General features: G+C 49.0%; 1 protein-coding gene across 1 annotated transcript; it reads left to right on the top strand.

The window, feature by feature from the left end:
• The first annotated feature begins 13,559 nt into the window (after positions 1-13,559).
• LOC103352148 (guanylate cyclase soluble subunit beta-2-like) lies at positions 13,560-63,713 on the top strand. The gene is given in 17 exon segments (XM_070048332.1): positions 13,560-13,635; positions 23,168-23,246; positions 26,453-26,547; positions 39,674-39,834; positions 43,802-43,957; positions 48,574-48,667; positions 49,894-49,940; positions 51,180-51,450; positions 51,453-51,521; positions 53,555-53,774; positions 53,776-53,849; positions 56,338-56,340; positions 56,934-57,082; positions 57,930-58,069; positions 61,877-61,954; positions 61,956-62,024; positions 63,238-63,713. Coding segments are annotated over 17 exon segments (2,208 nt in total). The 3' UTR covers positions 63,665-63,713.
• Positions 63,714-71,381: the final 7,668 nt, after the last annotated feature.

The raw sequence follows: 71,381 nt of genomic DNA, 5'->3' as shown, positions 1-71,381 counted from the left end.
AGTTTGTACTGACATTATGGAGTGAACATGCTATGTCCACTTGACCTTTACAGATAAGGAAAAAAATAAACAGAACCCAAAAGATAGTTGGAGTCCTGATTTTTTTTTTTTTTAAGCGTTCATTGCTTATGGGGCACGGAGCTCTGCTTTTCTATTTTGCTTCATGTTTTGTATGGTTTCTGTCTTTAATAAGTCTTCAGACTGGCTGCCCAAAGAATGCTGGGATGGGGAAGTGGAGGGAGGGCTTGTCTTGGGGGGTAGTTTTTGGGTTGTGAAGTTGACAAAAAAGCCCAGGATCTGGGATCTTGAGATGGTTTCTGCTGGGGTTTGAGTAAATCAACTCTGAAACAATAAAAGCTACTGAGTCCAAAAACCCAGCTCATCTGATTTTTGCCCCTTGGAACTGACCACACACCCAGCAGAATCAGCTGGTCACTGGGGCACGAAGCAGCCCTCGCTTCCCCAGGACTCTTGCAGTCTGTATACATGAAAATCTACCTATCCTTAGACAATACATTCTTCTAAAAAAGAGGGTGTGAGTCCCTGACATCTAGCCTAGTCTTAGGCCACTGGCTTCCAGCTCCTTTCACAAAGCATCTTCTCCTCCACGCAGGAAGATGTAGGAGGCTATCTGTTTGATTTGCTCCATTCGTACCCAGTCCTTTGCCTGGTTGCTATGCAACTAAGAACATGGCTGCCAGGACAGAACTTTCAGTGCCCCTGCTGTAACCCAGAGCTGGAGTGGTTCTAACAGGAGACTGTGTTCCCCTCGTCATGGATCACCTCCTCATAGTGGAGTCGTTCCCTGCAGCTGCTGTAGTACATGACCACAACTGCACAGATTTCAAGTAACCCAAATCCTCCTTAAAGCAGTCTTCCGGGGATAAGTCAGCGAGGGGGCAGGGCACTCTGGGGGGCCTCCTCCCAGTCCTGGGAGCTGCCCGCATTCCCAGGCCTGGATGGCTCCAGCCTCTTGCTTCCGTGGTCACATGTCCAGCTGCGCACTCAGCCCTCCTGCCTCCCTTCTTATAAAGATCTTTGCAATCACATCAGCCCACTGGGTGATCACAGGTTAGCCCCCTGCCTCCAGATTTCTTAGCTTGACCACATCTGCAAAATCCCTTTTCCTATATAAGGGAACATTCAAAGTTTCTGGGGATTGCGAGAGAGTGAAGAATTCGGAAGGGGGACAGTCATTCAGCAACCACGCATAGTACCAAATATATTCTATTCCTTCTTACTAGCCAAGGTGAATTCCCTTCTAAGCTTGATATAACAGGCCAGTATTTATAGCTAGGTCTGACGTCGATATCGTTTCCAGATTCTTTTGTTTATTTATTTTTAAAGAGTTATTTGAAAGAGTGACAGATTTTTCCATCTGCTGGTTCACTCCCTAATGGGGCTCATGCAGGCCAAAGCCAGGAGCTTGGAGTTCCATCCAGGACCCAAGGACTTGGACCATCTTCTGTTACTTTTCAGGCACGTTGGCAGGGAGCTGGATGGGAAGTGGAGCAGCCAGAACTGGAACTGGTGCCCATATGGGATGCAGGCATTGCAAGTGCCCCCTTCGCCCACAACTCCAGCACCTCTGAATTCCACTGGTTCTAGCAGCTACCTTGCAATTTTGTGAGGGTGAAATTCTCTCTTGTCTAACAGGTTCCCGTTTCAGAAGGACTTTTGAATGATACAAAACTCCCATGTAGGAAGACATGGCAATTCTACCCTGGAAAGATGAAGACCAGGATCTAGTTCTAAATAAACATCACGGCTGCTCTAGAGTGAGGTTTCCCCTCCAGCGGCCCAACAAGTCTGTATTAAGCAACTGCTTTGTGCCACACCGTGGGACATGCTTTCTGCCCTCCAGCAGCCAGGGTGAACGCAGATAAAACTCAGTGCATCTCTGTCTGCAGGAGTTCTTTGAAGGGAGTGAGTCTAGGTGGTCTGAGGTCTTAAAGAAGAACTTCACAGCTGAGGTGGGCCTGACAGATGGATGAGATGTCAGCAGCAGATGCTGATGAGGGGGACAGCATGCCAAGGGACAGACATCCCATCAGGCGCAGGAAGGGTAGGACAGCAGGGGGCGCCCTGGCTGCAGGGCAAGGGGTTCTGGAGAGCAGCCATGGAAACTCAGATCAGCTGGGTCGGGAGAAGTCCAAAGAGGAGAGGACCCTGATCAGATGGGAATGAAGAGTGGAGCGGTTATCCAGTGTGGGGCCGGAGAGCGGAGGCGTGGAGCAGAACCCTCGGAAGAGGCTGTAGGAGAGAGGGACGGGAGCAGGGGGCTGTCACCCCAGGCGCTGTGGAGGTCAACCGATCCAAGCCACCCATGTCCTCAGGAAGAAAGAGACTCTCCAGCCCCCGGCTGCTCCCTGCCCGTCTTCTTCCTCCAGGGCCCGCTCCACCATCTTGGACTCCTCTTTTCTTCAGAGCGTGGTGTTCACGCAGACGGGGCCAGTCCAGCTCCTGGACTGTTCCTGCCCACAACCCCCTGTGGTTAACCCGTGTCCCCAGGGGCTCTGTGCCTCCACTATTCTAGTGCCGCTGATCAACGCCAAGTACCTGGGACCCCCAGGTCCTTCATCCAACAGCCTGGGTCTGGGCAGCTGGCCAGCAGTGTGCGGGGTGGGGGTGATGGTGGGGGTGGGGGAGCGAGTGCACAGCTTGGGCAGAGCCCCTGCGTGCATCAAAGCATACAGCTGTTTTGATGGAGCTACAGGCCGCGGAGGACGCTGGAGCGAGCCAGACGCGTCTTGGAGGGATTGTCTGCTTGCTTACCCCTTCCTTTGTCAGGAGACAAAGAGTATTAAGCATGTGGTGCGCCCTTGCCCTGGGCTCTCATGGGCCGTTCAGTCCAGTGGGCGAGATTGGTATTAACCAGAGGACTACACCAATGCACGTGAGTTGGAAGTGAGTGCTGTGCCGGAGGGCCTGGTGTCGCTGGAAGCTTGTCACAGGGGTCTGAGCTAGGCAGGGCAGGTGGCTTGGGGAGGATTTGGGGTGAACACAGTCATGGCTTCGTTGTCCTCAGTGCTCAACAGTCACAGAGAGGCCTTTCCTGGCTGCTGTGTCTCAGCCGGCCATCCCACTGCTCTCCGTTGGGTGTGCCTTGGTCTGACACACGATCGCACACATCTGACATGCATGCACACACATGAATAGGCATGCATACATCTATGTCCCCGTGGGCTGAGAGCTCCATGAAGGTGGCTTAGTCCATCCTGTCCACCCTCTGTTCTGTCCTCTGTACCTAGAACTACACTGGAAACTATGGTTAATGGAGTGATTGACAGATTGCATGCCTGAGTGAACTGACCTTGAGCTGAGGTCTGTAGGAGAATATGAGCCATCAAAATGTAAAGGAGGGGCCAGCGCTGTGGTGCAGCGGGTTAACGCCCTGGGCTGAAGCGCCGGCATCCCATATGGGTGCTGACAAAGGAAGGACCCGGCTGCTCCACTTCTGATCCAGCTCTCTGCTATGGCCTGGGAAAGCAGTAGAAGATGGTCCACGTCCTTGGGTCCCTGCACCCATGTGGGAGACCAAGAAGAAGCCCCTGGCCCCTGGCTTCGGATCGGCGCAGCTCTGGCCATTGTGGCCATTTGGGGAGTGAACCAGCAAATGGAAGACCTCTCTCTCTCTGCCTCTCCTTCTCTCTCTGTGTAACTCTGACTTTCAAATAAATAAATAAAAAATTTTTTTTTAAAAAATGTAAAGGGCTGGGGCTCTCAGGGAGAGATTTAGCCTAAGGGAATGCCATGGGCAAAGGCTCCCCTCTAGAGAAAGTACGGCGCACATGGCCGAATTCAGAAATGTCATTCATTCCTTCATGTGCAAGTTATCATCGAGTGGCTCTAGTTGCCCAGCACCGTTCCAGGCCCTGAGGACAGATCCATGGGACCAGATCCCCTCCCTTGGGGCACTTGACTTTGGGGGAAGGGGGCGTACAGGCAGCAGCAAGAGGGTGATCCTTCATGATATGCACATGTATTTAAGTCAAATAGGGTGGCAGGTGAGCGAAATGCGGAAAGCAGAATATGGAAAGGGGTAGAGAGCGGAGGGGCACCGAGGGGACTGTGGTCAGACAGTGCCTAGAGGAGGTGACCCTCGAACAGAGAGCTGTCTGGTGTAGGGCATCGATTGAGGCCGGGCAAGAACTGCTCAGGAAAACGCAGGGGCCATGCAAGGGCCCCAAGGTGGGGCATAGCAGGCGGCCCCTTTGGGTGCAGCAAGGAGCATGCTGAGGGGTTCCTGAGAGTTCCAGGCAGAGCACTGCCCTGTGTGCTTCCGTTCTGAAGATGATTCTGGCTGTTGGGTGGCGATTTGACTGGAGGGGGCCAAGGGCAAGGTTGGGAGGCGAGGCGGGCTGCTCTGCAGTGGTGCAGCCTAGAGATGGTGGTGGCTGGTCCCCTGGAGGGAGACGTGGGGGCCATTGAGGATGCTTGGATTTAGGATCTGGAGTAGAACCGACCAGTGTTCAGGTCTGCTGTGAATCATATTTGGAGATGTGGGGCTTTGGCCTGAGGAACTAGTGACAGGGCTTCGACTGGTGGAGCTGGGTGAGGGAGGGGCTGGTATGATGGTGAGGACTGGATGCATGCAGGCCTATTACAGTGGCTGGTCTATGGTAGTCATTAACCAACCAGGCACTCAGATATGGGATGCAGGCATCCCACGTGGCAGCTCAACGCGCTGCCATGACACCCACCCCATGATTAACGCCCGCCCCATGCATTCGGTTAGATTTGAAGGTGGCAGGATTTGGGATCCAACAGGCCCTTGTTGGGAGTGGACCAGTTCTCTTCAGCCTCTCACATGGTCTTGCCCAGTTTCCACAGGTACTGTGGAAAGCAAATGTGAAAATCAGTGCCCCATCTTACACTGCGGGGCACTGCCACTCATGGAAGACGAATGACTTTCTCACGATTAATGTGCATTTGTTCAGACCCCAAGTCTCAGGGCGCCTCCTGGAGGCTAGGGCCTGTGGTTCTTCAAAGCCACACAGCACAGCCTCCCTGCCGCCCTCAATTACAGGGCACGCTGTGGGTATGCGGCACCATGGCCACACGGTGGCGCCCCACGCCCAGCTATCCCGCGGGTCCTAGGGTTTCGCTGAGGATTTGACATTCACACTGAAAGGGAACCGCAGTGCCCTGTGATTCTCAGAACACACAGCCACCCTTGTCAGCGAGCCCAGGGCTGCTGGCCATGGGGAGGCCAGCCGGGCTCCTTAGCTGCCGCCACTCTGCTGGAAAGCCTCCTGTCTTCCTTGGTCCCAAGGCTCTGGTTGGAAGCCAGAAGACCCTCAGAAGCCATTTTCTGGGTCTTTTTCACAAACGCTGTGCCCGCCTCTGGATGCAAATCAAAATGTCATCCTCCAGGGGGCAGGGGAAAGAAAATGGGCCCAGTCTCCTGGAAAAGGAGATTTTTTTGAAGCTATCATCTGGCTCCAAAACACACCCCAGATTCTTCCAGAAAGAAAGAAATCAAAACAGGCCCCCCGCCACTCCCGCCGCCCCCGCCGCCCACCACCAGCATGCGTTTTCATTTCTGGAGGCCATACCGGGTATGGGCTGTGTGCCAGGGACACCAGCTCTGATGCTACAGACTTCTGCAGCCTCAAGCAAACGACTTGCCTGTTCTTCACCGTGACGTTCTTGTCTTCAAAGGGGTTAATAACCACAGGATCGGCTCTATAAGGCTGTGGTAAGGATGAGTTACTAGTAAGCAGAGCAAATGAAATTGCCGAATCCTATAGTCTTAGGCCTACAGAAATTTCCTGTGGCTGATCTGACAGCGTGTAAAGTGCCTTGTGCCAGGTACACCGTGAGGCTTGGGAAAAGTTATGATCACAATGAGTATAGCCACAGTCTGACTTCTGGAGGTGTATTCTGGAAGACTCTTAGTGTCAAATGACCCTGTGGGTTCTGGATACTGACGCTCCAAGTCTGCAAATACACCTGAAGGAAACCTGACTCTGTCACAGCTCTTCCTCTAGCCAAGTCATCCCCACCTCCGCCATCTATCTTTCTTCCTTTCCTTTCCTTTCCTTTCCTTTCCTTTCCTTTCCTTTCCTTTCCTTTCCTTTCCTTTCCTTTCCTTTCCTTTCCTTCCCTTCCCTTCCCTTCCCTTCCCTTCCCTTCCCTTCCCTTTCCTTTCCTTTCCTTTCCTTTCCTTTTTTTTTAAGAGATTTTATTTATTTGAGAGGCAGAGTTACAGTGAGGAGAGACAGAGAGAGAGAAAGGTCTTCCATCTGCTGGTTCGCTCCCCAAATGGCCACAAAGGCCAGAGCTGGGCCGACTTGAAGCCAGGAGCCAGGGGCTTCTCCTGGGTCTCCCACACAGGTGCAGGGGCCCAACGACTTGGGCCATCTTCTACTGCCTTTGCAGGCCATAGCAGAGAGCTGGATTGAAAGTGGAGAAGCCGAGATGTGAACTAGCGCCCACATGGGATGCCGGCACTGCAGGCAGAGGCTTAGCCCACCACGCCACAGCGCCAGCCCCCCATCTTTCATCTTTCTCCCACCTTGTGAGGAAGTCAAGCTACCTGCAACACAGGTAAAGCTGAGCTTCAGGAAACCCCTGAACATCTGCAGAACTTGCCTCTCAGGGAGCACCCTGGGCCTTGGGCTTGTTTGGAAATGTATCGCCCTCATCTCTCGGATGCCCATGTGCCAATGACAGCCCATTGTGTGAGAAATGCATATGATGAGGAAATTTGTAATTTTTAAAATTGTTTTTAACTATTTACTATTCATTTTAATTGTTTGAAAGGGAGAGAGATGGGGGTAGGGACAGAGAGAGTGATCTTCCATCTGCGGGTTCACTCCCCAGGTGCCTGCATCAGTCCTGGCTGAACCAAGTTGAAGCCAGGAGTCTGGAACTCCATCCGGATGTCCCACCTGGGTGGCAGGGACCCAACCGCTTGAGCCATCACCTGCTGCCCCACAGCGTGAGTGCTAGCGGGAAATTGGATCAGAATCGGAGCTGGGGCTTAAACCTGGGGACTCTTAACGTGGGATGTAGGTGATTTAACCCCTGCAACAAATGCACGCACCTCCGTTGCTTTGCACCAAAAGTAAATGCATCTTAGTTTCAATTTCCCACAGCCTTTTTGAAGTGCCCTCCTGTGTCCCACAACTAACGAATGATGATCAGCCAGAGAAGCAGCTAATGTTGCTCTTTCGGCAGACATTTGAAAGCTGTAGTCAAAAGGAGTGACGATTGCAGACCCCAGCTGGCCCTTGGTGGGTACGCTGGTCAGGAGAGAGACTCCTGGGGGGCTGGGAGGCCGGCCACACCCCACCTCGCACCTGGGGACACTGCCCCCTGCTGTTTAGCATCTGATTGGAAGTCAAGGAGCCCAGACTCATAGCAGCAGCTCCAACACAGGGGACTCCTCACCAAGACAGAGGCAGCTGCACTCCAAACAATGCAGAACCACAGAGAGGCAAGCCAGCTCTGACTTCTCCCCGGGCACTCCGACCTGGCGTTCTGTCTCTCGCCTTTCTTTCCTTAAGTGAGAGAGGCGAGCCCTCGTGGCTTCCCTCCGGTAGCTCGTCCTCCCACTTGTCCTGGGAGAAGCAGGTTTGTGCTTCTCACTGCGCAAAGCACAGGGCTCCTTGCCGGATCTCACTGCGTGCCCCAGGAATGACTCAAGCGAGGCCGTGTGCACACACTGACGCCTGCTTTGGGGACCAGTGTCCCGACATTTCTGTATATGACCCGCGAGCTGAGCCCTGAGAAGCCGGAGCCAGCAGAGAGTGCTGTGTGTGAGTGAAGTTCAAGGGCAGGAAGAATGGCTCTCCAGGGACAGCAATCAGAACAGGGGCAGTTAGGAGGAGCTGAGCCGACTGGGCAGGGAGCCTTCTGTGACTTGGCCTGTCCTGTCGCTTGTGGGTGTCGGCGCCACAGGTTTGCCAAGGGTCTCGAAATTGCTCTCTTAAGATCCCAAAGGGCGCAGTGGAAAATGCCCATGCAAGCCACCGTCAGAGGCCTGTGATGTTGTGGAAGAGAGAAGAGTGTTCCCCCACAGCGAGCGTGGCTCCCCCACTATCTGTGAGAGCGAAAACACGAGAGGTCACCAGCACGTGGTCGGCGTCGTTGCGAATGTTTGCAGGGTATTTCCAGACAGTGGGTCATCGCCTGGCAGTTGTCACTGGGGAAACTGGCAGCGAGAAAGAATACGTCCCACAGAAGAGGCACAGAGACTCCACCACCATCTACAACAGTATTATCAAATGCCATTGGCCCTCGAAGCCAGCCGGCAGGCGCTCACCCAGGCTCCCCATCACAGGAAGGAGTCTACGTCTCTTGTTGCCCTGAGCGTGAGGCCGACAGGCTGGAAGGCACATCTCGTCAGAATCTGAATGGGCCTGGGCTTTTTGTGCGAGATGCTGACATTTATTAGAAAATCGGAAAGCCTCGTTTCCACCAGGTTCCCGAGACCCACCATCTGCTGCTGGAGAAAGAAAATGGAGATTTTTTTTTTACTCATTTACTTATTGTGAGATGGGAGAGTGTGTGTGTGTGCGTGTGTGTGTGTGTGTGTTGTGTGTCTTTGAAAAAGCAAGGTTGGGGGATGGGAGTGTCAGAGAGAGAGAGCGCGCGCGCCAGAGCGAGCCCCCTTGGCAGGGCAGACAGAGGGGCATCGGCTGAATGGTGGAGTGGCTTGGCAAGCACAATTATGGAAATCGTCTACCCAGAGCTTCTCCCCTCCCCCTCCTGACCACATGTCCTTCCACACAGGAGTCCAGCTTCTGCGAACAGGCAAAGTCCCCATTTCAGGGGGGAGAGGGGGCTTAACCAAGCACCAGTTACTTTGAGTAATACGAGGGTGCTTCAGCAAGTTCATGGGAGATGGAATTAAAAGACAAATTAATTTGGTGGAGAAAAACACAGAAACCCACGCACAGGAGAGGTCTCTGGTAGCTTTGGGATCTACAAGGAGGGAAGGCCTATACTTCCGGGAATGGAGAGTCCCTATCCGCACTTCCGGGGAAGAAAAGTCCTTGCCAAGGTCCCTGGGGGTGCCTAAAGGTCAACCAATGAGAATCAGACCTGCCTCAACCTTTAACCCCCACGCCCTGAATCTATAAAAGGAGCCCTCCCAACCTCTGACATCCGACTTCCCTGGCCCCCGCTCTGTTGGGACCAGGGAACTCCGCCTGGGAGTGGAACCCCAATAAAAGCCTGTGAATTAATTGATTCGTCTGCGTGGGAAGATTTGTTACGCGCTGGACACCTTGCAGTCTCCAAAAAGGTCATGGAGATGTGTGCTATGAAAAAGCTATGCATAGGCCGGCGCTGTGGCTCAATGGGCTAATCCTCCGCCTTGAGGTGCTGGAACACCGGGTTCTAGTCCCGGTCGGGGTGCCGGATTCTATCCCGGTTGCCCCTCTTCCAGGCCAGCTCTCTGCTGTGGACCTGGAATGCAGTGGAGGATGGCCCAAGTCCTTGGGCCCTGCACCCACGTGGGAGACCAGGAGAAGCATCTGGCTCCTGGCTTCGGATCAATGCGATGCGCCGGCCACAGCGCACCGGCCACGGTGGCCATTGGAGGGTGAACCAACGGCAAAGGAAGACCTCTCTCTCTTGTCTCTTTCTCTCTCTCACTGTCCACTCTGCTTGTCAAAAAAAAAAAAAGAAAGAAAGAAAGAAAAGAAACAAAAAGAAAAAGCTATGCATGGAGGTGGCACTGTGGCATAGTGGGCTAAGCCTCTACCTGCCATGCCAGCATTCCATATGGGCACCGGTTCAAGTCCCGGCTGCTCCTCTTCCCATCGAGCTCTCTGCTATGGCCTGGGAAAGCAGTAAAATATGGCCCAGGTACATGGGTCCCTGCACCTACCTGGAAGACCAGCGGGAAGGTCCTGGCTCCTGGCGTTGGATCCACCCAGCTCGGGCCATTGCAGCCATATGGGGAGTGAAGACCTCTCTGTCTGTATCTCTGCCTCTCAGAATAATAAATAGATAATAATAAGAAGAAAGCTATGCATGGATGACACAAGTTTTGCACTAGAATAAAGTTATGTTTTAACTCCATGTTCCCCAACATTTTTCAAATTCCTTTCATAGATCTTTTCAGGGAGTGGGTGGCATCAGTAACACAGGTGGCCACCCCCAACACAAGCAGCAGGCTTAGTGGGGGGAGGGGCCAGGGTCAGTGCAGAAAGAGGGGCAAGCAGGGTGGGGGCCAAAGCCAGGTGAGGACAACGAAGGGTGCCTGGGCAGGTGGGGTGGCTCTTTGGGCAAACTGGGGCTGCCCAGGTGGAGACACGGAAGAATGTTCAGGACAGCATCCCAGGGCTGGCTGACATCATCGTAACCACAAGCCACACCCCACGCACCTGCCTCGCACCCCCTGCAGCCTGGTTTTTCTTGTATTTGTTTATTTCCACTCTGGTTGTTGTGCCAAAGCCGACCTGTCTGTTGGGTTTGTCATCTCTGAGCACTGGCAACACCCAGGAGCTAGGTCTCTGGCAAACAGCCTAGCACATCCTGAAACCGGACCATGAAGTAAAGGCAGATAAGATTTTTGGGCTCCAGGGGACCCCACATTATAACTTCATAGGGTCAAGTGCTGGGTGAGGCAGGCTGCTCCTGGATGGTGTCCACCATAGTCTAATGAGCAACTTTTTAAGAGGCAGTCTCAGCCGCAAGGTGGTCTTTCTGCAGGAACCTGAGTACCCTCAGAGTCAAGTTCAAGGTTCTGGGAATGCGCTGGGGCAGGAGCTCTACGACCTGACTACTCGAAGCAGAGCCCATGCGCTCAGCCCCTGCGCTCCCCAGGTGCTCGGCGTGCTGACGTCATTACACAGGTAGGCCACCGACAACCATCTGTTTCCCTGTTCAGTGAAAGGCTGAGGGACCTTGCGAAAGCTGCCAGGCTTCACGAGCTGGCCTGCATTCCGCCAGCCCCAGAATGAATCAGAGGCCAGTCTCTGCAGAGGGATGGAGCAGGAGGGCCGGCACGATGGGGCTGCGCACGACCTCAACCTCGGAGCCCGCCCCACGCGGTGCTCTGCGGGTCTGACTGCCCCAGGCGCCCGGGCCTCCAAGCCGGCAGAGCGGTGCTGCGGCTGTGTTGGCACCTCTAGGGGGCGGCGTCCGGGTCAGCCTGAAATCCCGGGGGCCTAACCCCTGAGTCGCACGTCCCTCGCAGTGCCAGGAAGCAGGTCCCCCCGGGCTCGCTGGCAGAGGCGGCCTTGCCGTCTGCCCCTCTGCGGGGGAGCTCATCCTTTTGCTCCTTGCTTGGAGGCCACAGGTTGGCCCCTGATTTCCCTGCGGAGCGCCCAGGCCTCCCTGAGAAGCCACGGAGGCCCTTGAAGATCCATGCACAACAGCATGGACGCTGAGACCTGAGACCCCGCGGCAGCACGGGTGAGCCACACTGGAGCCCTGTCCTGAGTTCCCAGCTAAGAAACATGCCCATGGGTTCCTGGGTACTGGCTGTGTGCCCGGTGCCCGCACCTGCTGTGTCCTCAAATGCTTCCCCAACTCTAGGAAGAAGAGGTTGAAGGTCAGTGGGATGTGACTTGGGGTCAGCAGTCGGCACTGGCTGTCGTCGGCAGAGCCAGCCCCTCCTCTATAACCCGCAGCAATCCTCCAGCTCAGCCAGCATGATTATTTCCAGCCTAGTACAAGAGCAGCCTGGGCTCAGAGAGCTTAGGCAATTCTTCTGCAGCCACACAGCTCCAAGGCACAGACTGACACCTGTTGCTCCAGAGCCCAAGCCCCTTCCTCTCCACTGCACCTGAGCCCCCTACCCCACCCCGGGGGCAGAGGGAGTGCTCATCGAGGCTGGGTCACACTGTGGACCCCTGTTCCCCAGCCAAGGGGTAGCAGGCATGGTAAGAGGGACTGGGTGGAGAAGGCAGGAAGTTACTTTTATAGCAGGAACATTTAGCTAAACCTTACCATTTTCAGATGTTCTCATTGCTTCTTTTGAGCACTGATGTCTCTCAGGGATGACAAATAGCCCCTCCAAGATGCCAGCCAATGAGAATGCCCTGCCTGTTTGTTGATCTAACTGGTCTACCAGCGCCAGTTCCAACCCGGGCGACAGTGTCCCTGCGACTCAACATTCTTACCCCCTTCAGCCAGGCCCTCTCGTGCATGTGTGTGTCTTGCTGAGCACTCCCCTGGGGTGGGAGCAGCAGACACCATGGTCTCGCCTGACACTGCACACGTCGCCTGGAACCTGCCGGGGTGCTGCCCCACTTTGTCCTCCCCAAGGGCAGAGAGGGTCCACTGATTTCAGCAGGTGGAGAAGGGCACACTTACACTCAGCAGAGGGGACAGGGCCCCCCCAAGAGAGGAGCTGGCGGCCCTCAAATGATTGGTTTGGGGCTGGTTTCTTTTTTAAAAAAAAATTTTATTTATTTATTTGTGGGAAACAGAGAGAAAAGGGGAACAGATATATGAGAGAAAGAGAGAGAGCACTCTCATCCACTGGTTCCCTCCTCAAATGCCTGCAATGGCCAGGCCTGGACCAATGCCGAAGCTGGGAGCCAGTAGCACCATCCAGGTCTCCTACCTGGTGGTGGGTACTCAGTTACTAGAGCCATTGCAGCTGCCTCCCAGGCCGTGGATTCAGTAGGAAGCTGGAGTCAGGGGTCAGAGCTGGGAATTGAACTCAGTACTCCAAAGTGGGATGTGGGTGTCCTAATCACCAGGCTAACTGCCTGCCCTGCTTTGGGGACTGCTGAACACCAAAGCCAAGTGCTGGGCCCCATGTCTCCGGGTGGCCCACAATTCATGCACTTAAGTCTACTACCCCTCGGGGTCGCAACTCAGAAACAGATGACGTAGTCATGGCTCAGCACCAGACTTGTGGCTTCCCTAGGCCTCCGCTTCCGGTCCTTACACGTTAGGAGGGCATCACTCGTCCCTCGGGTGAGCCTGTGGGTACAGTGCTTTCATGTGACCCAGCTCTGTTTTGCTAGGATAAGCAATTGCTGTCTTTGTAATGTTGGATTGATTTTTTTAAGATCTGAGTGATGTAAAGATGTTTATGAGTTCAGACATAAGGCTTCAATTCAGGGATTATTTATTCTGTAAGTACATATTAAATACCTACCATGGGCTGGCGCCGCGGCTCACTAGGCTAATCCTCCACCTGCGGCACTGGCACCCTGGGTTCTTGTCCCGGTTGGGGCACCGGTTCTGTCCCGGTTGCTCCTCTTGCACTTCAGCTCTCTGCTGTGGCCCAGGAGTGCAGTGGAGGATGGCCCAAGTGCTTGGGCCCTGCACCCGCATGGGAGACCAGGAGGAAGCACCTGGCTCCTGGCTTCGGATCAGCGCAGTGCGCCTGCCGTAGCGGCCACTTGAGGGGTGAACCAACGGAAGGAAGACCTTTCTCTCTATCTCTCTCTATCTCACACTCTAACTCTGCTTGTCAAAAAAAAAAAAAAAAAATGCCTACCATGGACCAGCCACTCTCTTGGCACTTTAGTCACAATATGGATAAATGACACCAACTTCCTGATCCAAGGGGCTTATAATTTAGCAAAGGAGAGAGAAGGCAACTCTGTTCAAAAAGCACCACCTGTGTTTGGAGAAGCATGGCGGCCCGCCGGGCGAGCCTGAGCCAGCCGGAGTGGGTGCTAACACGAAACGTCAGTCAAGGCCATTCTAGAGGTGAGTGCGTGCCAGACCAGGCTGTGGGCCCACGTGGGGCTCGGGTAGCACCAGGAAAAGATGGAGTCGGGGTGAGGATGGCCTGGTGTCGGGGACCTGGCAGGGCACACGTTCCCATTTCTAGAAAAGAGCTGCGTGAGTTATCCACCGTGTTCCCATTTCTAGAAAAGAGCTGCCTGAGTTATCCACCATCCTGCCCATTGGCGCTGGCCTCTTTCTGTGAAGAAACCCCTGTCTGTGAAGATCCAGACGTACGGAATAAACTTGAGGCTGACCCTTGTGGGACAAAGGGTTCTTGGCTGCAGGGAGAAATCTGTGGGAAGCTGAGCTCTCTCTGTGCTTTCAGGGGTGATTCCATCGCCCCTGGTTTGTGAGCTGTGAGGAGTGGAAGGTGGGCTGGTGGGCCGGCTGCCCGGGGCACAGTGCCCCTCCTGAAGCCCCGCGGCGTAGGGGCCTGCCTTTCTTGTTTGGATGCAGGAAAGAAGAAGGCGTGGATGCGTGGAGGAGCTTGCTCGGTTCACCCGGAGTCACCTTTCCTCATTGTTAGCTTCACTCCTCTCTTTTTCCTCCGCTCTGTTCTTCCTCCCACAGATACCCACATCTACGTTCATTTTTAAAAATTTTGCATACTTTTATTTGAGAGCCAACAAGCGAGTTCCCACCCACCCACCCCCACTATACCCCCCAAAAGCCTGGGTTGGAGTTGGGAACTGGGAACTCCGTTCAGGTCTCCCGTGGGGATGGCAGGGACCCAAGTGCCTGAGCCCTCACCATTGCCTCCCAGGAGCTCCCTAGCAGGACGCCGGGACTGGAACCCAGGCACCGTGATATATGGGACACGGGTGTCTTCAAGTCTTGTCAGTGCCTTGTCCCCATCGTCTCCTCCACGGGTGAACTCCCCCCTTGCCACTGTTGTGTTTTTGAACTCTTCTTTCTAACCCATCAGTTCTCTGTCTTGCAGAGTGTGATGGGCGGTCAACACTTTCGACACTTTGATTAGCCACCCCTCACAATAGTCTGATATCAGATTCGTTTTGTCTGTCTTCTCTGCATGGCTTTCCTTGTGTCCGGAATGAGTTGCAGCTCCTGGGCAAATCAAGCCGGGAGAAGCAAAGAGACACGCTCGTCACTAGTGTGTCCCCAGGAGAGCTGTCACCACACCCCGTTAACATGCTCGAGACTGGACTTGCATCCTTGCTCACGCATCGTTTTCTTCTGGTTTTGTGTTCTAGTATGGGTTTATCAGCACCCGTCTGCAGTTTCTTGTGAATGAGAAATTTGGCGAAGAGACGTGGGTAAATTGAAGTAAGTACCTTAAAGGGAAGGTACGCTATCTCGTGAGCAGCGGGCGTGCCTCCAGGTTGTTGAAGGTGACAGCGCTCTGTAGGCCTTTTGATTGAGTCAGCCAGTTGCCTAGAGCTGCTATAACACACAGCTGCTTCTCAGAGACTGCTGCGGATCAGCTCAGCACAGAAAACCCGAGAGCCCTGTCTGTCTTGCAAGAAGGTGTCAGTCTCAGCTCCTCAGTTCAGCCTTAAAGCAGGATCCCATGGCAGCTGGCAGCAGTGTTAGGTTAGTTTCCCCTTGGATGCGCTCTCGCTTACTCTTTCAATGCCAGGAGAGAGGACAATTCCTCATCCTGGCCACACACAGCCAGATCCGCTGACGGTTAAGCCGTGTTGTTTCTCTCTCTCTCTCTCTCTCTCTCTTTTTTTTTTTTTTTTTTTTTTTTTTTTTATCATGAGGGAAGGGAAGAGATGGAGAGGGTGGACTCCCATCTGCTGATTCACTCCCTAATTCGCTGCCACAGCCGAAGCTGGGCGGGGCTGGAGCCAGGTGCCAGGAGCCGGGAACTGCACGTGGGTGTCCCGCGTGGGCGGCAGGAACCCAGCTCCTGAGCCATCACTGCCGCCTTCCAGGGTCTGCATTGGTCAGGAACTGGGAATCAAACCCAGGCGCCACCAGTGTGGGACACTGGCGACCTGTCCACGAGGCCAGAAGCTTGCCTTAAGCGCTCCTTTCCAGCCCCCTGAGTGCCTGGAAGACTCGGCGCTAGTGGGTGGCCTTTATGTTGCCAAGACGGGCTCAGTGAGATGAGAGGGTCTTCTGGTACCGAGCTCTTCCTTTGGGCCAGCTCCTTCCATGATGCTCTTCCCAGCCCAAGAAGAACTGAGCAAGGCAAGGGGGAAACTGAGTCCCAGGCAGGACCTTGCAGGAGGCAGCACTGTGCGTTCCAGGGCTGGGACTACAAAGACACCTCTTCCTAGCAGGCCACCCTACCTGAGGAAAGGAAGGGTGCTTAGCAGAGCCTTTGCATGCACGCCAAGCTAGCAAGTGATGGAAAAGGGGCGTGTCTTTGTTTTTTTGTTTTGTTTTGTTTTTTTTTTTTTGACAGGCAGAGTTAGTGAGAGAGACAGAGAGAAAGGTCTTCCTTCCATTGGTTCACCCCCCAAATGGCTGTTACAGCCGGCGCTGCACCAATCTGAAGCCAGGAGCCAGGTGCCTCCTCCTGGTCTCCCATGCGGGTGCAGGGCCCGAAGACCTGGGCCATCCTCCACTGCCTTCTCGGGCCACCGCAGAGAGCTGGACTGGAAGAAGAGCAACCGGGACAGAATCCGGCATCCCAATCGGGACTAGAACCCAGGGTGCCGGTGCTGCAGGTGGAGGATTAGCCAAGTGAGCAACGGCGCCAGCCAAAGCAGGGGGTGTGTCTTAAATACGCACTTACTTAGCTCCTGCAGCATGCCTGGTACTGTGAAAAACATGGACAAAGTAAAGCCGAGCAGGCCCTCTGTCCAGTTGGTTTTACAACGTACAGAAGCATTACTTCTGGGCACCAGGATGTAGGCACCAGGCTGCTGACGGCCCCTGGCAGACAGGACACGGAGTCATCGGCCCTGCCCCAGACTCACTGGGCAGGGGCGGGGTGAAGGCGAGGGCGAGGGGCCCTTGCCAGCTGAGCAGAGGTCCTTCCTGGGAGGAGAAGGGAGGGAGAGGAGGTGGGGGAGGAAGGGGGAGAGGTGGCAAGCTCAGACAGGCTGCTTGGTGGCCAGTGTGGGACGGACGGGCTGGGGAAGGCACTTGGGAAACAGGACACTTGTATTCTCAGAAGTCACTGCACATGGTTGCAAGTTCCTAGGAAGCGATAGTTTGATTCCACAGCGGTTCTGGGGGTGACCTCACACAAGGGCTCCTTCCTACGAGAATGATAACAAAAGGTGCTAACCTCGTAGAGGTTGTTGCAAATGTTAAATGGGATAACACAAGCCAGACACTTGAGAAAAAACACCATGGTAAGCTGCCAATATTGAAGCTGACACTCTGTTGGCTTATCTTCAAGCCGCCAGCCCTCCGTGGGCTGAGGGGGGTAGGGGATGCCTCCCGCAGGACTGAGCTCCAGTCCTGGCCCTGCTGTGGGGAGCTGTGTGTTCTGAGCAGGTTGCTGCACCTCTCTGAAGCTCATTGATAAAAGGGCAATAATGCACCTCTCCTCCAGGCTTGAGGAGAGCACTGAGGGAGAGTGTACCCCAGAGCACCAAGTGAGAATTGGTCAGCACCGTGTCCCACCCCCACCCCTGCCGTATGCAGGTGTAACATTAGGACTAGGGTTATACTTGGCATCAATGGAAGCCACTTTGCTGCTGGTCTGATGGTGACGGGGACAGCTGAGGGAGGGGTGCAGGCCATCAGAGAAAAGGGTCTGCGGACAGGAAGCAGGAACCCAGCAGGGCCGTGTGCAAGTCTGCATGGCTGGCTCTTAGCTCTTTAATCCTGCAGTACCAATTCTCTGCTTAATTGAGTTCCAGAGATGTGCTTGTACAGCAAGCACTGCATACCTCTGCCATCGAGTTGGAAATACATCTTTGAGCCCAAAGTCAAGTCCAAACAGCTATGAAAATTGCATCTTATTAGAACTCGTTAAAAGAAGAAAACCTGTCGTGCAGAAAATCCAACTTATAAAACACAAATTAAGGCAAGATTATTTGCTGGACAGGAAGACTTGCTTCGGGCTACACTTAACTAACAAGTTCCCTAGTGCTTTTAAAATAGGATTTTTGTGGGAAAAGAAAAGCCCATCAATTCCTACGTAAATGTTAAGAAGAAGTGATTAGGCAGAATGAACTATGTCTCCAGACCTGATGACATAGGCTTAATTTTATATGGGATAATCAGAAGCAGATGTTTTGCCTCCCTTGCCCGCATTGTTTATTTCCCTCTCATGTAGTCTAGTTGTAGAGATTCTAATGATGAGCCACTCGTGGCTAAACCCTGTATCAAAACTGAACAATGAGAATCGACTACTAGACCGAGGAGAGTGAGGGTTTTGGGAGTCAGACAGCCCTGTCCAATCTGCCTGGACCCCTTACCTGATTGTTTGACTTGGGCCAGTTTATTCATTCGGCAGCTTCTTGGGAAGCTCTAAGCACATGCAAGCAGAGTTCTAAGCCCTGGGAACACAGGTGAAGGGAGCACACTGTGCCTCTGTTTTCTGGGAATGTGTATTTGAGTGTTGTGGGGGACAGTAAACAAATAAACAAACAAGCACCTTTCAGATTGTGATCATAGTGAGTGGAGAGAGAAGATGCTGGATTCCCTGAGGTGACCAGAAAGAACCTCTCTACAAAGGTAATGTTTGCCCTGGAAAGAATGAAGGAACCAGCCTTGAGACAGGGAAGGACATGTGCTCCAGGCAGCAAGAACAGCATGTGCAAAGGTCCTGAGGTAGGACTGAGCTTGGTGAGTTTGAGGCCCCGGGGAAAATCCAGTGTGTCTGGAGTATCTTACATGAGAAGCCTGGGAGGAGATGCAAGTGGAGACGCTGTTAGGGATAGAATATGCGAACGTGTCAGAGATGGGAAGGAGTTGACATTTTATGCCAATTGCAATGAGTTAGCAAAGTCTCTGCGCCTCAGTGCCTGCTTTGTAAATGGAGATGGTGACGGTGCTCACCTCACCCACTTGTGAGAAGGGGGTGGCCCATTTCCCCTGGCGCTTTGCTTGCAGAGCCTTCTCTGGGATTTTGCTCTCAAGGGGCAGCAACCATCGTGTAAGGTGAAGGGCAAAGGAACAAGGGTAGGAACTCAGAGGTCGTGCACGGAGCTGGGCTGGAGGAAGAGCGGTGGAGCACACGGGGGAGGCCCGTGGGCCTCTCCGTCTCTGCGTCTCCCTTCACGGTCACTCTGTTCTCCTCATGTTCCCTGTAGGCTTCTTCCTTCCCTCCACACTTTTCCTTTAGATTCCCAAGCTCACCATCATCTGACTCCAGGAGCCTGGGACAAAGGGTCAGTTGGACGGGCTTTGGTCAGGGGTCCACACTTAGTTCCAGCCAATGGGCTGTGGTGGGCAGGATCCCTAAACAGACGTTGTAAGTAGGCCATCAGGATGGGCAGATCTGCTCTACGATGACTCACTGCATGAACAGTTGGCTGACTCATGTGTGCAATAGACTGAAGATGCATAAGTGGATTAAACACGTGCTGTCGAGCCCACATCAACCCACAGTGTATCTCTGTGTCAGTGCTTCTTAGCCAGAGTTCATGCAGGGCTGAAATCATCAGTGAACATGTTGGGTCCATGTGTCTATGTATTCTGGGAGTTCCTAGTAGTCATCAGAATCCCTAAGAGCTCCACGACCTAAACAACTCAGAGACGTCTGCCTATGCATTCTGGGCATTGTTCTTGCTGAATAGGAAGTGCTGCTATCTTGGAAATCATCCTTTCAAATACAGACAGTCCCTGACTTACGATGGCTCAACTTAACATTTTTTAACTTTGCTTTGATGGTGTAAAAGTGATACACATTCAATAAAATCTGTAGCTTGAATTTTGAAATCTGCTCATTTCCTGGGCCAATGCTATGCAGTCCGGTCCTGTTTGCAATGCTGGGCAGCCCCCAGTCAGCCTCATGGTCACAAGTGGAAGCACCCACTACTCTGTGGGGAGCTGCGTCCGATACATCATAAGAACTCTTCAACACTTTCCTGTGACCCAGGCTTTGTGTCTGATGATGGTGCCCAACTGTAGGCTAATGCAAGCATTCTGTGCATGGCTAAGATGGGCTGCTCTAACCTGGGTGAGCCACAGGTTAAAGGCATTTTTTGATTTAATAATATTTTTAACTTCTGATGGCTTTATCAAGATCAAAGAGTATCTCATTTGAAAACCAATTTGAGCTGGAAAAGATTCAGAAAGGCTCCCAGCTGCCCCTTCCTTGCCTGGCCTCTGCCACGCCAGGGACCCCTCAGCCCCCGACCCCTTCCTTTGAGACCCCACGGTCCCCTTCTTTCTGCTCCCTACTTTTTCTCTAAGTCAAGTTTAGCTACCAAGTAGCTGCAAGCAGAATGATTTTATTTTTTAACTTTTGACCAGGACTGTTGCTTGCTTCCTCCTTCTGCTCGGTTCCTGGCCGTGAGTGTGTTTGCTGACTCACTTAGCTGCCTCAAGCCATGGGCCAGGAGAACCGGGAGGGTCCCTGGAAATCAACTTGGTAAGGGTATTTCATCTGGGCACTCAGCCTCCAAGAGATCACACTGGAATATCCAAGAGTGTAGGAAAGTTACAAAATATAGTTTTCTATTAGTATACCTATAAAGCAGAATTGGTTTTTCTAATGAAGCCGTCAAAAGTAGAGATTGAGAGGCAGAGGTCGGCACAGTGGTTAAGACCTGACGTGGGAGGCTGCATCCCAGCATCCCTTTCAGCGTGCCAGCTCTGCTCCCAGTTCCAGCGTCCTGCTATGCGCACCCAGGAGGCAGTGGTGAAGGCTCAAGTGACTGGGTTCCTGCCGCCCACAAGGGAGGCCTGGAGTGAGTTCCTGGCTCCCAGCCTCTCTCCTCCCCATTCGAATATACAAATTAATTTAAAATTTTTTAAATAAAAAATTTAAAATAAAAATGTTAAGCATGAGGAATATTTTTGTTTATTGAGAATATATGGAGATAAAGCTAGCACAAATAGATACAGATATTATACGGCGTGAGGCTTCAAAATAACTGAAGGACTCCATAGGTTCTCAACATACAGTATTGATAAAGGTTAGATCTGACCATGATCCATACTGTACCCCATAAATATGTACAAATATGTACAAAAATGTCAATAAAAGATAAAAAAGAATATAAAGTAAATTTTTTAAGATTTATTTATTTATTTGAAAGTCAGAGTTACACAGAGAGAGAAAGAGAGGCAGAGAGAGAGAGAGATCTTCCATCCGCTGGTTCATTCCCCAGATGGCCGCAACGGCCAAAGCTGTGCCGAACCGAAACTAGGAGCCAGGAGCTTCTTCCAGGTCTCCCTCGCAGGTACGGGGGCCCAAGGACTTGGGCCATCTTCTACCGCTTTTTCAGGCTGTAGCAGAGAGCTGGATCGGAAGTAGAGCAGCCGGGACTCAAACTGGTGCCCATATGGGATGCTGGCACTGCAGGTGGTAGCTTTACCTGCTACACCACAGCGCTGGCCCCTGTAAAGTAAATTTTAAGGCTAGCTATAAAAGTGAGTAATGCTGGGGCCGTCGCTGTGATGCAGCTGGTTGAAGCCCTGGACTGAAGCGTTGGCATGCCATATGGACACCGGTTCTAGTCCCGGCTGCTCCTCTTCCAATCCAGCTCTCTACTATGGCCTGAGAAAGCAGTAGAAGATGGCCCTAGTCCTTGGGCCCCTATACCTGCGTGGAAGACCTGGAAGAAGCTCCTGGCTCCTGGCTTTGGATTGGTGCAGCTCTGGCAGTTGTGGCCATCTGGGGAGTGACCAGCGGATGGAAGACCTCTCTCTCTCTACCTCTCTTTGTAACTCTTTCAAATAAATAAATAAAAAATAAATAAAAATAGAAGTGAGTAATGCTTATGTAGAATGAAGAAAAAAATAAGGCTGACCGATAACATAAACATCAAAATCTCTTAAGATATTATAGCTTTTAAAGAAACTTTTTATTTATGTATTTGAGGGGCAAGAGAGAGATGAAGAAAAATGAGAGAGAGCTCTCACAGGCTGATCAAATGCCCACAAGATCTGGGCTGGGCCAGAGCTCTAGGCAGAAACCAGAAACTCAACCCAGGCACCCCAATACAGGAACCAGCATCCTAACCAATGTCTTAACTACCTGGCCACATGCTGGTAGCAATGATAAGTTTAAAATATCATTTTCTATAAAGAGCGTAGAACGAATCTCCCTCTAATACGGAGAGCTGAAAACTCTTCATTGCATATTTGTAACTCCGACGAATTTCCTTATAAGCATCCATAACTGTCTCAGCAGATTCTTACCAAGCTGTGCTTCTTACTTGTAGGGGAACTCCTGCCTTTGATTTCCTTCTGCATGTCCCATCCCTCTTTCCTACTTCGAGGGCAAGTCCCCTGGGGCCAGTGGGCCCCCTGGGGAATAAGCAGCCTCTTCCTTGGATGCCTTTCTGGGGAGTCAACATTAGGGTCTGGATGCCTGTTGAGTCTTGGAGGGGCAGGTGGTCCCGAGGCTGTGTAGACTGCAGCCCGGCTCACAGGCGCGCAGCATGGCTGCAGGTCATGTCGGGTGAGCCCCAGGCTGGGGATGGTGCCAAGCTCTGGGGAGCTGGATGGGGCTGCTGCCTCCCTGTCCTGCAAGCCACAGCTTCATCTGCTTCCCAAACAGGTCTGACTCACTCTTGGTTTAAATCACAAGTGCTCAATCGCGTGGTCTTGGGAAGCCTTCATGCTCTTAAACGTGATGGGAGACCCCCCCCCCCAATAACTTCTCCTTAAATATTAGTATTTAAAGTATTAGAAATTAAAGATGAGAAATTAAAAAGTTATTTACAAATTCACCCCAAAATAATCCTAATAAACATATTATGTGTCAGCATAAACCAGCTCTCTTATGACAAATAACTATATTATCTAAATAAAAAAATCATTAAGAAAGAGGCTTTGTTTAAGATTTTTGCAAACCTCTCTTTAACGTCTGACTTAATAGAAGATGACTGGGTTCCACCTTTCGCACACTGGCTGTTGTGCTGTGTGATTTTGGTTGACACATATATATAAAGAAATGCAGAAGGAAGTAATGCTTTCTCTTTTCAGACAGTTGTGGGAGTTTCTCAAAGGTCAGCTGCAGGGTTTGAATTTGAAACCATATCATTGACCTTTCTCAAGCTCTAATGATATTAACACGCCTTGGTACATTTTATACTTCGAAATAAATCTTTACCATGACTCTGTACCATCATGTGTTAGTCATTTGGAAACTATTAACTCACCAAGTTTAGCAGATCTTGCAAATGTTGACATGTTTCATTATACAATAGCAGAGACTCATCTGTCAATATCACCACAATCTTATCAGAAAAGCCCCCAGGAGGCAGGAAGCTCCCAGCAGCAGCTGCCAAGTTTCCCCAAATTCTCATTTTTGTACTTGAAACTCTGAGTTTTATCCTTGGCAATGCCTTCTGCCAGTTATGTTCCTTGAAGTGACAAGCTAACTTTGTTCTTTTTTTTAAAGAAATGTCTGCCAGATATCCAAATCTGAGTGACTGCAGTTAATCTGTCAGTGATTCTTTTATAGTTTTCTGGAAAAAGAATCCTTACTTGTTTGTGTGTTTATGGAGAGAGTGCAAGAGCAAGAGTGAGAACGAGAGCGAAGAGTGAGAGAGGGAGAGAGGGAGAGAGGGAGAATGGATTTCCATCTACTGGTTCATTCCCCAAATGCCCACCGTGGGAGGTGCTGGGCCAAGCTGAAGCTGAATAGTCAGTCCAGTTCTCCCATGTGGGTGGCAAGAACTCAACTACTTGAGCCATCACCTGCTGCTTTCCAGGATCTGCTTTGGTTGGAAACTGGAATCAGGAGTGGAGCCAAGACTCCAGGCCGGGCACCCTGATATGGGTTCTGGGCAGCCTAACGGGTTGCTTACCCACTGTGCCAAATGCCCGCCCCAGTCATTCTTTCCAGTAGAAATGCTGTCCTGTGAGACAGAAAGTGCCTAATTCAGTTCCTAACTCGGCTGAGTATGTGCTTTTCCTGGAGGCAACCGTGTCCACTCTGACCACAGCAAGAGCGCATCGTGTCTACGCACACTATGTCACACTCAAGTATGCTCCAAGGACACGCGCCCGGGGTCAAGAGGTTTAAAAGCTGATCATTTTTACTGCCTCACCAAGGACAGTCTGAAGTGAAACTGGATTTTTTTAAACTGCATAATGTATGGTCATGAAGAATATAATGACAACTAATAATGTGATGAAGAATATGATAGTTTGATACCACAGCCTTGATTCATGCTAAGACGAACAATTTTACCACCAGAGCTTTTTTCACCATTGGCACAAATATCAAAGGCAAGTATTGGCTTAGCTTTATTAGGAAATAATTTGACCTCATAGTTTTCTACAAGCACCTCAAAGACTTCCAGGGGTTCCATGGCGCACACTCTGAGAACTGTTGGTTTAAATGGTGGTCTTTCCCGGTGACTCAGGATGTACCAGGGATGGCAGGGAAAAGGAGCAGAGGACTGAACCTCCCGGTCTCCATGGAAACGCTGACCTAGCCCAGGACTACCGTTGTAAAGGTGAAGAAGTGGAGGCAGAGTGAGATTTGTTCCGAGTCTCCCAGCTGGGTTGGGTAGAGCCAGGATTCACTCCCAGGTCGCCTCCTGACCCACACACTTAGTATGTAAGCCTCCGTCAGGTCACGTCTCTCCCCTCAGCCCCTGGCTTTTCTCTAAGTCTTTACCAGGCCCTGATTGCGCGCCAGGCAGAATTCTCGGCACTGCAGATACGAAATCAGTTGGTGTTTTCTTGATCTCCGGACCTGACTGTCCAGGAAGCACGCAGACAGGTGAATCTACAGGGACAGGAAATTTAGAATCTTGGAATTTAGAGGCGGAGCTTCTGAGCTTCCGTCACTCAGAACACCCAGGGTAGGAGGCTCTTCAGTTGCTTTGGCAAAGAGGAAGGAACTCAGCCAGGTAAGAGGGACCGAGAGCCTTTCTGGTGCGGGGCGAGGCTGTGGAGGGTGAGGAGGGAGGAGCTGTGGGCCGCGGAAGGAGGGAGCGTGCAGAAAGGTGGCCGGAAGTGGGGAGGGGGGCCGGATGTGTGAGGCTGGGAAGTGTGGACATCATGAAGAGAGCCGTGGGGAGCTGAGAAGTTGGCTGGGGCACGGATTAGAAAGGCAAGCTGGTGCTTTTCCTAAATTCCAGAGGGTCGTGGCACCAGGGCAAACCCTTTAACTTCCCCGATCTCTTCCCCCCAGTACACACAAATCTGTTCTACCAATCCTCCACCTTCCGTAAGGGAGCTGTCGAAGGAATGATTTCCTTCGGCTTAAAAGCCGTTTTCTTGCCCTGAGACCTGCTACAAACTGCTCCTGGTTCCTCCAGCGGGTCTGGTGGCTCCCTCTGGACTCTGAGAAACAGTCGTGCCAGTTCAGAGAGGCAGAACAGTGGGGAGTTCAGTCTGAAGACCCCTGGGTGATCCCACCAGCCTGAACAGGCAGTCCAGTGCCCCGCCAGATGCATCGCAGAGTTCCCGAGCAGGGCTTTCCAAAGCTGGAGAGCCAGCCTGGCGGGACAAGGGGTTTAGAACATGCAGACTTGCAGACACTGCCTCCCTGGGCACAGGAATCTGTGTTGATTTTGCTCCCTGAGTTATTCTGATTCCAGCAGCCTGGCCCTGGTTTCCTGCCCAGATGCATATTTTGGGTCCCACCAGTTGGAACTAACTGAAGAAGAGCACATTTAATGCCTGGCTGTTCCAATTACATACCGATCCATCTGTCTCCTGCGTGTGTGGACATAGGATCGCCTAGGCGGCCGGCATTTTCCATGTTCTGCGAGATGACTCCACTTTGTGCAAGCTGGGAGCATCACACTCATAGTTCATTTTCCATATTTGTTGCTTCTCCAAGCCCCAGCCTCTTCAAAATATTTTCTAATAATCTTTTCCCACTCTCTCCTTCCTCTTATCAAAGGTTTTGTCTACCTATTAGAGAATACCAGTGGGTTTATTTTTTAAAAAATTCTTGGTGAACATATCTTTTTTTTGAAGATTTGTTTATTTATTTGAAAGGTGGAGTTACAGAGAGTAAGAGGCAGGAGAGAGAGAGAGAGAGAGAGAGAGAGAGAGAGATCTTCCATCCACTTACTCCACAGATGGTCGCAACCAGGATCCAGGAGATTCTTCCAGGTCTCTCATGTGGGTGCAGGGGTCCAAGCACCCAAGCCATCCTCTGCTGCTTTCCCAGGCACATTAGCAGGAAGCTGAGTGGGAAGTGGAGCAACCAGGACTAGATCTGGTGCCCATATGGGATGCTGGCACTGCAGGCTGTGGCTTTACCGGCTATACCACAGAATGTACTGGTTTTTTTAGATTTATTTGAAAGAGCTACACAGAGAGAGGAGAGGTGGCGGGGGCGGGGGGAGTCTTCTATCCGCTGGTTCACTCCCCAGAGGTGGGCTGATCCAAAGCCAGAAGCCAGGAGCTTCTTACAGGTCTCCTAGTTGGATGCAAGGGCCCAAGGACTTGGACCATCTTCTGCTTTCCCAGACCATCAGCAGAGAGCTGAATTGGAAGTGGAGCAGCCAGGACTCGAACTGGTGCCCGTATGGGATGCCAGTGCTGCAGGCGGTGGCTTTACCTGCTATGCCATAGCACCAACCCCTCTTATGGGTACTTGAGAAGGGAATTCTTTGCCCAAACTGGAACTCAAGGAAGGCTTCTTGGAGGAGTTGGCACTCAGACACCCCAATTTCTTAGGGGTGGTCTTGCTAAGTTATATCTTGCTGGGTCAGTGGCTGCACTCCTGAGGCAAAGCTCCCATTGTTGGGTATTTAGTGTACCTCGATTTACCTTCCAGAGCTTCTGCAGAAGTACAAGACACCTTCATGACGCACACAGTAAACAATGATGTCATCACCATTAAACTCATCCAAGAGGCCTGCAAGGTGCTGGGTAAGGAGGAAAGGGCTTCCTTTGGTGCCTTAGGGCTGCTAAAACACAATGCGGTTGGTTCTCATTATTGGCAGTAATGTTCTGTGCATTTGTGGCAAACATGGACTCAGTGAATCTGAACCAGCGCTCCTAGGGGAAGCACAGGTAGGTTCCTGGCGGTCTCTGGTCACAGTAATTTTGTTAATCAATAATGTATAACCTTCTGTTATGCAGGCTTCTAGTTGCAGACACTGCATCTAATAGATGTAGTTGACTCATGAACATTGCACACAGTTAGCAGCACTGTAACTCATGCTTGCACAAGCTGAAGAGGGCTCGTCTAACATAATTTTGCTGCAAAGCACTCACCATCTTCTTGCACTCAGAAACACCAGAAAGCGCTTTAGCCCTGTGCCTAGGGGAGAGCATTTTACACAGCAAAATCACCAATAGAAAGCACAGAAGTGTGAAGAATGTGACACTAAGGAGACCGCCACAAGAGCACCTGCTATTCACATGAGAAATGAAAGAATGTGGAGCGTCCTCTTGCTCCAACTCAGCCGGAAACTTCCTCTACGATGACAGTTTATCACCACATTGTCGGTGTCTGTGAATGCCCTTGACAGCGTGGTGAGTATTGATTTTGGGGGCTAACGTTTAGCAAGTGGGTACATTTGTGAATATGGAATTCTCAACTAGCGGGGGATCAATTGTATCAGAAACTGGGTAGATTAAGACAACAGGAATTTGTCCTCACATAGTTCAGAGACCCAAAGTTCAGAGTCAGGTTGCTGGCAGGGCTGTTCTCTCTCTCTGAAGGCTCTTGAGAAGAATATTTCATTTCTTCTTCCAGCTCCTGGTGGGCCCTAACCTTCCTTGGTTTGTCTCTGCCTCTGTCTTCACTGTCTGCTCGCTTTGTCTCTGTGTTGAAATCTCTTCTGAAAAGGATACTCACTGCTCGTGTTGGATTTAGGGCCCACCCTAAATGGCCTCACCTTAACTTGATTACGTCTGCAAAGTCCCAAATCAGGTCGCAGTCACAGGTTCCTGGAAGACATGCATTTGTTGGTGGCAGCAGGAGAAGGGGCCGGTCCTTGCGCTGAATCCAGTGACAGGGCTCATGTGTTCCGTCTGAGCAGCCTTAGCTTTTCTGCAGGCAAAAATTAAGAGCATCGCTTTGGGTTTCATGACCTGCACCATGACCATCATGTGTGGCCTGGATGTTGATTTTGAAAATGGCTTTGAAGTAGCATGATGAACCCTGGGTGTCGGAGGAACATTGAGAAACCTCTTATCCCAACCACACGGGTTTATCTAGAAGAGGACAGAGCTTGAGTTTAGGGCTGCTAAGGGCCCTTCTCACCCATCTCTCTGCCAGGTTTGCCCCATGTGCCTGGACATGAGTCATAATGGGAGACCACAAGGGGATGGCCCCCCTTTCAGTACACAGGGACTCCCAGGGTGGCTTCTCCCACAATGCATCATTGCATTGTTGACCTCCTCACTCCTCAGGCCCTGAGGGGAAGAGGTAAAGGACAAAAAGGGGAATTTTAGCTCTGCCTCATTCCAGTTTAGTGATCCAGGACAAGTTACTTAAGCAGGCATTGTTTTCTCAAGTGAGAATAATGATATCTACCCCTCAGCTGTTTTGAAGATGAAATGAGATAACTTGTGAAATCATTGAATATGGAATCTGGCATGTAGTAAGCTATCAAAAATATTTTCTTCCTTCCTCCTCCCCCCTCTCCCTCCCTCCCTCCCTCCCCTCCCCATCTCCTCCCCTCCCTCCCTCCCTCCCTCTGACTCAATTTCCTAGGGCTGCCATAACAAAGTAGCAACAACCAAATGGCTTCAAACAACAGAAATTTATTTTCTCACTAAAATCAAGGTGTCGGCAGGGCCAGATCCTGTGGCAGCTCTGGGGAGAGTCTGTCCCCTGCCTCTCTCCCAGCTTCAGGAGGTGGCCATCCTGGGTCTGCAGACACATGTCTCGCCGCCTGCCTCCATCTTCACAGGGCCTTCTTGGATGGACACGAGCCACTGGATTTAGGCCTACTGTACTTGAGTAGGATCTCACTGTGACATCTACCTGTGCAAAGACCCAGGTGGACACGAATTTGGCTGGGACACTATTCAACTCAGTACACCCTTGTGTCCCTTAGCCTTCCTTCCCACCAGCTCTGAGCACAAAACAAGCTGAGCAGGTTTGGGAGCAGGGAGGCAGGTGGCCTCCACAGTCCCAGGTGCTGGGGAGTGGGGAAGAAAGCAGAGGAATCCCCCCCCCCCCAATTAAGGGACAGTCACTGCTTCCCAGTAACACCCCTGCTTGTGACATAGAGCTACGCAGGGGCCAGGGGCGCCAGTGAGGCCTAGCAGGATGGTGGTGATTGGAGCCAGGAGGAACTCAGGCACCACCTGTCGCTGAGACACTTACACCCCACCTATGGGAGACCCTGGTCGCGTGCAACCTGTACCTCCTCGGGCTGTAGACAAGCCCTGACTGAGAATGGGGAGTCGGCACAGGAGTCACTGGCTCCTGTAGATCCTGGCACCTGACGCCAACGGCAGCAAGGCCTTCTGGATGCCGCCTAAATCAGCCAGCACTAGCCTCCTGCCTTGGAGGGAGGCACACAGATTCTGACGGATGAGGCTCATAGGGCCTCCCACCAATCACAGCTGGGCATCCTTCTGCTCCCACAAGCAACCAGAGTATCTAGAGCAAAGCAGGGAGGTCTCAGTGGCATCTCAGTCCCTACCCCTGCCTCGTCCAGCCTGTTTGGGGGTCTCCCAGACCTCTTGTCTTGCCCACAGCTGACACAGGGACCTGAGTTATCAATAGGCAGGTGGCGTCAGGCTTTCTGAGCAGAGGTTGGGAGCCCTTCACGGCACTGTGCTGCCCCCATAGCCTGGGAGCCTGGAGAGCCGGGTTCTAGGCTCATGTCTGCTCCCCAGAAGCACTTCTAATTCAGCACACAGCAGGGTGGCTCCACGCAGCCTTCTGGCTTAGCACACCTGCCAAACAGAAGTGTTTTTGCCCATAAACATTACCTTCAAAAATATTTCAATATCTGGATTTCCATATGTAGTGATATTGGCTGTGCTTTCCCGCATGGCACAGACAGACCCCTTCTTGATCCTGGTATGCAGCAGTGCACACAGGCAAGGCCTCGGAGCAGCCCTGCCTGCCAGCAGCAATGCAGGTCTGTGACTGCTGCTGACCTGGCTTCCTTCTTCTAGCTGAGCGGGAGGAGCAGCCGGGCATTCTCTCTCCACACAAAGAATAGAAATCATTAGGTGGGAATAAGAAGCAAATATCTGCAACCTGAAAAACCAGAGTTATACAGAGGCTAGAAGATGAAAGGGTGAACAGCTGAGAATGGGTGGTGAAATTGAGCCCGCCATGTACCAATGCCAGCACACTTGGTAAAGTGATAAGTATAAGTACATAACCGATCAAAAAGATAGGGTAAGTGTCGATGAGATTTCACAAATAAGACCAGTGTAAGCCAATAATGAAGGATAGAATTAAAAGGGAGAGAATGATGCTGTGGGGGAAACAGGACACACAGCAGACTCATAGAATGGCAAACGCCCCAAACAGCACTCCGGCCTCAGAATCAACCCTTGGGGCTTCAGATCTGGCTAAAAGGTCCATGGGAGTCTCACAGGCATGGAAAGCCATGACATGGTAGCAAAAACAACCTAAATGAAAGATCCTGGTGAACAAGACCCCAGCAGAAGGAACAGGCCATCAAGGAGGGAGGCGCCTTTCTCTGAGGGGAGGAAGGAACCTCCACTGTGATACGGCCTTGATGAAACAAGTTCAGAGTTGGTGAACTCAAGGGGCTTCCATAGCCTAGACAGCTCATGGCAGGAGCCTCGGGGGATTGCTGACGTCATGAATAAGAGTGCCAATTGTTAAATCTACAACGGGAGTCTCTGGGTACATGCTCCCCATGTAGGATCTCTGTCTTTAATGTGATTTACTATGAAACTTAAAAACAACACTACTAGTCGAACAATGCCCTATACCTTGTACGGTTGTGTGAGTGCAGCCTGTTGAAATCCTTGCTTAGTATATACTAAGTTTATCTTCTGCATATGAAGGTAATTGAAAATGAAACTCCATGAAGAGCGGGATGGGAGAGGGAGTGGGAGAGGGGAGGGTCGCGGGAGGCAGGGAGGGAGGCTGGGGGCGGGGGAAGCCACAAAAATACAAAAGTTGCACTTTGTAAATTCACATTTATTAAATTAAAAAAATGCACAAAGCCCATTTTGTTAAAAAAAAAAAAAAAGAAATTGACCCAGCCCTTCGTTCTTGTCCTGACTTTATTCCAGGGCATCCCAGCAGCAGCAGGGGGATGTGGTAGCTACATCGTGCAGTCTCCGTCCGTTCCTAGCCCTCTCCCAAGGGGCATCTTGTGGTTCTAGAATGAGCAGGAGGGCTCGGATTCTGCTGTCCTACTGTCTGTGAGGTCTCAGCTGCAGTGTCATTGAGAGTTGACATTCTCCTGAAAAAGGAATAAACCACAAAGGGTTGTAGGAACGAGTAAAGTAAATCCAACAACCAATGTAGAGCACATGGCCACACGCATGGGGCCTGCTGGGTGTACAGCAGGTGAGACCGAGGTGTGTGCTGAGCCACATTGCCCTTCTCTTAGCGATTTGCCTACTAATATTTCCATATTAATAAGCTGTGTGGGCTCTTGCCATGAATTCAGAGAAAAATTCTGAATACTGGCTCAAATAAACTAGGCAGCTTGGTAAGTTTTTAAGCTTTTTATTTAGTGAGAGAAATGCATAGAAGAGCAAGGGCTCTATCTAAATGAGAAAGGGAGGTCTGGATTCCTACCAAGCAGAGAGCCAGCCCGGTGGGTGGCCCAAAGGCCACATGCCCGGAAGGTGTGGGGCAGCAAGGGGATTAAGGGCAGGGAGGAAAAAGTAGGGCCCGGCCCACTGTGCTCCAGGCCTTTAATCCACTTCCAAAGGGTGGTTAATTAGTCTGATTGGCAGGTGGGCGCACAGGAGTGGTCAGGAAGGGGCATGAGGTCACACAGGGGCGTGGTGAAGGCGTGGTCTTCCAGCTCACGAACCTGATCAATTTTATCCTATATGCCTGCCTAAATCACTTCCACCAAAAGCCAAGGTACATCACTGTGATTTTTCTCTGTCTTGCATTGAAATTCAGAAGGCTTTTTCCCCTTTGTTGTTTATAATATCTGAGGCTCACATCTGAAAGGGTAGGTAACGAGTGGCGGGTGCCTTTTTCAAATAAAAGTGGGGAATGCAGAATCCAGTGAGCACATGCAAGAGATTTGGAAGTAGCAAGGCCCTGGGAAGCCTTGCTTGCTTGTGTGGTCACTGCATGTATACATGACGGGCTTAAAAGAGCTCACTGAGGGCTGGCACTGTGGCGCAGCGGGTTAAAGTCCTGGCCTTCAGCGCCAGCATCTCATATGGGCGCAGGTTCTAGTCCTGGCTGCTCCTCTTCCAATCCAGCTCTCTGCTATGGCCTGGGAAAGCAGTAGAAGATGGCCCAAGTCTTTGGGCCCCTGCATCCATGCGGGAGACCTGGAAGAAGCTCCTGGTTCCTGGCTTCAGATCAGCACAGCTCCGGCCGTTGCGGCCATCTGGGGGGTGAACCAGCGGATGGAAGACCTCTCTCTCTCTCTCTGTGACTCTGTCTTTCAAATACATTAAATAAATCTTTATAAAAAATAGTTCACCGAAAATGCACGTTATCTTTTAATTCCATTTTTCCTCAAACTTCCTGAAGCCCCCGAGTCAGAGAGAGCCAGGCTTAGCCAAAGGGAAGGCTAAAAGAAGGGCCTTTTACTGTGTAAGAAAGCGCTCTAGTTAGTCACTTGAGACTGCTTCCTTTGACAAAGACAAAAACATGCTTAGTCACCACTGGTCGGCGCTCTGATTTCCAACTGGGCTTCAGAGCGCACATTCCCTACCTTGAAGCAGCCCCTGGGACTTTTCCAGACAACCCTGCCATTGCATAGCTCTGTGTTTTCTCATTAGCATAATTCAGGATGGGACCAGATGGCAGGTTGAGCATTGCATAAGGAATTGTTCTGCCTTTGAATAAGTGCCTACTTAGTGTGTAAGTGGGTTATTAGTGATCTGAAGTGACAAAATTCAAACAACCCCCAACAGCCATTTGGCACAGCTGTGTCTGTCTAGACTTTGCTTGCTAAGAGACCCATGGTAAAATGTGTTTCAACAGTTAGCTATCAGCAAATGCCAACAATCTTTCTCGGCACCTACTTCTTTAAAAATAAGTATAACGGCCTAGCGTGGACAAAGGCCTGTAATCAGGCATGAGAGCATTTGCTCTTTAGCATGCCCTTCGAGGCTGGGCCAGGGCGGCTAGGCTGTGCAAGCAGCTGAGAATGAGGCTTGACACAGACACAGGAGCCGTCAGCCTGACGCTAAGCCAGGGCTTTGGAATCAGGTGGAGGACATGACGGACTGCTAGCCCCTAATATGTAACCTGGGGCAAATTCCTCACGGGGAGGACAGCAAGGATACCTGTGACATCTGTTTCAGGGGTGTCCTGGAGAGAACATCAACTAAGGTGAGCAAAGTGCCTTACAGAGCTGCTACTCAGTGGAGTGCCGCACCCTGGCCCCCTGCCCTGCTCCGGCTCCTGCTTGGTCTGACTACTGTCTTCCAGGAACTGCTGAGAGACAGGCATCAGTGGGACTGCCCACCTGGGCTGCCTTCATCTGCTTGCACATCCTTTGCTCCCTGCGCCCGAATAAACATATTGCTACGTGTGAAACCCAACTCACTGGCTTCCTCTTGGTAAATCAGCATCAGCATGGGTAGCTGCTTCTCTCCTTTTCTTAAACTCCCCTTGCTCCTTCTCACAAGATATCCCCATGTTGGCTAGTGCTGTGGCTCACTAGGCTAATCATCTGCCTGTGATGCTGGTACACCCCGGGTTCTAGTCCCGGTTGGGGCGCCGGTTCTGTCCTGGTTGCTCCTCTTCCAGTCTAGCTCTCTGCGGTAGCCTGGGAAGGCAGTGGAGGATGGCCCAGGTCTTTGGGCCCTGCACCCGCATGGGAGACCAAGAGGAAGCACCTGGCTCCTGGCTTCGGATCGGTGTAGTTCTGGCTGTAGTGGCCATTTGGGGAGTGAACCAATGGAAGGAAGACCTTGTCTCTCTCTCTCACTGTCTAAATCTGCCTGTCCAAAAAAAAAAAAAAAAAGATATCCCCATGTATTCTCTCATGTCTGTCTGTAAGTGATGTCCTTTGAGAAGGTAAGTGTGGTAGATGGATGGCTCTTTCCAGATAGCTGAAGTTTAATCCTTACCAAAGCTTTGGGGGAAAAGACTACCCAGCTTGCATGAGAAATTTCTGCAGAATGTAAACTATGTACTTCCTGTCTTGTGGGATAGCAGGTGTTTTTCTGGGTGACCCTGGAAAGCCACCATGAGGCATAGCTGTTGTCTATGTCTTGGGTGGTGAGAGGTGTTTAGGGGTTTTGGGAAGTCCAGCCCAGAGCAGGCCCTTTGCCAATGAGGCACAGCTTAGGCAGCCATGATTCCAGCGTTTCTTGGGGCTTCAGCAAGTCTTCTGTCTCCCTCTAACCCCGTCAGCCCACTTCCGACCTTTCCAGTCCCTTGAGCTGTAACCCAACAAGAAATAAGCCGTTCCAGTGACACAGAAGAGCCAAGCTCATGAAATCACCAAGTTCCAGCTCACACATCGTTGCCACGTGAAAGCCTGTTCGAAGGCCCTGTGCCTCCCCTGGGAAGCCAGGCAGTGATGCTTTGTGGCAGTGGTTTTCTTGTTAACAAAAGTCTTTTATTTTACAAAATCAAATCCTCTTTATAAAACAGCTTTCCATGTAGACAAAAAAGTCAAGAGAATTGTACACTGTCATCCACATGCCCGCTCTCCAACTTCACAATGATCAGTCTGCTGCCAATCTTATTGCATCTATCTGCTCCCTCCACCCTTTGTTCCTGCTTTTGTTTTCGCTGGAATGCCTTAAAGCAAATCTCATGTTTCCCATAATCTTACCCATAAATATTCCAGTATGCATCTCTAACAAGCTATTTAAAAATACTGTGATTACACCCAACAAAAGTCAGAATGCTAGAGAGGCCTGGGTCCCAGCCCTCTCTCTGCTAGCCGTGGGTAAGTGGTCTTTGTGGTCTGATAACAGGAGATTTCCTGAGGTCTCCTTAGGGCAATACGCAAAAAGTTTTTATACTTTGATGTAATTTTAATCTCACAAAAGTTTGGAAAAGTAGTACAAAGAATTCCCATATGCTCTTCATCAATATTCCCCAAATATGAACATTTTAACATCTTGACTCTATCATTCTGCCTCTATCTCTATTGTTTTTCCCTTGAAGTGTTAGTATGTTGCCGATATGATGCAAAATTCTCTTACACAACTACAATACAACGATCAGACTCAGGAGATGAACACTGATACAGTGCTATTATCTAACCTAAGACTCTGTTGAGAGCTTTCCAGCTGACCTAGTGTGTTCTTTAGAAACAAAGAAAGCCCTAAACACATCAGTGCTCATGTCTCTGTAGTCTTCTTTATCCTGGAACAATGTCTGAGTCTGCGTTGTAAAACCTTGATATCTTTAGAGAGGTCTGGTGGGCTCTTTGAAGAATACACTCTCGGCCGGCGCTGTGGCTCACTAGGCTAATCCTCCACCTACCAGCGCCGGCACACAGGGTTCTAGTCCCAGTCGGGGTGCTGGATGGTGGCCATTGGAGGGTGAACCAACAGCAAAGGAAGACCCTTCTCTCTGTCTCTCTCTCACTATCCACTCTGCCTGTCAAAAAAAAAAAAAAAGGAATACAGACTCTCTCACTTCAGAATTATCTAATATCTCCTCAGGATATAATTCAGGCAATGCTTTCTTGGCAGAAAGACCACAGAAGTCATCTTTTGTCCTGGTTCATGATATCATTCTGTCTGTCCCATTGTTGGTGATTTTAACTGGTTGCTTGGTTAAGGAGATATCTGTCAGGTTTCTCCACCTCTTTAACTAGTATTTTGTGAGGAGATACTTTCAGATTATGCAAATAGCTTGTTGCTTTTCATACTGGCTTTTCCATAACTTTAGTATTCATTTGCCTTTTATTTAAATTTTTTAAATGATTTTATTTATTTATTTGAGAGGTAGAGTTATAGACAGAGAAGTCTTCCTTCTGCTGGTTCACGCCCCAAATGGCCACAATGGCTGGAGCTGGGCTGATCTGAAGCCAGGAGCCAGGAACTTCTTCCAGGTCTCCCACATGGGTGCAGGGACTGAAGAACTAGGGCCCTCTTCTGCTTTCCCAAGCTATAGGAGAGAGCTGGATCAGAAGAGCAGCACCCGGGACATGAACTGGTGCCCCTATGGGATGTCAGCGCCACAGGTTGAGGGTTAATCTACTGCACCACAGCTCTGGGCCCCTAGTATTCATTTGGATTCTTGTCTGAACTAATACTTAAAATGGTGATCCAACAGTGATTTTCCATATTTAGGGGTATCGTTTCCTTTACATTTGTTAGTTGGATTTCTGGAAGGAGGAATCCTTTCCTTTACCCCAGTAACTGATGTCAGTATGAACCATTGATTCTTATTTATAAAAAGTAGGTTGTCATCCCTTATTTTCATGCTTCATCTTGGTGCTTGAATGCTCTGAGAGTTAGTCAGGGACGCCCCTCCAAACTGGGCCCTGTGTTCTGTTGACATGGCCTCATTATTCTCTGATAACTTTTTTTTTTAACTTCCTGTCATGAAAAGATGATCTAGGCTCATCTTATTTTCTCATGTCCTCGCCTTAGAATCTACCATGTCTCCAAGGAGCCCTGGTTCACTTAATGGAGAATGGAATTTAGAAAACAAGATCTGGGTGCTAAGGGAGCTCATTGCTACTATGGTATCAGTGCTTTTAGGGTCCCTCAAGTTGACAGAGCTGACAAATAGACCACACACACACACATACACACACACACACACACATCTGTCTATCATCTGTCTTGTCTAAAACCATGGCAGATTTTTTGATCTTGTGATGTTAGATTCTCTGATCCAATACTACACTGTGCATTCTACTCTTCCCCTTCCATAATTGTGACTTCATTCTCTGACACCAGAAACCTGGCTTCCACAATCCACAATATATTTACTTTTATGCTCAATTCTCAAATGTTTGGGAAGTCATTTCAGGATTGCTAACCCAAACTGATTTGGAAAGGAAACCTCTAACTACAGTTAAATATTTGCTTAAAGTTATTTTTGTCTTTAGCCTGAGTAAGATGCAATCAATATACCATGTTCAAATGTTACTGGGTTAATATTTTTTCTGGATAATTATGTTATTCCCTTTGCTCTGTTGAAATATTGTTTTGCTAATGTGCCTGTATTTCATCTTAGGGTTTTCCCTATCCTTACTGATCCTTTTATTTTTAAAAATCATATCACACATTAACATGATTCCCCAAATCAGAACTTGTCAGTTACATTCAGAGAAGTGTCATTTCCTCTCTCCATAATTTTTCTAACCATCTTACCCTGTAACCAATCACAACAGTCCCTGGTGTATGCTTCCAGTGTTTAATTTTGCACAAATAAAGAAAGTACATGCATGCTTCCTTATTTCCCCCTGTTTCCTACACAAAAAAATAGAATGTTAAGTCTACTATGGATTCTCCTTTGCACTGTCAGAAAGCCTTTTAAGGCACTGTGGAGTTGTGTTTGGTTCTCACCCACATTTTCTTACCATTTCCTACACGAGTATAACCCTGATCCCCTGTGACTTAACAGAACTCTTAGAATTCTAAATTGGTCAAGAATAAGACAGGTGTTGATTTTAAAAAGAAGCCTTTGTGCTCTGCTAGACGAGCATTTCAACCCTGGATCCCAGGAGCAGCCCCAAACCCAGCACCGATGGAAAACACCGCACCCGAACCCAGGGTCCTTGTTTAAGGAACAGTCAGTCTCTCAGCCAGATGTCCTTTCCTGTTAACAGAGCTGAGTGCCCAGAAACTAAATAACCAGGGTCTGGAACCAGCAACTTCATGGATTTTTTTCTTTAAGTTTACAGATTTAAAAGAAGAGTGAAACAGGCAGTCTTTCTACACAAAGCTGCCACTGTCACTTGAATATAACTTGGCTTGGCTTGTGGACAGCCCAGTCCTCCTGGGAGAGGTCCCTGGGAGAAGGCAGGCCTCCGAGGCCTGTGCTTTTCCTGGCAGGTAACAGGATGCACCTGCTCAGAGCTCCAGCCTGCAGACTGTGCAGCACAGCTGTTTTTTCTCAGCTCAAATAAGCTAGATTTAGAGGGAAGAGGTGGGGTGGAAAGAGAGACAGGAAGGAGAAATTCCACTCCTGCCCAGTTGCCTGTCAAGACTTCTCCTCCCAGAGACTCATAAAAATTGGACAGGACCCAATTAGAATTTATTTAAGTTCATTTTAGGAGTTGGCAGGTGGCTCCCAAGTACGGGTATAGATGGTATAGACAGGCCTGCCGCATTCAGCTGGGATTCACACTCCAGATCCCAAAGAAGGCCTTCAGCACAGGTAACAACCAGATCCCACCCACCATCCCAAGCTTTGCCTAGCTTCCGAAGACATGGCTAGTAAATTTTGATGAAATATGTATAGCTCATCTCTGACAAGACCAGACCAACTCAATGGGGTTCTATTCTGTTTGGGTTACAGAACGATCACCCACCAGATAGACTTGACTGTAGAAATCCTGCTGTTCAGACCACCCTAGAAAACAAGTGGAGGCAGGAAGGGACCCCATCCCTCCCTTCTGCAGGGTTTAGTCCTGGATAGCTCAGGAGGCCTGGAATGTCCTTACTCTGGTTCCATATCCAGCCAGAGTATCCTCACTGTCAAGGATACAGCCAAGGACCCCAGTGATTGTAAATTCGGCAAGTTTCCCACAAACCTGAGCATTCTGGACATTATCTCTAGCCCCCAGGACTTATGTGTGTCACTACCTCACTGTAACTAAGAGAGAGTTTCTCACGGGAATTGCAGGCCAGCAGCATGGATGGTTGCCCATCTCCAATGTCAACTCTGACTGCCCATAACCATACTTCCCCATGGGAAGACCCTGCCTCTCTAACTGCTGTTCTACAGATCTGGGGCAAAACTGTTAGAGCTGGAGCTTCGTCAACGAATCTGGCCTCTGTCATGTCACGTGATTGGGGTCAATTCACAAAGATGGCTCATTAGTGGACACATGATCATAAGGTTACCCACCTTGCAAGCTTTTTGCAAATACTGGGTAAAATGACTTTGATTAATGTGTGTTACAGCAGCTACAAAGCATTTGTACAAAAACCTTCTCTGCCTCTCCCATAAAGTGAATGTTCTCTTCCACCCATTCCAACAGCAACAGACTGGGGGAGGGGGAGAGGTGGGCAGCCATCCCAGCCAACACCGCAGATCTACCCCAAGGAATTCAACAAGTACCTGCCTTATGTTCTCCACGGAAAATGTGCAGGTTGGTGTCACTGACCAGCAGGATTGCTATACAGTTAGGAAGGGGAAAAATGCAACATGTACTCAATGTGGCCTGGGATATTCAGAGGAATTTATAGAGAATACAATATCCAGTGACCTTGGAGGGAGTCCAGGATCTTGTGAGGCCGAGAGAGAGAGAGAGCAAGAGAGAGAGAGAGTGAGAGAGAGGGTGTCAAATAGGCATTTGGTGTCATCTTTTGGATAAATTAGGATGGTACAACCTTGGCAGAATTTTTGTGATCGCTGTTGCAGTCTTATTTATTTCTTAGAAGTAACCTTTTGTTCCACTTTAAGCTGTTGTATTTAAAGATGCTGGAGAGGGTCAGAGGTCAGGGGGTCTACCAGTTTTGCATCTTTTCTGTGGAGGTCCCAGAAGACAGCAGGGTGAGTGTGAGAGGGACTCGTGTTGAATGAACACCTACAAGGTGTCATGGCTACTCTGGGCTGCTCAAGACAGTCCCAGGCCACTGATGTCATTGGCATTTCAGTGATGAGGAAAGTGAAGGCTTGGAGAATGGTTGAGTGACCACGACGCAGCCAGGAGCTGAATCATTTGTTAATAAATGAGGAACTCCCACCAGGGAACAGACACCTGGTGGGGCATTTTATTTGGGATGTGTGCTTCGGATTCCACAGGTGTCTTCATGGAAGCCATTCTGAAACTCTTTGGCAAACACTTCCTTAAATTCTGTAAGATGTCTGGATAGGACAGGACGCTGTGGACCCTGGGCGGAGATCTCACCGAGTTTGTGGAAAACCTGGCTGCCCTCCACAGTTACCTCTCGTTGTCTTATGAGGCAAGACCATCTGAGCTTGACCTTGGCGGCACCAAGCTCGGTGGTGGTTCCAGGCCATCTCCCTGCCTCCCCACACAGACGTGCAGTTGCAAAGGATCTGTCTTTTCCTTGCCAGGGCTACAGAATCCTTGGCCCCAGGAGTTCTGTTGGGGAAGGAATGGAAAATAAATGCCTGTTGGCCTCTTTTGGAAATCAGACAGCAAAAAAAAAAAAAAAAAAAAAAAAAAAAATTCAGACAGGCAAATTGCAGAGGTCCAGTGTTGTCATGGGGGTGACCTGTTCAGAGAGGGGGCAGCTGTGGGTTTATTAAATCTATGAGGCTGATCACAATGGGAACAAAGGCTGGAAAACAGTCAGGTTTCAGTGGATTTGCAAAATCTCTCCTAAGGTTTCCTGGCCTGGATGGAGCTGATAAATAGCTTATGCAGCCAGATTTATGTTATTCATGTATCAGAAGGAAAGACTTGACAGGGCCAAGAGCCAGAATCGGAAACCATCCAAGTCTGATTAACCCACGGGGTGGCTGCCTGAGGCGTTAAGGAACTCATTTCCCTACTGGGATATGTCCTTCTGGATTCTATTCCTTGGTTTCTCGTTTGTGGAGATCATTGAAAATTCAAACGCCTGGACTCCCTTTTCTTCTTTGGAAAAGAAAACGTGGTATCGAATAGATGAAGTAGACTTCACGCACATCGTAATGCTAGTGTATTATATTATATTGAAGAGTTCATTTTTATGTAGGGACCCTTATGGTTTCCCCAGGTTTTTCTTCCCCATTGCTACATTTAAAGCTCATAAGCACTGTTGCAGGTTGTCATGAGGATAAAATGGAATTATGTAGGTCAGAGGGCCTCAGCAATGATTATGCACCTTTATAGATGCAAGATGGGAGAAATATCTTTTCCTCCACTTTTCAGATAAGAACCCAAGGGTCGGAAACCTTAACTGATTTCAAGTACAAGGAGTGGTAAAATCTGTTCTGTGGTTACTATGGGAACTTCTCAGGGATGGAGGGGTGTTGAGCAGTTCCTGGCCATGGGGTCAGGTGGGCTTGAGTGCTGTCTGACCAGCTCAGCCACTTACTATCTCTGCAATCCTGGACAGCTGTGCTCTCTCTGAAGTTCTATTTTTTCACTTATTGATTTTCATAAATATTTATTGAGTATCTACTATGCACCAAGCACTTCTTAGGCACTGAGATACCAAGACACAAAAAATAATAAATAAAGGGGGGAAAACCCTCTGATTCATAGATTAAAAGTCCTTAGCACTGTAGTTGTTCCAGAAAAGGCATTCCCTAAATAATAACTCTCTCCTTTCCCCTACTTTTGTTCTCTGCTCAATGTGGCTCATTTTAAAATTGCAATAATTTACATGGTAACCTCCTGGCAAATTTTGTAGCCAGAGTACCATTAGGATAACAAGGTCCTTCGAAACTCTTCCACAATATTTTTAAAATTTTATTATTATCTGCAAAGTGAGATAATGCATGAAGTCACAGTCCTGGAGAAGGCGTTACTATTCTTCCATTTGTTTATTATATGAAAACATATTTTGGGATGCCCTTCATATTGCAGATACTGTTCTGTCTTATCACCACCCTCATGAGTAAGACTGAAAGAAATTGAGTTTCCGAAGTCCCAAGAGTTCATTATTTTTATACCCATTCCTGCTCTTCTTCCTCAGTAGTTAACCCTGCCCCCACCCCTGCTCACATACTCCAAAGCCATATTACTAGCAAATAGTAGACTAGCACATCTCTGAGGAAACAAGGGGGACATTTTGCACAAATTAGAAAAATAAAATAGTTGATTGTTATAGAATGTAAGCTGAAATAAAATATATGCAATGAGAGCTGAGAGCTACGCATGGAAAGGCAAAGTATTCCTTTTAGTCAAAAATAAAGTAAAATAAATTGAGGCATACATTCTTGCTTACAATTATGTCCTTTTACAAACATTGCCTTATCCTCCTGACACCCTGACATCTTCTCTACACTGATGAGAAAAGTGAGCCCCAGAAAGACCAAATCACCCAGGTTGTGGTGGCCAAGCCAGAACCCAAACCCCATGCCCTGACTGTCCCCATTATTTTCCTTTTACTCTGATTCACCATTTTCAGAAAGTCCCATTTTAATCAAGGGATAAATGTATAATGGTGTTATTTAGAGATTTGGTGGCACTGACCAGAAGAGTTAAACTCCTGAACTTCAGGAAGTGTCTCTGTGGGATTTAGATAGGATTTCTTTCCAGCTAACTCTTTTTTCTCTCTTTTTTTTTTTTTTTTTTTTTTTTTTTTTTTTTTTTTATAGGCAGAGTGGACAGTGAGAGAGAGACAGAGAGAAAGGTCTTCCTTTGCCGCTGGTTCACCCTCCAATGGCCGCTGCGCTGATCCGAAGGCAGGAGCCAGGTGCTTCCTCCTGGTCTCCCATGGAGTGCAGGGCCCAAGCACCTGGGCCATCCTCCACTGCACTCCCTGGCCACAGCAGAGAGCTGGCCTGGAAGAGGGGCAACCAGGACAGAATCCGGCACCCCGACCGGGACTAGAACCTGGTGTGCCGGCACCGCAGGTGGAGGATTAGCCTAGTGAGCCGCGGCGCTGGCTGCCCAGCTAACTCTTAATATCCAGTTTTATCATGGGGTTTTTATATGTGCTACCTCAAGTTCTCTTTAGATTTGTAAACACACAGAAAGATAAACCCACTTTCCCTGTGTACATACTTCTGGAAACAGAAAATAAGTATTCAAAAGAAAGGAAACCCATGATCTAACCACCCTCCACCATGGAAGAGGAAAAAGATGTTGGAAGACACTCACCCGCTTCAGCTCTGCTCACCAAGACCACGGGCTGTGTGTCCAGGGTGCTGAGCTGACTATTTGTGAAGCAGGGGGGAACATTCCTTCTCTCAGAACTGCTGTTCCCCCAGTGTGGGGAGCAACTCGGACTAGACTAAGTTACTGGAATTAAGACTTATTCTATGCATCTGCTCTCCCACAATATGGCTCTGGGAGAGGAGGAAACAGCTTCTACGCAGCTGCCTCTTGCCAACTTGAGTGATGACCTCCAGGAGCTGATCCTGCTCCTGATTGGAGGAGAGCAGTGTACTCGGCGTGTGGGCAGCCGAGTTGGGATTGGCGGAAGAGGACTATAAAGGAGGAGAGAGACAACATGCACCAGGAACATTTAAGGGGAACACCTGTGCAGCCCCCGAGAGAGCCGGCCGGCGGTGTGCCGCTCCCCCGCGGAAGTGGGGAAAGTGGCAGGGGGAACCGCCCTTCCACGGAGGTGGAAGGGACGGTAGCCAACCCGGGAAGAACCAGCAGCAAACCCGGGGAGGGCCGAGCAGACAAAAGAACAGCGCAGGGTCCTGTGTCGTTCCTCCACGAAGACGGGGAGCGACACCCCAGGGCAGTCTTTATCCTTTGTTCCTAATGGACAAGGACGTGGCACCCACCATCGATGGTCCGCAGTTGTCAATATTCATTCCTGCAGGTAGACCCTCTCGTCTGATGCGTCCTCCAGGGCTCTGTTTTCCAGATACACAACATCACACCACCAGTGGGGCTCTCCTTCCAGGACAGTAATTTATTCATTTTACTTGCATGTTCTTCCCAGCCCCTGATCTTACCGAAACCGAAGATGCCCATGGTCACTTGGCCACAGGGCAAGCGTGGCAGAGACTCACTGAGGACTCCCGGTACCCGAGAGTAGGGCTGGGTGCATGTTCTGACATTAATGTAGCTTTAACTGCTCTGAGCCTCAGCTTCCGCCCCTTCAAGAGGAGATAGTACTTACCATCTAGAGCAGACTTAGTGTAAAATTCCCAACACAGAGAAACCAGAACCAGAAAAATGTTCATGTGAGTCTATATGATATAATAAATAAGAACTATTGTTTTATGAAAACTTAAAGGTTAATTTAAACAGTTTGTATTCACTAGGGGAAATATGCTATGTCTTTTGATTAGGCACCAATGAAGGCACCATTATTTCATGTGGAGAAAGGAGCAGATGGGAAAATGCTTCTCCATTACTACTCGGATAGAAGTGGTCTGTGCCACATTGTACCAGGTATGGACTGGCTTCACCTGTCCCAGAGCGCTGAGGCCTCTGGAGTGAGAAAGGTATCCCTACAAATTCTCCAGGATGGCAAACAGCCAGCCGTAGATGGAGAATTAGAGTCTGTCCCTTACAGTGCTGACTCCTAGCCATCTTGGTCATTACTCCATATGTCCTTGACCTTTTAAAATAAGTTTCCTAGGGAAGCATTTGGCACAGTGTTAAGGTACTGGTTGGGATTCCCACATCCCATACTGGAGAACCTGGATTCAGGTTATATCCCTGCTCCCAATTCCAGTTACCTTCCCCAGGGCCAGGGGAAGAGAGGTGGAAGTAGGTGATCCAAGTTCCATAATAGGAAACCTAGATTGAATCCCCAGCTTAGCCATTGCAGGCATTTGGGTGGGCAGTGAACCAGCAGATGGGAGATATTTGTCTCTCTGCCTTTCGAATAAATATGAATGAATGAATGGATGAATGAATGAAATGTTAAAATAAGCTTCCTGAGTGCCAAAAGAAGGAATAATTTTTATTTCTCTAACAGTATTTTAAATTATGCAGGCTTCTACATAGTTGTGATAGTTATGTATATATTATTTTGTATCAGCTTTTTTGTGTGTTTAACATTGTGGAAAAGGCATGTTTCCATTTTTTTTTTAAGATTTATTTATTTGATTGAAAGGCAGAGTTAGAGAGATGGAGAGATCTCCCATCCTCTGATTTACTCCTCAAATAGCTTCCATAGCTGGGACCCCATCTGGGTTCCCTCTTGGGTTCAGGAGCCCAAGCACTTGAGCATCTGCTGCTTTCCCAGGTGCATTAGCAAGGAAACAGAGCTGAAGTGGAGCAGCAAGGATTTGAACTGGGGCTCATATGGCATGTTGGTTTCACAGGCTGTAGCTTAAACTGCTGTGCCACAGTGCTGGCCTTGCTTCCCTGTTTGTATAGTCTTTAAAACTACTTCTTAAATGTCTCAATTATATTTTACCTTAAATAATCTCCTCTTGTTGAACTTTTAGTTGTTACTAATCTTTTGCAATTTAAACAATGCAGTGATGAACATCTTCATGCATGCTTTACCCATATTTAATATTACAACTCTTGGATAGATTCCTGGGGGAACTTTATAAAAAAACAATGCTTAATGCTTTTACAGATTTTACAAATGAATTGTGTTTATATTATCTCCAGAATTTGTTTTTTGATGAGTTAAATACCTTCCTAAAATGACAAATGAATAAACTCTTTACTTAACACAGAATTATTCTTAGGTATTTAAATCCAATTGAAAATTGATCCCTGTAAAAAATAAGAGTGAGAATAAGAGAGGGAGGAGATGTCCAGTTTGGCACACTTTCCCATGGTCTTACACCTAAGGACTAAAAACTTGCCCTGGGACTCCAAATCCCATTAAGTTGACAGGTACTAATGCCATCATATTAGTTAAAATGATCATTTTAAGTGCATAACTGATCATAAAGATAGGAATAAGTGTCAAAGGGATCACATAAATAAGACCAAATGTCTGCTAATAACAATATATAGAATTAAAAAGGAGAGAATGAGCCAACATGGGAAGCAGGCCACACAGCAGACTCATAGAATGATCAACGCCCTAAATAGCATTCTGGCCTCAAAATCAACCCTTAAGGCATTTGAATCTGGCTAAAAAGCCCATGAGAGCATTTCAGGCATGGAAAGCCAAGACACTGTGGCAAAGAATGGCCTATATGAGAGATCTCTGTGAATGAGATCCCAGTGGAAGAAGGGGCCATCAAAGAAGGAGGTACCTTTCTCTGAAGGGAGGAGAGAACTTCTACTTTGCTTATGGCCCTGTCTAAATAATGTTGGAGTTTGTGGACTCAAAAGGCTTCCATAGCCTTGACAGCTCATGACAAGAGCCTCGGGTGATTACTGAAGAGTATCAGTGGTTAAATCAACAACAGGAGTCACTGTGCACTTGCTCCCCATGTGGGACCTCTGTCCTTAATGAGTTGTACTATGAGAATTAACGGTAAAACTTGTCTCCATATAGTATTTTATACTTTGTGTGTCTGTGTGGATGCAAACTGTTGAAATCTTTACTTAGCATAGAGTTGATTTTCTGTATATAAAGATAATTAAAAATGCATCTTAGCCGGTGCCGCGGCTCACTAGGCTAATCCTCCGCCTTGCGGCGCCGGCACACCAGGTTCTAGTCCCGGTCGGGGTGCCGGATTCTGTCCCGGTTGCCCCTCTTCCAGGCCAGCTCTCTGCTGTGGCCCGGGAGTGCAGTGGAGGATGGCCCAGGTGCTTGGGCCCTGAACCCCATGGGAGACCAGGAGAAGTACCTGGCTCCTGCCATCGGATCAGCACGGTGCGCTGGCCACAGTGCGCAGGCCGCAGCGACCATTGGAGGGTGAACCAACGGCAAAGGAAGACCTTTCTCTCTGTCTCTCTCACTGTCCACTCTGCCTGTCAAAAATAAAAAAAATAAAAATAAAAAAAATAAAAATGCATCTTAGGCCGGCGCCGCGGCTCACTAGGCTAATCCTCCGCTTTGTGGCGCCGGCACACCAGGTTCTAGTCCCGGTCGGGGCGCCGGATTCTGTCCCGGTTGCCCCTCTTCCAGGCCAGCTCTCTGCTGTGGCCAGGGAGTGCAGTGGAGGATGGCCCAGGTGCTTGGGCCCTGCACCCCATGGGAGACCAGGAGAAGCACCTGGCTCCTGCCATCAGATCAGTGTGGTGCGCCAGCCGCGGCAGCCATTGGAGGGTGAACCAACGGCAAAAGGAAGACCTTTCTCTCTGTCTCTCTCTCTCTCACTGTCCACTCTACCTGTCAAAAAAAAAAAAAATGCATCTTAATGAAGAATGGGATGGGATGGGAGTGGGGGTGGGAGGGCAGGTATGGGGGGAAGAACTGCTATATTCCAAAAGCTGTACCTATGAAATTTATATTTATTAAATAAAAGCTTTCTAAAAAATAACAAATGAATGGACACTGAACTAGAAATTAGAGTGCCAAGGATATATATGGCATCCAGGCTTGTGTAACATATATTTGTGAAGATTATTATGTTGTTAATTAGTCATATATTGCTTGTTTTGGGATGGGGTCAGGGCTTGCTGGACTCTGGAATACTCATCAGAAGTTGTGTAACTTGATTATTTAATGGTTTTTACTGACACAGCTGCCTCCTACCATCCCTCACCACTAGGTGTCCTTCTGCTGCAGATGTATACTTGAGGCTGTGGCCAAGGACTTGATGTGACAGTGGATACTGCTGACGTGAGAAGCGGAGAGGACAGGGAAGAAGGAGCATGTTGTGTTTCTGATTCTACGGAAGACTCACAGTCAGATGAGAAGGGCAGAGTCAGAGTCAGAAAGGTTACAAGATGGTCAGAGACCAAGAGGTACTGGGTTCACTATGACTTCAGAAAGCCACAGTTCCCCCTAAGTAGAGTTACCAGTCTTGGAGTCATCTATGCAAACAGCAGAATCAACCGGAACTTCTAATACTGGAATTGAGATGGGGTTCTCTCGGCACTATTGACCTTAGGATCAGATAATTCCTTGTTGTGGTGGGCTTCCCCTTGCAGTCAGGATGTTTAGCTACCCACTAGAGGCAATAGCACTCTGATCCGTTATTTGCGGCAATTGAAAAAACGTCTCCTGGCACTGCCACGTATCCCGAGGGTGGGAGTAGAAGATACTGCCAAGTTCAGGTTAACTGGATATACCCTGGAGACTTTCTGGGATGTACCTTAGCCTGGACACTGTTTTCCTATAAAAATTACCAATATAAATGGTTTGAAATTGAGATCCAGTGACTTATTTTGCAATCCCCCTAAAATGCGTTGACTTTCGAGTTCTCTAATACTGGCTTTGCTGCTGGAGCCTGCCAAGGGTCCAGAGTCAACTCCCAAGATCCTGTGCTGGGCCACCTCCCCTGCAACATGTAGGGTGACCCCTGCCAGTTTAGTATCACCGATGATCAGCTTTCTGTGTCCACTAGAGTGTGCAAACATCCAGACAGGTCCCTGACTCCTGGAGCACAGGGTGTTTCCATCTTAGAGCATGTAAAAGCCCATCACAGGGCCAGGTCACTGTAGGATCTTCAACCACAGAAAGAGAAGACGTTTATGTATGACTTTACTGCCAGATATCATCCAAGCCCCCTTTTGAGAGTTTCTAAAAAGCTCTTGAAGCCTTTGATAGAGCAACAGCATGCGAATTAGTTTGACAAAATAAATCTGGAGAGTTCCAACATCTTGGAAGCCCTCCCACTGTGCCTCATTTAAAGATGGATTCAGGGACAGGCCTACCAGTGAAGAAGCCGGTTTGGATGCCTGCATCCCATTAGAGTGCCTAGGTTTGAGCCCCAGTCCTACACTGGATTCCAGTTTCATGCTAATGCACACCCCGGGAGGCAGCAGGTGATGGCTGAGGTACTTGGTCTCTGCTACCCACATGGGATGCCTCGATTGACTTTGCAGCTTCTTACTTCAGCCTGGCCCAGCCTGGACATGGGGGCGTTTGGGAATTGGGAGATGAACCAGCAGATGAAGTGCATGTGTCCTCTCTCTCTCTCTCAAATAAATAAGTACGAACTTTAAAAATGAGCTGCATCACTGCAGATGGTGCATTCCTGTCTTCAGCGACATGTCCACACACCTGTGCTTCTCCCCCTGCCACTGGCAGGCCCTCGAGGCAGCTTTCGTACCCGAGTGTTTCTGTTTGTCCCATGAAGAAATCTCTCTGGGGGCTGTAAGATGTATGGTTATGTTTGGGAAAGGTAAGTGGGCCCTTGTCCCAGCCTCAGCCCTTAGATGGGAATGATTGCTTGGTTCTCAGGAGAGCAGCCAGTACACACAAAATCCTGGATCATGATGATGTCGCTGGTTTCTGCAGAACACGGACTTGGCAACCGGGTATTTAACTTCAGACTGTAACACGCCTTCCATGACACCTTTTATTTGTGCCTGGTAACATGGAGACAGGGCCTCCACTGTAATCAGGGAAAGCCACTAGAGAGAGAATTGGGCTCAGTCCCAACCGGTGCCTGCCGAAGAAAAGGCGAATGAGTCATGACATAGTATCAGAAGCAATGCATTTTCCAGAGCTCCTCTTCTGCACTCAGGCTTTTTCAGTTGGGCTGCGTTTCTCGACTGGAGATAAGTGGATAAAATCATGGTCATCCACTAGTGTGAATGGCAAGAGCCAAGAGAGCAGACCCCTGGCTCTGTCCTCCAGCAGCCGTGAGACTTGGACAAAAATCTCCCCTCTTCCCGGTAGCAAAACGAAGGCAGTAGGCTCTCTGCCGGGCCCTCGTGGGCACCGAGCTTGCCTAGCGAGCAGCTTGCGGCACCTGAGTCAGAACAAGGTCAGAATGAGGGCTCCAAACCACTAGGAGCCCGCTGGCCGCGTGACACCGCATGACACGCATCTCGGGGAAGGTCTGTGTGCTCAGAGAGCTGCCTTTTGAGTCCTTCAAGCCGTGGCAAGTGAGTCAAACACGCAATTGACATCCTTTGTCTAGGCGATTTTCATATCAAAAAGGCTCCATTTTGAGTCTCTACCCCCTGCCAAGTAGGACTGTTGGTTAAATTTTCACGTGCCACCCAAAACTGTCAGTCTAAAAAGCTCCATGGCAAATGTCCCTGACGCGGGGCCCGGCGCACACGCTCTGCTCCGCCAGCTCATTGTCTGCCTGTCACGCGCTCAATGCCGACGCTGTTTTCATGGGGAGACATACTCAATTGGCCCAGAATCTCTTCAGCGTCGGGCAGAAACTTGGCAGGGGGCAGGAGGGCTTCTCAACCTGGTAGCAAGTTTTCTGTTTGTTTTAATTTGGAAGAAGAATTGCTGAGGCCATCTGGAGACGCCGAGGGGGCCCGTGTGAGAGAGTGGGCATTGCACTTGCCTGTGAAACGCTTCAGATCCGTGTCCCAAGCTCACTGCTCTGTACGGGGGTGGTGGCGGGAGCCGCCTCTTATTAGGACTTTCTTTTTCCATGTCTAGGGCATCTCACCAACACCTTCAAGCCCATTTATCCTGAGAGGCTCTGGGTGTGTGTTTGATGAAGCAGTAAGCGGCCCTTTCCTTCTGGGGCTGGGAGTTGGGTAGCAGCCAGGGAAGGAAGCTGGTGTAGGACTTTCAAGTCAATGAGAAGTCCCCAGGGTCTGGGAGACCAGACTTTGACCTAGCAGGACCACTGGCTTCGTTTTTATATGGTAGTGTCCTCCAGAAACTAGAATGTTCTCGACAGGTGTGAAGGGGAGATTTGAACCAGGGAGTGAATGGCAAAGTTTGACATTAGGAAAAAGGAAATGATATTAAAACGCACTGCACAAAGAGACAACAGGACAGTCAACAGCCATGGCTGGGTGGAGTTCCAAATGTGACCTCTCACTCGTCGATGGGGCCATCACAAATGTCTCAAGCCTGCTGGAGACTGTGTCAACCTCATGCCGTCTTCCATGGGAGTTGTGAGCATGAGCGTTTAAGTTTGATGGATATTGCTATCCATTAATATTACATATGCCCACTGAATTGATTATGAACTCATTTAAAGGGCAATTAGACAAAAAAAAAATGGCTTCAGCCACTGTGACTTTTTCTGTTATTTATTTGAATCCAATGACACCTGCCAGTCCACCGTCAGACACAGATTCAATGCAGTGTGATCATTTGAGGGTAGTTTGCCTGCAAAGAAATGATGGTCTAACTGAGGCAGACAAGCACCCCATGGAACAGCAGGGGGTTTGTAACACAAGACTATTACCGCTGAGGATATCTTAAGTTCTGGTCTACTTTAATAATAAACCCCAAACACATTTTTTTCATGTAGGTTTTGGGCATAGAATAGCAGAAAATGTAATGAAGCTTATTCTAAAGGTGAGGCGGATTTCCATAGCCTAACAGCCCTCATCGTGGTCAGGGAGTTAAGTGTTCCTGGACTCTGTGTTGGCTTCGGATATTTTGCATACAGGATTCCACTGCACGTCCTCCTTCTCTGCGTTGCCTGGAGATGGCCATGAAAGGCATCTTCCCCCACACCCTCTGCATGACCTGGAAGTCATATTCAGGGCTATAATTTGCCAGTGTCTTTGAGATTTGGGGAGAGACAGACAGACAGAGCTGTCTCATCGAGCCAGGTTAGAATGATTAGCCCAACTGAGAGAGCTTCGCCCTGTTTCTTGTTCGTCAGAAATATGCTTCTGAGTACACCCACTCCATGCTTTCCTCTTTCAGACATGAACCACTGATTTGTTTAAAAAATTACCTATCCCTTCCATCTTTGTTCCATTACTGGCCTCTTTCCCCCCAAGGGAGTGACAAATCATGGCCATGAAGTTGCTGCTGAGGGGACGTGTAGGGCGGAGGCTGCTTGCTGTCCCCCTGTCTTACATCATGAGTCCTCTGTGGGTAACAGAGGGTCCAGCAAGCTGGGGGAATCTTCAGAAGTACGGAAGGTGCGGTTAGATGAGAATTTCGCCATCATTCATCCTCCAGTGACCTTCAACATCCTCAGCGCCCGCAAATTCATCAGCAGGTGATTTGTCTCGAAGGCACAGAGGGAATGATGCCTGAAGTATGGAAAGTGCAGCCCGCACTCCAACTCTTCACTGATCAGAAAGGGAGGGGAGGCCCCGACACAACAAGAACAAGTGGGTTGTTTTCCCCGACATTTCCACTTGGCTTGCAAACAACGTGTTTTATTTCCTCAGCCGTTTCTGGTTGAGACACAAACAGTGAAACACACATATGCATTCAAAAACTTCATGGAAAATGCATATTATAAAAAATTATGCATGGATTTCAAGATTTTTTTTGGCACCAGAATAAACTTACATTTTAATTCAATTTTCCGCGAATCTGAAGTACCCCTGTATGCATATATCATATGATTATGTGTAATTATATCACTGGTAAGGTATAGATTATAAAATTCTGTTCTCTCTTGCTGATGTTTTCAGAACACACAAGGTATTATTGGTGTTATTTTAGCGTCTGTCCTCTATCTAGCAACATGTTTGTTATATAACATGATCTACTGTTAGTAGGGTACATATTTTGTTTTTGTTGTGGTGACATTTACATAGCATCAATTCACCATTTTTGATTAACCCTTTTTGAGTCTATGGTACATTGAGTGTCAGTACACTCATAAGTTGTACAACCATCACCACCATCAATTCTCGGACTTCATTTTCCATCTTTTGCAAAGCAGTAACTCTATGCTTATTGATCAATAACTTCCCCCAGTCCACCTTCCTCCAGCCCCTGGAAACCACCATTCTACTTTCTGTCCTGATGATCTGACTACTCTGGGTACTTCCAATCAAAAAGACCACACATTTTTTTACCTATTTATAACTGATATCTTTCACTTAGCATCACGCCTTCAAAGTTCCTCCATGCTGTCCTGTGTTTCAGAATTTCTTTTTATTCCATTAGATGTACACAGCACACTTTATTGATCTATTTATCTACAGATGGACACTTGGATTGCTTTCTACCATGTAGCTATTGTGACTAATACTATTATGCTTTCAATTCTTTGAATATAGATCCAGAAGTGGCACAGCTGGATCGTGTATTAATTCTATTTTTAATTTACTGACGAAGCACCCTACTGTTTTTCACAGCTGCAATGCTGTTTTTTTAAATTTTCTGCATATTTTGAGTATTTATTTGTTTTACTTGAAAGAGAAAGAGAGAACTGATTTCCCATCCACTGAATCACTCCCCACATGGCCACAATTGTCTGAGCTGGGCCAGACCAAAGCCAGAAGCCAAGAACTCAATCCAGGTAGGCTGCAGGGCGGCACAGATTATGAAAAGGACGGGACCTACTGCTTGAGCCATCACCTGCTACCTCCCAGGGTGCATGTTAGCAGAAAACTGGATTTGAGAGTAGAGGCAGGACTCGAATTCACATACTCTGGTATGGGAGGCAGATGTCCCAAGCAGTTTTTCAGCATCAAACTCTCGCTACAACATATCTGTTTTAAAGACACATAGATCTTTGAAAAGTCCAGAAAGCAAGATTTCGTATTCTACAAAGCTGCAGCTCTATATCTATTAAACAGTAATTTCCCCAAGCCTCCCTCCTCCAGCCCCTGGTAACTTAACTCCCATCTACTTTCTGTCCCATGGGTTTGACTACTCTAGGTATCTCATTTAAGTAGAACCCTATAATAACCATCCTTTTTATGATTCATTGTCTGCATGGTGGAGGGGGCAATTGTGTAATGATAAAAGAGAAGAATGCCAAGACAGAACCCTAGAGAATACCAACATTTAAGGAATCAGGAAAGAAAAAACTGAAAGAAAAATTCAATGAATTCGAGGAAGTCTCAGAGCAAAAGCAGGGCGAAGCGGTATTTTGGGAAGAAGGGTCTGGATAAGACCCTCAGACAGCAGAAGGGCTGTTTGGAAAGATGGAGAAACAGTTGAGAGCCTTGCAGGGGAGCCACTTCAAAGTCAGAAAAGTGACTTTGGAGGGGGCTCTCATAGGGTGGGGGGCGGTGACTCAGTGGAGACAGGAAGTACAGAAACCCCTCGCGAAGTTGGCTGAAAAGGAAGACACAGCGTGGGAGATGCTGCTTCCGCGGTGAGCTGGTCTTGTCCCCGGCTGGTGGTGCTGTTGTATTTCTCTCCATGGTGGGAAGGCCAGATGATGCGGTGGGGTCCCTGCAGTGCATGCTCGACCTGTGCTCCCCAAAGCACCGCAGCCTGCAAGATGCACTCGTCCGACATCGCCCCCCGCACGATGCCACCAGGGACCTCGTCCTCCTGAACCAGCGGCAACTGGCAGAGATGGAGCTGTCCAACCAGCTGGAGTGGAAGAAGGAGGCGCTGCATGCCCTCCCCAAGCACCTGGCCATCAAAAAGAAGACAGACCCTGCTTTATGCCACGCGGCCTGAACACGGGGCCAGCCAGCTGCAGGCAGGCAGAAAGTTGGCTGCAGGTCAGGCTTCCCAGGCCTCCCCCAGACCCTCTGAGCAGAGGGCTGTGTGCTTTCATGGCCAGGAGCCCAGGCTTGAGAGCAGGCAGATCTGGGTTGGAATTCTGGTTTCATTATTTCTCAGTGCACTATTTTGGGCCAGTTACTTAAGCTCCATCTCCTCGGCTTTCTTCAAGATACATTGAGAATACTTAAAACAATACAAGCATGAACTATGGATCATACAAAATTGCCTCTCGACCACACACACACATATGAGGTTCTCTAAGAATTCAGGAGACAGCAGGTGCAAAGACACAAAAGCAGTAGGCACTTACTATGAGGCTGAGTCTGGCCTTCTCATTCAGTTGACAATAGTGTCCTTAACTATAACTGGAGATAACACACCCATGTGTTAGCTAGATCACAGAGTGTGTGTGATGAACATTCTAGAGGAGCAAACTATTTCTAGGGGAAGGCAGCTGTGTTTTACCATGAACTCACTTTCCGTTTGTCACGGGTGTGTTCATTCATAGACATGCCTGGTAAACCCTCTCATCATCACGGTGCTGTACCAGACCTGGGGCAGCCCGAGCAGCTCATGGCCTTGTGGGTTTGACAAGCAAAAAGGACACTTCAAAAAAATTTGTAAAAAAAAGGAATTAAAAAGCTAAAGTATATTTTGGTGCAAATACATTTTGAAATTCATGCAGTTTTCCTTTAACATGCATTTTCCATGAACTTTTTGAAAATACCTCACACACAGAATAAGATAATAGAGGTTAGCACGATCACAGGAAAGGAAATGCGTGCACGAAGGAGCAAGTATTATGCCAGGTGCTGGTCAGACAGCTTGCAAAGGCTCTTTCATTCAGTTTTCTCAGTGTTTCCATGTGGGGGTGGGAGTTCTCCACACAAGACAACCCAGGAAGCTGACGTTCACCCGGCTTGTGATTCGGAAGTGAATTACGTCATGTCTGTGTAACTGCAAAGCCATACCCTTACCATCACATACAGGGCTGTGGAAACACAGCTGACAGGGGATTAAAAATAAACTGGAGCTCGAGGAGAAAGAGACTGGGCCAGGGAGGAACTCTGAGGCACTTCACAGAAGTGTGCAGCACTGGGGTGGGGCCTTGAGGCTGAATTTTGGCAAGTGCAGAAGGGAAGGCCCTTCTGGAACATGGCATAGCAAGAGCAAAGATCAGGCTGCTGGAACAGAAACACAGCGGGGATGAGAAAGTGGTGTCGGAGGAGGCCGGGTAGGTGGGATGAGGCTTGGGCTGTGCAGTGATGAAACTGGATGATCGTGGCAAAGGGAATTAATTATCTTCTATTCTGTTGGTAGTGGGGATTCACTGAAGGTTTCTCCCTTCAACAGAGGTCATGTGTTAGTTTGGCTGCTACTGTAGAGGGAGACAGTCTGACAGCTCACCAGAGCCCAGCTGATTCATAGTTAAGGCCTGAACTAAGGCAGCACGAAGAGGGGTCAGCAGGATTTCATGACCGATGCTATGGGGAAGGTGGGAGACGGGATTCCGTGAGGAGTCTGAGGTCCCAGCAGGGCGGAATGTGGTGCTTTATCCCCAGACAGAACCAGAAAGCAGCGCAGGCTTGCGGGGAGGGTGGTTAGGTCAGTTGAGAGCCGTTGAGTTTGAGATGTCTGTGGATGCTCCAGTTAGCAGGAGCAGCTGCAAGATAGGAGTCATACAGAGAGCTTAGGGGGATGTCCGAGCATGGAGTTGCAGGTCTGAGAGCTAGTGCAGTGTGGGTGGTGGCTCATCACAGCCCCTGAGGACGAGGGGTGAGGTCTCCTGGGAGTTCACAGCGCTAAGGGAAGAGGATGGCATGTGAAACTTTAGGGAACACCTCATATTGAAGAAGGAAGAAAATCCAGTGAAGGATGAAAAGCCAGCAGATCAGAAAGGTGGGAATAACGTGCAGAGAGAGCAGTAGGTCAGAAGCCGAAGGAAAGAGAAAGTTACAGGGAGGGAAGTGATTACCAGGGTATCCTTGTAGGGGGCATCCAGCTGTGGCAAGGAGTCACTCATTCACTTCTTTGTAAAGATTTATTGAGCATCTACTGTGTGCCAGGCCCAGCTCTCAGCACTAGGGATACGAGCAGTAATACACTCTCCTGTCTCGGAGCCTCATACTCCAGTGGAGGAGTACCAGATAAGCAATCAACAAGTAACAAAAATACTAACAAATGATTCCATATAAAATACTATGCCACACAAGTCTTATGGAACAGGGGGCAGGTGATCAAGCCAAGAGGGTAGAGACTTTGGGGGCTGTTATTTTAGAGAGAGATCTAGACACAAGGTTCAGGGCCCTGTGGATGTTTGTAGAGAGAGTGCAGCAGGCAGAGGAGACAGCAGGTGCCAAGGCCCTGAGGTAGGAGACATGAACATGCTGGCGAAACCCCAAAGAGGCCAGAGTGGCTGCAGTAGAGTGAACCAGAGGGATGACATCAAGACGTGAGGTCAGAGAAAAGTCAGGGACAGAAGAGGGGGTCCCTGGCAAGGACGTGGGGCTTTTGTTCTAAGTGTGATGGAAGTCATGGAAGACTTGAGGTAGCAGAAGGGGGGCTGGATGGGACATCTGGCTGTGTGAGTGGGGGCCAGAGTGGAAGCAGGAATGTGAGTGAGCAAGGAGGGCACATTGAGGCCGTGGTAGCTGCTGCACCATACACAGTCAGGGGAACGCTCATCTCAAGGCGACTGTCTCTGTGGTCCCGTGTCCTGTGATTCAGGCCCTGCCTGGGCCCACTTGCTGCAGGCGGCTTCCGTCATCCCACGGCACGTGTCACATCCTACCAGGAGGAGCTTCCGTCATCCCACGGCACGTGTCACATCCTACCAGGAGGAGTTGCTTACCTTTGGGTCTTCTGCAGCGCGGCCGCCCTGTCTGCCGGTTTTGTGTGGCAGGATTCTCCCAGCACGCTGACTCGCTCACGGCAGGCTCTCAGTAGCTGTTCTCACAAATGTCCGCTGTGTGGCTGGAGAATGGTGCGGCAGGACTTGATTCCCCGAGGGCGCTCGAATCCAGATAGGATTATTGTTTTACATCCTCGCCTATCACTTATACCTGCCTCTGTTCCGGGAGAATTTAGAAGCTGCACAATCCTTTTCAGCGTTGTGGTGGCATTTACGAACATCCGTGCTGCCTGTGAACCTGTCTGCATCGTGAACATGCTGAATTCAATGTACTCCACGTTGGATAGATTAACCAGTGTCCATGTGCACAAAGCAAATGTGTGTGCAGAGCAGGTGCTCAATTCTGGGCCCTCCTTGGTCTCTGAACTAGACTGGGGATTGGCGTGGGTGGGAGTGGGGTAAACAGGAAAAGCTAAAAGTGAATTGGAAGTGTTTTAGGAGTTGAAGCTTTTGAAAACTATTTGAGCGGCTGGCATTATGGCAAAGCAGGTTAAACTGCCACCTGCAACGCTGGCATCCCATATCAGAGTGCCGCTTCGAGTCCCAGCTGTGCCACTTCTGATCTAGCTCCCTACTTATGCTTCTGGGAAAGTAGTAGAAGATGGCTCAAGTATTTGGGCCCCTGCACCCATGTGGGAAACCTTAATGGAGTTCCTGGCTTCTGACTTTGGCCTGGCTCAGCTCCAGCTGTTGCGACCATTTGGGGAGTGAACCAGCGGATGGAAGATCTCTTTCTCTGTCTCTCCCTCTTTCTCTATCATTCTGCCTTTCAAATGAAATAAAATAAATCTTTGCAAAAAATTATTACACACACACACACACACATGCAGAGAGAAAGCAAGCGCTCCCATCCCCTGGTTCACTCCCTGGGAGTGATAACACACTGTCTAATGTGTAGCATTGCATGACTACTGCATGGGCTTCTTGTTCTCTGGAATGTCTTCCCACCGAAGCAGACAGCCCTCTAACTCTCTCATGACTGTTCCCTGACTCACTTTCTTTCCCACTTCCTCCCACATGGCCCTCATACCCCTAGCAAAGAGTTGCATGCTCTAATCTGGGCCTTTTGCCAATATGTGGAAAACAAAATAAATATTAGGGATATGTTTAGTGCAGGAAGGAAACCTTCTAAATACTCATTTCTCCCCACCCCCACCAGATGTAGACAGTAGGAGCTGCTTACCTGGTGGTAGGGGGTGCACCAGTGCCTACTGGGAGCCATGCGCAAGGGGTGGCTAATTTTGCCTTGAGGATGAGGATTTCTGCAAAAGAAGTGCTGAGCCCTGTCCCTGGAGAACCCGTCCAGGCAGGGAACAACTGCATGCTTTGCTTCACCACAAACCTCTCACACACAGAAGCAGAATTCTCCTGATCTGCTTATGCGGTTCCTGGGTGTGTTACAGGAATTAACATGGGCAGTTTCTCCCAACTCCTTTCTTCTCTTGCATACATCCCTAAGGAGTGGAGGTACGAGTAAGGCTGTCACAGGCTCAACTTGCTTCCAGCTTCAGAAGAGGCTGTGGTGCTCAGGACGTCCCTGGGACTCCCTGCAGCCCCCTTGTCCATGGCTGGGGAGACTGCGAGCACGGGCGGCTGTTCACCGGGTAGGGCTCCATCTGTCTGGAAAGCCACTCCCTTAGAGTTCCCGCTTCTTTCTTTAAACACTGCAACAGTGGTGCTTCTTGTTTCCTGAACACCCAGCTTTTCCCTCTTGGGTAACAGCACATCCAACACGCGGTCTGATGGGGCCAGAACCCAGGCTGAGTGGTGAAGCTGCCTCTAGCTGGTGATCAGACTAGGCACCGTGCTACCAGATACTCAGACTGGCTTTCTACCACACGGCATCGGTGGGACAGCTGCCTGCCTTTCTCCTAGGAAAGTACTCTTCCAAATAGGGAAGTTTGTTCCCACTATGAATGATGGACAGGGTTTTTGTGTGTGTGTGTTTTTTTTTTTTTTTTTTTTTTTTTTAAAGTCAGAGTTACAGAGAAGGAGAGGCAGAGGAGAGAGAGAGAGAGACACCTGCTGTTTCACTCCACAAATGGCCTCAACAGCCAGGGCTGGGCCAGGCCAAAGCCAGGAGCTGGGAGCTTCTTCCAGGTTTCCCACATGGGTGCAGGGGCCCAAACACTTGGGCCATCTTCCACTGCTTTCCTGGGCCATTAGCAGGGAGCCAAATTGGAAGTGGAGCAGCTGGGACTCAAATTGGCACCCATATGGGATACCAGCACTGCAGGTGGTGGATTTAATCACTATGCCGCAGCACAGGCCCCCAATGGATGGTTTTAAGATCAAAAGTGGGCCGGTGCCGCGGCTCACTAGGCTAATCCTCCGCCTTGCGGCGCCGGCACACCGGGTTCTAGTCCCAGTCGGGGCGCCGGATTCTGTCCCAGTTGCCCCTCTTCCAGTCCAGCTCTCTGCTGTGGCCAGGGAGTGCAGTGGAGGATGGCCCAAGTGCTTGGGCCCTGCACCCCATGGGAGACCAGGATAAGTACCTGGCTCCTGCCTTCGGATCAGCACGGTGCGCCGGCCGCAGCGCGCCGGCCGCGGCGGCCATTGGAGGGTGAACCAACAGCAAAGGAAGACCTTTCTCTCTGTCTCTCTCTCTCTCTCTCTCTGTCTCTCTCTCTCACTCTCCACTCTGCCTGTCAAAAAAAAAAAAAAAAAAAAAAAAAGATCAAAAGTGAACAAAGTGAACGTCCTCTTTGACTGGCTCAGTAGATCCAAACCCCTTGATATGGCGTCAGATGGTGTCTCTCCTCCTTTTTATTTCTGGATCCCTCTCCTGCTGATGTCAGTTAAAAATTCAAAGTCAACTCAACAGCCAACCGAAAGTAAGTAGCACCCATTCTGTTTTTCCAAATGATGGCCTGTTTGTAGGGGATCCCGAGAACGTGCTCCACCTGCCCTCGCCACAGTGCCCAGGAGCTGGCAGACAGCGCGGGTCCTGGCTGCAGGGCCCACTGCAGGGCCCGTCTTCTAAGCCAACGGTGCCTTCGGCCATCACAAGGACAGAAGGTGCACCGTCCTTGGCTTATGGAAAACATGCTTTCTACATGAGTGAGATTAAACCCCAATCTAATAAAAAAAAATCAAGATGGAGGTAATGAGGGAGTAGAGATAAGAAAGTCAGATGAGACAGGAGTGTTTCAGTTAAAGAATCCTAATGTAAGTCACCAGAGAAAAATGGACTGAAAATATATGAGTGTGTAAATAGAAGCAGGAGAGAGAGAGAGAGAGAGAGAGAGAGAGAGAGAAAGAGAGAGAGAGATTGAGTGCATATATAAAAGGGGCATAACAACAGAGGTGAATAATGCTGTACCAGTAAGCATGAAATTAAGCAATGCATTCCTGGAAACCCCATGGTGGATTTACCAAGGTGGCAGTGGGGGGAAGGGAGATTGGCACAAAACGGAAAAGTTGCTAGCAGCTTTAAAATAAGAATAGAGGTGGGGGGCCGGCGCTGTGGCACAGAAGGTTAATCCTCCGCCTGTGGTGCTGGCATCCCATATGGGCGCCAGTTCTGGTCCCGGCTGCTCCTCTTCCAACCCAGCTCTCTGCTATGGCCTGGGAAAGCAGTGGAAGATGGCCCAAATCCTTGGGCCCCTGCACCCACAAGGGAGACCGGGAGGAAGCTCCTGGCTCCTGGCTACGGATCGGCGCAGTGCTGGCCGTAGCAGCCATTTGGGGAGTGAACCAACGGAAGGAAGACCTATCTATCTTTCCCTCTCACTGGTATAATTTCACATTGTATGGAAAGAAAAAAAGTATACTTTTTCCTACATCACTATATATACAAAAATTAATTTATTATATATCACGGACATAACCATAAAAGCTATAATCATAAGTCTTCTTGATAAAAATAGAGAAGAATAGTTTCATGACTTTGGCATAAGGAATGATTTCTTAACCATGAAAGAAAAAAATAAAAGCCTTGTTGTTATGGGCCAAATTCTGCCCTTCCCTCCGGATTTTTATTTTAAAGGTCCAGCTCCCAGTATCCCCGAGTGTCACCGGGTTTGGAGGCAGGGTCTTCAAGGAGTGAAGAAGTAAAAATGAGGCCTCCCACGTGAGCACTCACGCCCTACACCTGGTGTCCTCCTAAGACGGGGACACAGGAATGCGCGTGCAGGGAGGAAAGAGCCTATGTGGGCATGGTGCCAGGAGGGACACCCACAAGCCAGAGAGCCAGGCTACAGAAGAAACTGACCTTGGCCTTTGCCCGTCCTCCCTCCCTAAATGGGCAAAAACTTCAATAGGTTTTGCACCAAAAAAAAAAAAAAAAGTGTGAATGGACAATATAGTCATAAAAATATGCTTAATCTCCTGAGCCGCCAGGAAAATGCAGGTTAAAACCACATGAGCTGTCATTCCACAGGCACCAGAAAACCAAATGATGCTGAAACATGAAGCCCCCGCAAGTGTCACTTTGATAATAGGCATGGAAAATGATTCAGTCACTGGAGAATGGTGCAAGCCTTCCTGCTTGCTTTATTTTCTTAAAGTGAAATATGCACCTACCTTGTGATCCAGAAACCTCACTTCTAGGTGTTCACCTAAGAGAAGTGAAAACAGTGTTCACCAAGCTATCTGTACAGAAATGTCCGCATCGGCCTTAATCACAACCACTCCAAACTGGAAACAAACTAAATGCTCACGAAGAAGAGAAAGGATGAATGGAATCGTGGCATCTTCTTACAGTAGAACGCTCTTTAGCAATTTAAAAAACAAACTATAATAAAATAATATGGATGAGGCTCAAAAACGTTAGGCTGAGTAAATGAAGCCATATAAAATCATATATTTACATATATATATGATTTCATTTATGTGAGGTTCTAGAACAGGCAGATTAATCTTTGGCCCCCCAAAATTGAGAAAGTGGTTATCTCTTTCAGGAACAGGAGGCACAGGGATAGCAAGAGGACACTGTGGGGTAACAGTAATTCTTTTTATTTTGTGATGGTTGCAGGGATAAAGCACTTTTCCAAAACTCACAAAGCTAAGCACTTTAATATCAGTATTCTCAGTTTTATGTAACTTTTGCTTCACTTTCCAAATGGAAGAGAGAGGACTAGATGGTCTGTTTTTAGTGAGTTTCTCTGCACGGATCAGAGTGGGGATCCATACTGGATCAGTCTTGGCAGGAGTTGTGGGAGACCAGATGCCAGGACACTGCTTGTTTGGTGAACACAGCCTCTATGATGGAGAGCCATGGGCTTCCTGACAGAGCGCGCCTCAGCCCCAGGCCCTACAGGTATCCATTCAGTTATTCACACATGCCTTTGTCCCACCCTCCTTCTAGAAGGTTCAGAGTGCCCAGCAGCCACGGGACGGGGAGTAGTGGAGGAAGCCTGTGTCTGGGCCGTTGCCTCACTGGCCCCCAGCAGACACCGTCCCAGAGACTGCCAAGCCCCCGCTCTAACACAGTTTTCACTCTCAAAGAGCCCACGGGTTAGTGAAGAGAACATTCAATTATAATCCATGGGCCAAATCCGGCCTGCTGCTTGCTTTTGTAAATAAGGCTTTATTGGAACACAGCCCTGCTTTTATTTATTGCAACTAATATCGGGACACAACAGAGTCGAATAATTATCACAGAGTCTGTATGGTCTACAAAGCCTAAAATATTTACTATTTGGTCTTTAGCAGAAAAAAATCTGCTGACCCTGGATCAAATGGAAGAAAAAAGAAAATTCGCAGTTAATGATTTGTACAGTGAGATGGGTATAATGATAAAGATAAAATAATGTACTTTTTTGAGCACTTATAAAAGGCTACATTCTGTTTCCAATTTTCCTGTGGATGTTAATTCAGTCACTGTTGCAACAGCTCTATGAAGATGCACTATTATTGTTCTTATTTACAGATGAGGAAAAAAAAAAACAAGGCACAGAAAGGTCAATCAGTTGCCTCAGGTTCAAGGACGCTAGTCAAGAGCAGAGTCTGGTACAGCCCAGGGCGCCAGGGCTCAAGCCGAGTGCCTACCCTTTAACTACCATAGGTGCATGCCTGAGGCAATTAGTGAGTTGGGGGGGGGGGGAGCAGGGGCAGGGGGTCTCACCCAGAAAGAATTTGGAGAGGAAGGGCCTCTGAGCTGAACCTTGAACAAGAAGTTCCAGAGCAGAATTTAGCCAAAATTGGAGTGCTAGGAGTCAGAACCGCTCAGCAGAGCAGGAATGAGGGCTGCATGGAGGGGGAGGCGCTGGAAGGAGGACCGCTGGAGGCAGGGTCCTCAGGGTTTGGGTGTGACTTCCCTGCCTTGACCTCAGGCACCCTGCTCAGCGTGTCTGACCTCCCCTCCCACCGCCTCAGCCCCGCTCAGCAGGCCCTGACGGACATCTGGGGTCTCTGCTGTGTGTCCTGGGTCCCTGCCTGCTCCGCCTGTGTCTCCCTCTGCGTGGGAGCCCACTCTTGAGTTACAGGTTTACCATCTTAGATGTCTGATGGGTGTTGTTTTCTCTGTGCAGAGCCCTGGAAAATCAAGGGTTTGAAATCACTGAGGGAGGTGAAATTGACGTGAAAGATAAAGAGAAGATGACCACACACTTTCTGATCCAGAACTTGTATGCCGCAGAGGGAGAGATCATGGGGAGACGGGAAACCCCGCTAGACTGCCGTGGCGAGCTCAAGGGAGACACAGCAGCGGTAACCTCACTATTCCTCCCGCTGACCACTCCAGATGCGTTCATGCAGTGCTTGGGGGTGCAGGGGCAGTACAGGCAGCACCCAGCCCATAGCCAGCTTGCTCCCTTCCCTGTGGGGCAGAGCTCCCAAGCATCGCCTCCACTGTCTTACCGGGAGCACTCTAGGTATTGTGATGTGCCCTGTGCAGGGCTGAGAGATCTGGCATTTATTTCTAGGGCTCTTCTCTGTCCAGGAAAGGGGCTCCAGTAGCTGGGGAGTGAGCCCGGGGCGCCACCTTGGCTCCGCTGCCGCTGAGGTCTGCAGAATAGGCTTTCGTCACTCCCGGCAACCTTCTGCCTCCCCCATTCCCTTCTAGGTGTCAATACCAGGAAGAGGAACAAAATGCATGGCTGGCCCAGCTGCAGGAATGGCCAGAGGGTCGGAGTTCAGGGTGAAACAACCCAGTGCTAACCTGGATCAGGGATCATTGTTTGGCTCAGGGGGCCCCAAAAAGAAGCCAGAATCCAAGAAAGAAGTTTCAGGGCAGGTCCAATCCCTCCCAGGAGCTCAGGGGCCTCCTGCGACTGCCCTGATGAATGGGAAATGCAGACCAGGAGGAGGAAGAAGGAGGCAAACCCTCCTGAACTCCGGAAATAAACTGGAGAAGGAAAGGGATTTTATTCTGACAGTAGCTAATCTTCAGCTGTTCCAAGGACCTGCAAAAGGGAAAAATCTCTAAATCCAGCAGTTCCTTATTTACATAGGAATGCAGGCAGGAGGTCGCTTTGAGATGCACATATTCTGGCTCTTGTTTTATAAAGTACACTTTTTTTTTTAACTTTTATTTAATGAATATAAATTTCCAAAGTACAGCTTATGGATTACAATGGCTTCCCCCCCCATAACGTCCCTCCCACCCACAACCCTCCCCTTTCCCACTCCCTCTCCCCTCCATTCACATCAAGATTCATTTTCGTTTCTCTTTATATACAGAAGATCAGTTTAGCATACATTAAGTAAAGATTTCAACAGTTTGCTCCCACACAGAAACATAAAGTGAAAAATAATAGATGATTTTTTAAATGATGATGAAATCAGATCAGACCTATTGTCATGTTTAATCCCAGTGAGAGTCAAGTTGGGAATTGATCATTTCTTCTTTTTTTTTTTTAACAGAAGATCAGTTTAGTATACATTAAGTAAAGATTTCAACAGTTTGCACCCCCATAGAAACACAAAGTGAAATATACTGTTTGAGTACTCGTAGCATTAAGCCTCAATGTACAGCACATTAAGGACAGAGATCCTACATGAGGAGTAAGTGCACAGTGACTTCTGTTGTTGACTTTACAAATTGACACTCCTGTTTATGGCATCAGTAATCTCCCTATGCACCAGTCATGAGTTTCCAAGGCTATGGAAGCCCCTTGAGTTCTCCGACTCTTATCTTGTTTAGACAAGGTCATAGTCAAAGTGGAGGTTCTCTCCTCCCTTCAGAGAAAGGTACCTCCTTCTTTGAAGACCTGTTCTTTCCACTGGGATCTCACAGAGATCTTTCATTTAGGTGTTTTTTTTTTGTTTTGTTTTTTTTTTTTTTTTTTTTTTTTTTGCCTGAGTGTTTTGGCTTTCCATGCCTGAAATACTCTCATGAGCTTTTCAGCCAGATCAGAATGCCTTTAGGGCTGATTCTGAGGCCAGAGTGCTGTTTAGGACATCCGCCATTCTATGAGTCTGCTGAGTATCTCGCTTCCCATGTTGGATCACTCTCCCCTTTATTTATTCTATCGGTTAGTATTAGCAGGTACTAGACTTGTTTATGTGCTCCCTTTGACTCTTAGTCCTTTCATTATAATCAATTGTGAACTGAAATTGATCACTTGGACTAGTGAGATGGCATTGGTACATGCCACCTTGATGGGATTGAATTGGAGTCCCCTGGTATGTTTCTAACTCTACCATTTGGGGCAAGTCAGCTTGAGCATGTCCCAAATTGTACATCTCTTCCCTCTCTTATCCCCACTCTTATGTTTAACAGGGATCACATTTCAGTTAAATTTCAACACTCAAGAATAACTGTGTATAAATTACAGAATTAAACCAGTCATATTAAGTAGAACAGACAAAAAAAACTACTAAGAGGGATAATGTATTAAGTTGTTCATTAACAGTCAGGGCTATGCTGATCAAGTCACCGTTTCTCAATAAAATTCTCACCAATAGAATGCAACAACACATCAGAAAGATCATCCACCCAGACCAAGTGGGATTTATCCCTGGTATGCAGGGATGGTTTAATGTGCGCAAAACAATCAATGTGATACACCACATTAACAGACTGCAGAAGAAAAACCATATGATTATCTCAATAGATGCCGAGAAAGCATTTGATGAAATACAACACCCGTTCATGATGAAAACTCTAAGCAAACTGGGTTTGGAAGGAACATTCCTCAATACAATCAAAGCAATCTATGAAAAACCCACAGCCAACATCCTATTGAATGGGGAAAAGTTGGAAGAATTTCCACTGAGATCTGGTACCAGACAGGGATGCCCACTCTCACCACTGCTATTCAATATAGTTCTGGAAGTTCTAGCCAGAGCTATTAGGCAAGAAAAAGAAATTAAAGGGATACAAATTGGGAAGGAAGGACTCAAACTATCCCTCTTTGCAGATGATATGATTCTTTATTTAGGGGACCCAAAGAACTCTACTAAGAGACTATTGGAACTCATAGAAGATTTTGGCAAAGTAGCAGGGTGTAAAATCAATGCACAAAAATCAACAGCCTTTGTATACACAGACAATGCCATGGCTGAGGAAGAACTTCTAAGATCAATCCCATTCACAATAGCTACAAAAACAATCAAATACCTTGGAATAAACTTAACCAAGGACGTTCAAGATCTCTACTATGAAAATTACAAAACCTTAAAGAAAGAAATAGAAGAGGATACCAAGAAATGGAAAAATCTTCCATGCTCATGGATTGGAAGAATCAATATCATCAAAATGTCCATTCTCCTAAAAGCAATTTATAGATTCAATGCAATACCAATCAAGATACCAAAGACCTTCTTCTCAGATCTGGAAAAAATGGTGCTGAAATTTATATGGAGGCACAAGAAACCTCGAATAGCTAAAGCAATCTTGTACAACAAAAACAAAGCCGGAGGCATCACAATACCAGATTTCAGGACATACTACAGGGCAGTTGTAATCAAAACAGCATGGTACTGGTACAGAAACAGATGGATAGACCAATGGAACAGAATTGAAACACCAGAAATCAACCCAAACATCTACAGCCAACTTATATTTGATCAAGGATCTAAAACCAATTCCTGGAGCAAGGACAGTCTATTCAATAAATGGTGCTGGGAAAACTGGATTTCCACGTGCAGAAGCATGAAGCAAGACCCCTACCTTACACCTTACACAAAAATCCACTCAACATGGATTAAAGACCTAAATCTACGACCTGACACCATCAAGTTATTAGAGAACATTAGAGAAACCCTTCAAGATATTGGCACAGGCAAAGAATTTCTGGAAAAGACCCGGGAGGCACAGGCAAAGCCAAAATCAACTATTGGGATTGCATCAAATTGAGAAGTTTCTGTACTGCAAAAGAAACAGTCAGGAGAGTGAAGAGACAACCGACAGAATGGGAAAAAATATTTGCAAACTATGCAACAGATAAAGGGTTAATAACCAGAATCTGCAAAGAGATCAAGAAACTCCACAAAAACAAAACAAACAACCCACTTAAGAGATGGGCCAAGGACCTCAATAGACATTTTTCGGAAGAGGACATCCAAATGGCCAACAGGCACATGAAAAAATGTTCAAGGTCACTAGCAATCAGGGAAATGCAAATCAAAACCACAATGAGGTTTCACCTCACCCCGGTTAGAATGGCTCACATACAGAAATCTACCAACAACAGATGCTGGCGAGGATGTGGGGAAAAAGGGACACTAACCCACTGTTGGTGGGAATGCAAACTGGTCAAGCCACTCTGGAAGTCAGTCTGGAGATTCCTCAGAAACCTGAATACCCTACCGTTTGACCCAGCCATCCCACTCCTTGGAATTTACCCAAAGGAAATGAAATTGGCAAACAAAAAAGTGGTCTGCACCCTAATGTTTATTGCAGCACAATTCACAATAGCCAAGACCTGGAACCAACCTAAATGCCCATCAACGGTAGACTGGATAAAGAAATTATGGGATATGTACTCTTTAGAATACTATACCGCAGTAAGAAACAATGAAATCCAGTCATTTGCAACAAAATGGAGGAATCTGGAACACATCATGCTGAGTGAAATAAGCCAGTCCCAAAGGGACAAATACCATATGTTCTCCCTGATCGGTGACAACTGACTGAACACCAAAAAGGAAACCTGTTGAAGTGAAATGGACACTATAAAGTACACTTAACCAGAGGTGGTTATCTGAAGAACTTTTAAAATTGTTTTCATGGTGTTTGCATTTTTGCTATCAGCTCACCTTATCATTCCTGTGAGCTGTGGTTGCTTTTGGCTGCATTTCTCTGATGGAGACACAGAGACAGAAATATCCAAGGAGAAAACTTACAAATAAGTTTGGCAAATGAAGACCAGGGGCAACCATCCGTAGAGCTCATGCACTGATATCACGCCCCACCTCCCACCAGTATGCACCGCACCAGGGGCTTCTAGAGAGGGGGAGCCAACTTGTTCTCCTTTTCTCTTCGCTGCTGTCAGAGTTGGACAACGTGGGCAAGGAGCGTTATTGCACCCCGCGCTGCGGGAGAGGAAGCAGGGCTGCAGGCATTCATGCCAGGGCAAGGCAGAGCTGCTCTCAGAAGCTGTGTGGAGTTCAGACCCCGCAGAGCTCTCTCCCTTCCCCCCACAAGGAGTTCCCAAGCTTCCTAGTTTGGAAGGAGCCTTCTACAGCACGACGTTGGCTGATAGAATGTAACCCACCCTGGGGAGAAACAACCCAGAGTGAAAGATGAGTTAGAGTGCCTCCACCCAGGGCAGGCATTTAGCCTAGCAGTTAAGACACTCACGTCCCATAGCAGAGATCCTGGCTCCTGACTCCAGTTTCCTGCTGATGCAGACTTGAGGAAGTAGCAGTAATGGCTCGAGTTATTGGGTCTCTGCCACCCATGGGGGAGGCCTTAACTGAGTCTTGGTTTGAGCTTCCAGCCCAGCCCAGCCCTGGCCATGGTGGGCATTTGGGAAGTGAACCAGAAGATGAGAGTTTTCGCTCGCTCTCTCTATCTGCCTCTCAAGTCAATCAATCAACCAACTGATCAATAATAAAATACTATGTTTTTGTATTTCTTACAAAAGAAAGACTGCATCAACTGGAAGACCCTAGTATGGAGCCTGAGAAAGCGGGGAAAGAGGGCCTGGGGCAGTGTGTAGAGCCTCCATCCTGTAGTGTCTCTGAAAATTAGGAAAAGGCACTCTAGGGGTAGGCAGTTCATGGCCCCCAGACGTGGCTTATAATAGAGAAAAAAGGCATCCCTCCCTCTGGGCTGCTGCCAGCCCCACCCCCCTGCACTCCCTTAGACAGGGGCCTCCCGTAAAGAAGGGGCACAGCCCTACCTGTGGCGCCAAGAGGGGAGGATCTCAGCCCCTGTCTTTTCCTGCTCCTGGGACAGCTTATCCCTTGGCACAGCATCCTTGGGTTTCCTGTTGTGAGCTCTGAGCCTCAGCCATCAGGCTGTCTGTGTGCACCTGCTCTTCATCTTCCCTGCTCCCAGAGGAGCAGGGGGTCAGGCACTCTCAGGGGAGACCCTGTGCAGATGCTGCTTCCACAGGGACCTTGTCAACCTCTGTGGGTCAAGATGTACCTCCCCAGTGACCACTGCCCTCTCCGTGCGGCAACACGGGGTCTGTCAAAGCCAGAGATGGAGGAGGACCCCTGAAGACACCATTGGATGTGCCTATCCTCCTCCAGGTTGGCTTCTTCCCTCAGACTCTGCCCCATGGGATACGCACACGCGCGCGCGCACACACACACACACACACACACACTGGACCTTTGGGTGACCTGGAGAGGAGCAGAGCGTAGGGCAGAAGATAAATGTCAGGTGGTTCTAAGGTGTCGCCAGCATCAAAGACCGTTTTAGAGCAAAGCTGTGCACAGGGATAGATCTTTGGGTTTCTTTCCTATGCCCTCACGGGCAGCAGCCCCCACCCCTTCGCTGGTATGATGAGTTGCAGAAGGAAACGGGAACAAGAAAGAATGGCATCCAGGAGAGCTCTCCCTCAACCCATCCTCCCTTTCTCCCCTTTCTTGTCAGAAGCAGGTGCACTGGCTCATTCTTGCAGGCAATGAGTGTATTAAATATGTTTCATGCTCCTCAGCCTTGTAGACAGACATTTGACCATCGGAATCCCTGTCCCGTGCTGCACACCACAGGAACCTGAAGGAAAGCTCAAGGGACTGCCTATGGTCGGAGACATCAGAGAAAGTCTCCCTCCCCCCTGGGCTGGTGTGATGCCTGCCAAGCTACTCACTTTCCCTCCCGCTTCCTGCAGAAGTGAGCTCCCCGGGAAACCAAGCCAGGAAACCTGTTGCTACCATGAGGTACGAGGATAGTCAGCAGCTGCCCCCCACCCCGAACAGTGACACAACGGATGGTGAGTACCCAGACGCTGGCTTCAGACACCCCCAGGCCTGTGTTGCAGGGAAAGACAATGGGCAGGTTCAGGGGTGCACCTCATGGGGGATGGGCAATACACAATCAGGGAGGCAGGTGTTTGGTGCAGTGAAGGCGCCGCCTGAGGCGCCCACATCCAGTTCCCTGCTAATGTGTCTGGGAAGCAGCAGGTGATAGCTCAAGGACGTGGGTCTCTACCACCCACATGGGGGACCTGTAGAATCCCAGGCTCCTGATTTTGGTCTGATTCAGTCCTGGCTGTTCTGGGTATTTGAGGAGTGAACCAGGGAATGGAAGATCAATTGCTATCTCTATCTCTCTAGTTTTCAGACACATAAAAATAAGTAGACAGAACCTTAAGAGAAGAGCCAGAGTTGGGAAAGGTGGCATTTGGGGGTCTGGGCAGGAAGTTTCTGTTGTGATCTCACCCATCCCCTGCAAATGTCCCAGGGGACCCTCATTCTGGAAGAAACCCCTGAACTCCCTCCAAAAGAATCTGTAGTACCCAGCACAACTTACTGGTCTCCATGCACCCATCAAACCATGCTTCCCAGGGCCTCTGGGCTGTCCATAAGGAGTGCTGTCCACACCCCTACCCCCATAATATGGAGCTTTTTAGAGGTGCCAGTGCTGGACAAGACCCTGGAGTGTAGCCCCAGGGATGCTTGCCTCTTTTCCACCTCTCAGGGTGGTGGCATGGGCTTGCTCCTCACTTCTCCCTTCCTTGGCAGTCATTCCGCACCTGGGAGCTGTTCTCAGGCCTGCCTCTGCTGGGTTTCGAGTGTGGGGGTCACAAAGGAGTGATGAGGACCCTGGGATGGGTGAGCAGAAGGCAGTGCAGCCACCCTCTCCCTTTCTGGGAACTCCATGCTAGGCGATCCTAGAGTTGAGCTCTGAAGCCAGGCAGCAGGTGTGACTGTTACAGAGGATTGCATCCAATGCCTGTCTCAAAAATCGCCCTGGTCACTGAGACGGATGAGACGGTCCAGGTGGAGAGTTAGGAGAACAAAAATTCACGGAAGGAGGAGTTTGGCTGTTATTGTATTTATCAGACAATGTCTTGCCAAAGTCCTATGAGCCCTAATGCCTGTAGATGTCCCTCTAGTTTGATCCCATTTCCTGAGGATGAGGGAGTGATCTGCACTCTTGTGTTGAGTTCAGGTGACAGGAGACAGAGCACAGCTGCCCTCTCTCCCATCCAGGGGCAGATGGAAGTGGGGACTCTGGACCTGAGAAGCTCAAAGCAGACTTTCAGCCATTCCCTGGGGACCTCTCCTCACTACTCCCTGCCTTGCTAGAGTTGCATGTTTTGGGCAATGCTCA

The sequence above is a fragment of the Oryctolagus cuniculus genome, chromosome 9 (assembly GCF_964237555.1).
Source record: "Oryctolagus cuniculus chromosome 9, mOryCun1.1, whole genome shotgun sequence".
Taxonomy (NCBI): Eukaryota; Metazoa; Chordata; class Mammalia; order Lagomorpha; family Leporidae; genus Oryctolagus; species Oryctolagus cuniculus.
Note: the sequence above shows the minus strand (reverse complement) of the source record. Positions and strands in the feature narration are given on the sequence as shown.